The following is a 72089-nucleotide window of genomic DNA, read 5'->3' as shown; positions in this document are numbered from 1 at the left end:
TGCAGAAAAAATCATTTGACAAAATTCATTTATGATTTAAAAAAATCTGAAAAAAGTAGGATTAGAGGAACATATTTCAACATAATAACAACCATATATGAAAAACCCACAGCAAACATCATACTTCATGGTGAAAAATTGAGAGCTTTTCCATTAAGATCAGGAATAAGACAAGGAGGTCCATTCTCACCACTTTTATTAAACATACTACTGTAAGTCCTAGCCATAGCAATCAAACAAGAAAAAAAAAGTCCTCTAATTGGTAAGGAAGAAGTAAAACCATCACTATTTGCAGATGGAATGAGATAGATAGATGATGATGATAGATGATAGATAGATAGATAGATAGATAGATGATAGATAGATTAGATAGATGATAGAGAGACAGAGAAATAGATAAACGCCCTACAGACTTGCCAAAAAAACACTGATAATTCAGTAAAGTCACACAATACAAAATTAATATACAGAAATCTATTGTGTTTCTATGCACTAATAATTAAGTAGTAGAAAGAGAAATTAAGAAAATTATCATATTTACAATTGGACCAATAAGGATAAATACCTAGGAGTAAATTTAACCAAGGAGAGGAAAGACCCATACTCTGAAAAATTTAAGACACTGGTGAAAGAAAGTGAAGACAACACAAACACATGGAAACATATCATGCTCATGGATTGAAGGAATACAATCAAAATGTCCATATTACCCAAAGCAATCTATATATTCAATGCAATCTCTATTAAAATACCAACAGGGCAACTCGGGTGGCTCTGCGGTTTAGTGCCGCCCTCACCCCAGGGTGTGATCCTTGAGACCTGGGATCGAGTCCCATGTTGGACTCCCTGCATGGAGCCTGCTGCTCCCTCTGCCTCTCTCTCTGTGTGTCTCTTGTGAATAAATAAATTAAATATTTTTAAATAAATAAATAACAAATAAATAAATAAAGTAAAATACCAACAGCATTTTTCACAGAACTGGGATACTAAGATTTGTATGGAACCATAAAAGACACCAAATAGCCAAAGCAATCTCGAGAAAGAAGAACAAAGTTGGAGGTGTCTTAATATTAGGTTTCAAGATATACTACAAAGCTATAGTAATCAAAACAGTGTAGTACTAGCACAAAAATAGGCATGTAAATCAATGAAACAAGACAAACAGCCCAGAAATATACCCACAACTGTATGACCAATTAATCTACAAGAAAGGAGGCAGGAATATACAAAGGGGAAAAGGCAGTCTCTTCAATGGTGCTGGGAAAACTGGACAGCTAAAGGCATAAAAGGAAGAAAGAGAGAAAGGAGGGAGGGAGGGAGGGAGGGAGGGAGAGAAGGAAGGAAGGAAGGAAGGAAGGAAGGAAGGAAGGAAGGAAGGAAGGAAAGGAAGGGGGAAGGAAGGAAGGGAAGGAAGGGAAGGAGGGAAGGAAGAAAGAAAGAAAAGAAAAGAGAAAAAGAAACCAAACCACTTTCTTACATCACACACAAAAATAAACTCAAAGTGGGTTAAAGACCTAAATATAAGACCTGAAACCATAAAAGTCCTAAAAGAAAACATGAGTAATCTTTTGACATCAGTTTTAGCAACATATTTATGGACAAGTCTCCTCAGGCAAGGGAAACAAAAAGCAAAAATAAACTAATGGGATTACACCAAAATACAAAGCTTTTGCACAGCAAACTATCAACAAAACAAAAAGGCAATCTGCCTAATGAGAAAAGATAATTGCAAATGATATATTCCATAAGAAGTTAGTATCCAAAATATGTAAAGAACTGACACAAAAAAGCAAACAGTCCACTTCAAAAAATAGGCAGAGAAACTGAATGGACATTTCTCCAGACAAGACATACAGATGGCCAACAGACACATGAAAGGATGCTCAACACCACTAGTCATCAGAGAAAAGCAACTCAAAACCACAATGAGATACCATTTTATACTTGTGGGAATGGCTAACATCAAAAACACAAAGAAATAACAAGAGTTGGTGAGGTTGTGGAGAAAAAGGAACCCTTATGCAGCCTTCAGTGCTGTAGGGCAGTCTGCTCTGAACCCTTAGTCTACTCTAGATTCCTTTTGCATTTCTAGCTACTGTCACTCTTGTGTTAAGTAATGTCAATCAATCCACAGTTCTCTTTGCTTTCTTGTCTTGTTTTTCTCCCACACATTTTTCTGGCTCAGTTTTCTGAACTGCCCAAGTTCTCCAGAGTTTACTTTGATGCCTATCCTATATTGTAGAATTTTGTTCTGATAAGCACATTCCACTCAATGACAAAAAAAAAAAGAAAAAGAAATGTTGTGCCTTCTTTTTTCCAATGCCACAATACTTACATCAAACACACGTACACACAGAAGGGAAAAAAATTTAAAAACCTCTGGCTTCTCACTCATGTTCCCCTTCACCAAGATGATGTCATGAGCTCAGGAGAGTTCAAGACAAGAAAAAAAAAATCACTGACCAGAAATGAAAAAAGATGATAGATTTGACTGCATTAAAAAATTTATGTTCATTAAGAGAACCACAGAGTTAAAAGGGGGAAAACAAGCCACAAATGAAAAAGGAAGCCTTGTGAACTGTTGGTGGGAATATAAATTGATGAAGCTACTATGGAAAGTAGTGTAGAGGCTCCTCAAAAAATTAAAAATAAAAATAACATATGATACAGTAATCCCATTACTGGATATTTACCCAAAGAAAATAAAAAGCATTAATTTGTAAAGATATATGCACCTCTACGTATATTGAAGCATTCTTTATAATAGCCACGTATGGAAGCAATTCAAGTATCCATTGATAGATGAATGGATAAATAAGATGTGGTATATTTATTTCTCAGCCATAAAAAAGAATGAAATCTTGTCATTTGCAACAGCATGGATGGAGCTAGAGGACATTAGGCTAAGTGAAATAAGTCAAACAGAGAAAAATACCATATGACTTCAATTACATATGGAATTGAAAAAAACAAATCAGCAAATGAGACTCAAAGACAGAGAACAAATGAGTGGTTGTCAGAGGAGAAATGGGATGGGGATGGGGGAAATAGATAGAGGGGATTAAGAGGTACAAACCTCCAGTTATACAACAAATAAATTACGGAGATAAAAAGTACAGCATAGGGATCATAGTCAATAATATTGTAATAATATTGTATGGTGACTACACGTACCACAGTGAGCACTGAGTAATGCATAGAATTGTCAAATCAATATATTGTACACCTGAAATTAGTATAGCATTGTATCAATTATATTTCAATAATAATAATAATAATAATAATAATAATAATAATAATGGTGGTTCTTCAAGTATCCTTCCTGTGGAAGGTGTAGTAATTTGAAGACAGTTGAAGACATGTGTATTTGAGATTGCTAATTTCACGAGAGTCTGAATTTTGATTGACAGAATAATAAATGAAATCCGAATGAAGTAAATAAACGTGTGCTTCAGAGGGACATCTAGTAGCAGCTTGCTTAGGAAAAGGATATTAGAAGGGGGTTGATAGTTATTTTTGTGTGTCGGCTTGGTTAGACAATGGTGGGCAGCTGTTTGTTCAAACACCAGTCTAGATGTTGCCAGGAAGGCATCTTGTAGGTGTGAATAACAGTTGCTGTCAGTTGACTTAAAGTAGATTGTCCTTAGTGTGGGTTGGTGCCATCAAATTAGTTAAAGGCCTTCAGAGCAAAAACTGAAGTTTCCTTGAGAAACAATTCTACTTTGAGGCTGTGATATAAAAATCCTCCTTGAGTGGGGAAATATTAGAGAGGTAGACAAACCATGAGAGACTCCTAACTCTGGGACACAAACAAAGGGTTATGTAAGGGGAGGTGGGTGGGGGGATTGGGTAACTGGGTGACAGGCAATAACGAGGGCACTTGATGGGACAAGCACTGGGTGTTATACTATATGTTGGCAAATTGAATTTAAATAAAAAATGTAAATAAATAAATTAAGTAAGTAAGTAAGTCATGAGGATGTAAGAAAAAAAATCCTCCTTGTGTTTCCTGCCTGACAGCCTGCCCTACAGATTTTGGACTTGCCAGCCTACACAATCCTGTGAGCCAATTTCTTAAAAACAAATCAATCACACTGTTAACCACCCTCTCTCTCCCTCTCCCCCATAGCTGTTGTGTCTCTTGTTACCCCATTGGTTCTATTTCTCTGGAGAACCCTGGCTGATACAGAGATAATTCAATAAAAAGGAAGTAACTAGAAGGGTTTTAAAATAATGCAATTTCATAAAACTAAGAGATTAGGGGGGAAAGCCTAATGGGTGCTTGGCTACCTCGTCAATAGAGCATACAACTCTTGATCTTGGGGTCATGAATTCAAGCACCCTGTTAGGCATATGCAGTTTACTTTAAAAAGTCTGTCAAAGAACTGACCTGGACAGAGAAGAGTTAGCAGCATCAGTAGGAAGTTTTCTTTGCAAAGCAGAAGAGTAATTCACTCATCAATTGAGCTCCAAGAGTACAGTTTGGGCATGAAAGTTGGGGATGTGTTTACAGCCCAAAATGACAGAAATGAGGAAACCCAAGATACTGATCCTACATTCTAATCTTCACCAAACTAGATTTAGGATTAAGCTGCATACTACAAAAGAACCACTAAAATAAATGGCAGCTGCAGTGCCCAGCAGAGCAGCGATGCCAGGTACAAACAATGGGTTGCCAAGGATCCATCTCCTTGTGGTAGTTGACCTAACCTGTCCATAAGGACTTGGACACTATCTGGAGACACTCAGAAATCCCTGAAGTGACTTTGCAGGAGGTGAGAGGTCCTGCACGAGCTTGCTTGTGGTATAAGACTATAAAACACAGTTTTCATATAGTTTTGTTACTAAACCAAAATCAATTAAAGCATTTGGAGGTAAATAGCTGCTGTGGGTAGATTGAAAGCTTAAGCACTGTGGTGTTTTTTTGTATATAATTCCCATGTGCTTATTCATTATTCAAAACATCAATATCCACAGCAGCTGCACATGAGCTAGAAGCACACAGATCAGCCTATAATGAGGTTTTTGTCTTGCAGGGTATTAATATAGGAATACCAAATAAAATTATCCTTTTTATTGTACCCAGAAATCCAGTTCTTGAGAATTGGTTTCTTGCTTTAAAGTGTAAACAATTTCCAAACCTTCATAAGGTTTAAATGCAAACAACCATGTAGGGCCCCAAAAGAAAATTCTTGTTTCTAGGTGATGACTAATTCTGTCTTCTGTGACTAATTGAGCCCAAATTTCACACACTAGAACGCTCTTATGCTTTTAAGTCTGGGCTAGAGAAGGACAATGTTTTGCAAAGCACTTTACTTCAATGAAGAATATATTCTGGAGTCACTATTATTTCAAGTCTTGTCCCATCCTCACCCAAATTTAGTCATCGAAACTCAGATAAAAAAGTATAGAAATGGTTGAAAACGACTTTTGACCACAGCACTACTGAAATATACGCGTAAGCTAATATCAGCCTCTATTATAATGTGCAAGATCACCCTTATTTCTTTCCTTCTCTCCTCTTTTCCTCTCTTTGGTCTTCCCCTCCTTCACCTTCCCTGTGCCCCACAAAGACCTCTCTCACCTTTCAAACTCCCTCTGTCCATGAACACCACCAAAATAGAAGAGCACATCAGCAGCTGATCCATTACTACATTCAGGGCAAAAATATCACCCACATTACCCACTAAAATAGATGGAATTCCAATGACTAGGAAGGAGGAAAAGGCGATATGCACCTTCTGTTTCTGGAGCGTTGCTTCCCCTGCTGTTCTCTGGGTAAGAGTTACAAAGGAATGCCCAAGACTTCATGCTGTAGGAAGTTGTGCCCTTGCTGAAACCAGCATGAACATCTGTGGGTCATAAATCTTTGAGGAACAGTTGACATTTGGGATCCCCTGGTGGTAGGTATCCAGCAAGAATCACTTAAATCCATCCAAGTGTTTAAACTGCAGCTACAATATGCTGGCCGTTCTGTCAAATGTTAGATAAACAGGATGAACAAGATAAAGGGGTCCCTGCCCTGAAGAAATATATGGCATTTTTGCTTAATCATGGCAAAAACTTTTACACACAAATATCTTTAATTTGCTAAATATTTTTCTCCATTTGCTCATGTCCTAAATGCCCAAATAATAACTACTGGGGTTTAAAATGTCAGAATGTGAGAAGTAAGTTCAAGGATCAGCTGGATGCTCCCTATTCCTTGTATCAGATTCAGTTACATTGTGCACTTTTAGGCTTTGAGTTCTTTAACAACGCAGACCTTAGTTTCTTTTCCCTAGAATTAGTTTCCTGGTCTTCCAGAGACAAAGAAGATTAATGGTGGGGAGCTGGAGAGTGGAACATACGTTTACTGGTGACACCTCCTACCATTTGCCTGTGTTTGGGACCTGCAATCAAAGATAGCCTACGACCATCAGCTCCCATTCACAGTCAGGCATGTCCTATGAAATCATGTGTTCTTGTGTTCAGGTGCCCATTATTCTTCTGCAAGCTTCTTTCTTCATCATTTTCTTCTATAGATAACTGGAGCAGCTATGACTCTCCCAACCAAGAAACATCTTCTCTCCACTTTTTCCATGTAACACAACCCCTCTAACTTATGGCTAACCCTACTATGTGCTTTAGGTAACTTGACCTCATTCCTGAGTGCAGAGGCAGGCTTGTGACCCAGGCTCAGCCAGAGGATGCCAGTAAACCACTGGTCACAGTGGTTAGTTCAGTGATGGGCATAAGCTCTGAACCTGGCCCACCAGCATTTTCCCTCGAGCCATCAGGAAAGACCCCCCATCCACTTGACGGGATGAGCACTGGGTGTTATACTATATGTTGGCAAATCAAACTCCAATAAGAAAAAAATATATATATAAAAAAAGAGCTCCCATCTTCTCTCTGGGTCACTATTAGCTGGTAAAGCCACTGTTAATGTCGAGCTGCCAGTGGGAACTTTTCTTGTTGGTGATGTTTTGCCACCTGATTAAGACAACCTTTAGACATGCAGCCAGGACCTAGGAAAATAGAAACAGACTGAGGAAAAAGAGAAAGAGAGAAAAGTTCTCTCAAGATACATCTCTCTAGAGATAACATCATCAGATGCAACACCACCATTAGATCCAGATTTTTCTGAAACTTCAACCTCTTGACTTTCTATTTATGTAAGCAATACACTTCTGCTGTGTTCATATTAGTTTTGAATGGGCTTCTGTCACCTGATAACAAGAGATTCCAGACTAATGCAACTTTTATGTACTTGTTTCAATTCTCACATTTTTATTGCAAATATATATTGCTTTAGTAATCGGATATTGATAGCATATTTACAAAGGTAATTATCTAGGCAAGTCAAAAATTCTGGCTAGAATTGTACTGACTATTAAAGTATTACAACTAGACTACTGCACTATTTTCTTACTTCTAGTAGATAGCACCCTGTGAGTCTATCTTGTATAAGTGGCTCAAAAGCATCAAAGAAATAAACCAGATTTTCTCCTATCAGGGGACAGTCCTCTAACTTTGTCTGCAAGGCAGAGAGCCCAGATATATGATCACAGAGTCCAGAGGATTGTCTGACTCATCCCAGTCCATTAGTCCTCTAAAGAGATAGGATTTTTCAGATATTCTAGATGCCAACTCCACAGCTTTCTCCAGAAAGATTACCAGAAAGCCAAGAATAATGTCTGTGTCTCAACTTCTACAAAGCAAATAAGGAATGAAAACAGACTAAATTAATTTAAAGATTGTCCTTTTACTAATATTTCAAGTCACTTTTTAATTCCAAGAAAACAAAGTCAGAAAAAACTACGGAGGGAGGGAGGGAATGAGGGAAGGAGGGAGGAAAGAAAGAAAGAAAGAAAAATGAAAGTCTACAAGGATGTTTGGAAATTGATTAAACATAAAGCCAGCAGGTCCCTGTGGCACAAATTCCAAAAGAACAAAGAACAAAAAACAACCTAGCAAGTGAGTTTACAAAAACCTTTATAATTCAGTGCAAACAATCATATTGAATGTAATATATAAGTTGCGAAAAAAGAGAGAAATCTAATTTTCTCTGAAAGGAAAGAGATCACCCCATAAATCTGCACTGAGAGAAGCTTTTAAATACTTCTGAAATGGCCATATCATAAGTAATTGAACCACAACTAAATTAAGAATCTGCCACAGAATAACAAGTTTATGACCCTTCTACATTATAAATCAGTTGATCTGTATCAAAATCAATTATGTAATGTGTATTAAGATTTTTTTAATGCACAAACCTTTTGACCTGGTCATTTCATTCATTGGACTTTATCCTTGGGAAAAAGCTGAATTTGAAAAGAATAAAACTAAACACAGAGATAATTGGAATTAAACCAGTTATCCCAACAAAAGAGGTAAGCAAGCTGGTTGGGGAACTGGTACATCCATCAATGTCAAATTTAAGTTAAGACAAAAGCCAATTCCCAGTGGTCTCTCCTTTTGCAAAGGAAACTCAGCATCATCCGTCTAGTCATCTAATACAAGAAATTAACCACTTGTAGGACTCAAAAGGAGTTTAATAGCATGTGCCTTCTTACTGTGTCCCTGAAGCAAGCCGCCTTCTCTGTATATACAAATACACCCCCAGGAGTGTAGTACTTAACAAGACAATGACAGGAAAACTGAGCTGGATTCAATCCTGCCCCACAGATCCTCAATGCATGGATAATTCATGAACATGGTTTTTCAAAGTTCATATTCATCATTTCACAGAAGACTGAAAGAAAACTTTTTAAAGCAGGATTTTACAACTGAATTGAGACTCCTCAAATTTAAGATCCTGTAGCTCTTTCGATAGAGGTTTTTCGGTTGATGGTTTCTGCTTCTTTTGGTTTTTTTGGGGGGGTGTTTTTTGTTTGTTTTGCTTTTTTAGTTCAAGCTCACAGGGTGAGAGAGAAAGGAAAACTAATATTTTGGAGAATAAAAAAGAAAAGCAGATAAAATAAGGCACAAATGGATTTCTCTGATCATGCCAGCCTAATAGTGGTGCTACAGGGTGATCAGGGAAGAGAAACCTCAAAAAAAAAGTAGAAAGAATGTGAGTAATCATCACGTTAAGATTAGGCAGAAATCAAACCTAACAAGTCTACTCTGAAGAACTTCTGTTTTTAACGAAGCCTAAAAATCCTTTTCAACAACTAAAGTGACATCTAGTGTCTAGAAAGAGAAGCAAGGTGGTTCTCAAGGGGAGAACTGCCTGAACATTTCTTTGCTTCACATCCTTCTTGTTGAAGATTAGTTAAAATGGACCATTTTTGGCTCCTGTCATGTCAGAAATATTAACAGGAAGTCACCAGCATGGACAATGGTAAGAATCATGGCGAAACTTAACTTTTTTTTAATAATCAGACAAGGCATATTAGATATTTATTTGCAAATTTGGGTTAGAAGTAGATGAGAATCATTACAATAAAGGTCAAACAATATCCACTGATAGAAAATGGATTAAATAACTTACGACATATCCTTTCAACAAAATACTATGCAACTCAAAAGTTAAAATGTTTAATGATACTGGGAAAACATCTAGGATATCCTAAGCTGGGGGGCGGGGAACAAGCTACATAAAACAGAGAATGTCTTGATTTTGTATAAAATTTTAAAATGCATATTCTTGTATATAATACCTCAGAGGTTAACAGTAATAGAATTAAGGTGACTTTTTCTCTTTTTTTGGGAGGGGGGTAAATGTATATTGCTTTTGCAATAAAAATAGAATTAATTTCTTTTCTTTAACAGGAGAAAAAATCTAAATAAGAAGAGAAGTGGGATTCTTGGATTCTGGAGGCAACAGACTCAGCTCTAGATTCCGGCCCTGCCACTCCACAGGATCCTTGACAAACCCATTAACAGCCCTGAGCCTTACCTTTCAAATCTGCACAGTGAGGATAATGGTAATACTTCATTCATATAGCTGTGCTGAGGATGACATGAAAATCTACTTGGAAAATACACTGAATAGCAGAAGTTTCAAAAATGTTATTTAGCACTATGTAGCTGTGCTGCCTGGAATCTATGGTTTGCCTTGTATCATGCTTCACCCTAAGTAAGTCTCAAACAATTCTTAGTTGAAACCTGAGTCTGCGTCCTCATCCTTTACCTTCCCCACTCTTTAACCAGCTCCTTTTTCAGGTTCACCAGACTGCAGCACCTCCATGACTCCACATTTCACAAAGGATACAACCCTCCAGGATATCAAGCTCTCAACTATTCTGAAAGAAAGGTTTTCTCCATGGTTGACCATTATCAATACTCGGGGGAACATTCTGGGCCTGTTAAACATGTTGTACCTCCTCCAAGCTGCTTGACTTGCTGCATCAGGCCCTTTCTGGGCTTCATGTCATCTCACTAATAAACGTTGTTTGAGACCGGCTCCTCCAAATCCTCATTTTATATTGCCAGGTTGTGGACTCTCTTAACTCTATAGAGAAGCTTTCCCTTAAGAATTTCACAAATACCCTAGATACGAACTCACTACTATTTACACAGGGTTATGTTTTGTTTTTAACCCAGGTGATATCAGCATTGTGTTCATTTCCCTTTTTGTTGGGGAATGGGGACACTAATGTAGCCAATGAATTAGGAAATAATCCAAATGTGTGAGTTAAATTTTCCAGGGAAAGTCTATAAATATCATAGGGTTGAATTCAAATTATGGGCATATCATAAGCAAAATATATTGAAATATTTGTTTCCTGTCTAAAGCTCCAAAAGCCATCACACAATACCGCATATTAAATAATACACCCCTACTGTTGCTGTATACAACCAGAAATAAAGAGAAATAAAACTTACCTTCAATTTCCTTAAGAAGGAGAAGAATTAGTAAAGGAAAAACAATGGTTAAAGAGGAAAAGAAATCAAGACATATACGGTAATTGCATCAGGGTAATTTGTTGCTTCCAAAGATTCTAAATATCCAAGCCAGATGAATCAGATCATGAGGCTAGAGTAGGTGTTTACAGAACCATTATTAATCATCTTTGGGAACAAAACAAATATAAAATATATCAAAGGATTGAAAATTGGCAAATATTTCAAGTTTCAGAAAGTACTGATTCCAGATTGATAAAGTTAATAACCAGCAACATTTCACAATGGGTTATTAAAGAGAGAGATGTTTGGAGAACATTAAAAAAGTCACTAATTAGTAACCATATGTTCTCTAAAAATAAACCATAACGACTACATTTTCTGTTCTTTTTGGTAAGGACATTAGCTAGCTGAAATAGATTGGGAATCCAGATCCATATGACTTTATGTGGCCATGAGCAAAGTCACTTGACCTGGGACTAAATGTCCCCAGGTGTTTTTCTTATAAGTTACTAATAACTGTTTATCAAGAAAGGTTCTGTGGCGAAATACACTGCAGAAGCATTCAGTTAAGCAAAGATCAATAAGATTCGTTGTTACAGAATCCTCAGTCTTTAATAAGGTCATTGCATTGTCAATTTCCAAGAGTGAGCAACTGTGTGAATGTTTCCCAACTTCATTGCACAAAGAACAATTTTTTTCCAGAGCATCTAATAAGACGAGGCTTCTGCAGAACTCTAAGAACTGCTGTTCTCAAAGTCCCCTCCAGTCCTAACAGTTTACGGTTAACCATAAACTATTTTTTTATATAATTTTTTTTATTTTTATTTATTTATGATAGTCACAGAGAGAGAGAGAGAGAGAGGCAGAGACACAGGCAGAGGGAGAAGCAGGCTCCATGCACCGGGAGCCCGACGTGGGATTCGATCCCGGGTCTCCAGGATCGCGCCCTGGGCCAAAGGCAGGCGCCAAACCGCTGCGCCACCCAGGGATCCCAATCATAAACTATTAAAGTCAATATGGTCACTGTTAATATAGTTAAACTCCATGGTTTAGAAACATTGTGTTAAATTTTCACACTCATACACAAAAACAATGAAAACTCTGAAACAATGAAATACATATTTTTGAACTCTGGAACTTAAACATTAAGTGATGCAACTAAATTTTAAGGCAACTTTAGATTCAGCTAAGCTTGTTTTCCTATTATTTTTTATTTCGGGAGCTATTAAAGCCGATCTCCTGATAGGCTATCATTCATTCAATTTAAATTGGATGTTAATTCACTTATAAAAAGAAGCAGGACAGGGGACGAGGAATGGAGAGAAATCAGCCCTTTATAATTCAATTAGATAATCCTGAATCCTTAATTAGATGAGAAAAACCTTTTAACTATATTCCATATTTGAAAGAACCCTGAGATACGTTCCAGATACAGAACAAAAGGAATAAGCTTTAGCAAACAGTATCATTCTGTAACCAAAAACATTCTCCAATCACATTTAAACTATTAATGTGCACTTTAAGTCTTATTTAAAAAATACTTGATTTTTTGAAGTATTTTTGAAGTATTGATGAAGACCTTCTAAGGCCAATTAATATCTATGATTTATATATGTATATAGGTTCTGCAAATACCAATCTCTGTATTTAACAACAACAACAACAAAAAGATTCATCTTCTTTTGATTCCACATCCTACTTTTGACTGATCAATATTTCCAGGGAAAACTCAGGCTTCCTAAGCCCTTGAGTTCCTCAGTTTGGTAAATTCTTGAGAGAAGACAACCTCCCCACTCTTTCCTACACTCATGATTCCCACTTCTCTATTTACTTAGCCTTTTAGTAATGCCTTTATTTCTTGGCCAGACAGTTCATTATCACCTTGGTCTTAATCTAATCCTCACAATAATCAGGTTGTTGGCCTGTACATTTACAAGTGAGGATGCCGGGGGCAGCCCCGGTGACACAGCGGTTTAGCGCCGCCTGCAGCCTGGAGTGTGTGTGATCCTAGAGACCCGGGATCCCACGTCGGGCTCCCTGCAGAGAGCCTGCTTCTCCCTCTGCCTGTGTCTCTTGCCTCTGTGTGTGTGTGTGTGTGTGTGTGTGTGTGTGTGTGTGTGTCTATGAATAAATAAATAATAAAAAAAATCTTAAAAAAAAAAAAACAAGTGAGGATGCCCAGACTGGGAAAGGTCATATGCACAGTAGAGGGAACAAGACCTTGCCTTCTGGCTGCTTCCATGCTGCTTCCACTCTGCCCCATAGCCCCACAGTAGTCTGTGGCCACAACTTGCAAACAGCAAGATGCTTTTCTATAGATTTGATCTCACTATTTATTAGAGGGAAGGTTTAAATTAATTTCTCTACAGCTCAACTTCCCAAACTGTAAAATGGGCATATTCTGAAACATACTTTATCGAGAGATGAAGATTAAACTGGTTAGTGCATGTAAGAGACAAACCATAGATTTTGGTTCATAATAAATGCAAATTAATTAATTATAAGGTCTACTGATTACTTAATTCTTTTATCCATCCAAAACACATAATCTGTGCCAAGGCAAGGGAGTCGTGGAAATTGCCTTCATGGATTTCGTAGCTATTTTAGTATGATTATTTTAATTGATAATAGCACTAAACAGATGAAGAGATCAGAAAGCTGAAGACTAAGGAGTAATAATACTCCATGAAACAGGAGTAGTATTACTCCATGCTAGGGGCATGGAATATATCTAGGTAGACCAAAGTATTTTTAAATAATAGTAATAAATCAGTAAAATTAAGGGCTGTGGGGTTTTTTAGATTTATTTATTTATTTTGGAGAGAGAGAGAGAGAGAGAGAGTGTGTGTGTGTGTGTGTGTGTGTGTGTGTGTGTGTGCAGGGGTTAGGGGCAGAGAGGGTGAGAGAATCCCTAACCGACTCTGTACTGAGCTTAGAGTCCAACATGGGGCTCCATCTTACAATCCTGAGACCATGACCTGGGCTGAAATCAGGAGTTGGACGCTTCACCTACTGAGGCATCCAGGTACAGCAGAAAGATTAAGTTTATTAATACTTTTTAAGTAGTATTCATGCCTCTATTTTCCAAAACTTCCATTTAACTCTTCAAACTGATTTCCTGGTAGCAGAATTTCTATCATGCACTTAGATGTAAGGAATGTGTTACTTAAACCATTATCTTAAATTTTCATTTACAGAGAGGAAAAAAATCTGAGGGACATCCACAAGCTTGGGAAAATACCACAGGAAAATCATAAGTAGTCTCTAGGTCTTGGGTGTGTAGGTATAGCTTTTCTGAAAGATTCAACAAGCTTGTTTTAATTCAACCTTTGTAGGCACATCTTTTTTTTTTTTTTTTGGTTGGCCTCTGTCTTGAGGGGCCTTATTTATAAATCCCAATTGAGATTCTCCCTGCTGAGAACTTTTCACCTTCTACTCAGCAATCTTGCTCTTCCCTTTGCTCTTCCCTTCTGGAAATGCTTTTGGCACACTTGAGGGGGTGACTTTAATAGTAGCGGAAGAGCTGGGGACAGGTAAAGCAATATAAAGAAAGCTGACATATGGAGATAATACAAGAAAGTAGACTCCTTATAAGATTTGAGGATCTTTTGAAACCTCTCTCTATGGCTGCTGAAGAACTGGGAATCAGGTAACTCTCAATTGTAATAATACATAAAAATGATTATTCCTTTATACACATGAATATTGGCATTTTTCCTGAGAGTTCTCTGATTTACTGATTTGAGGAATGGCTGCTATTGAATACCCCTTTGGAATAAGTCATTCCTGACATGAAATAACGTAAATCTTAATCTTCATACACCTTTTAGGAGCTGCCAAAGATCATTACAATTTGAGGTAATAAAATCCCCTCACCCATTTCATCACACATACAAAATAAAGACAGTCCAGACTGAGCAGGATCCCTTCATGTGTGCCCCAACCCTAAAATGCAGCACAGTTTAGAATATACCCTGGAAGTCAAAGTACAACTCAATTCCACATCACCTGAGTACAAACCATATTCAAAGCACTGTACTATATCACGTGAGTATAAGAATGATTACGACCTGGCCCCTGCCCTAGAAGCATTTATAATCTACCAGCAGAGATGGATACTTCAGTAGACAATTCCAAGAATATGTGGTAGATACTAAGCGAGTGGCACCCCTGGGACCATTGGACACACAGGAGACTGTGTTCAGACCAGTCTCATTGGCTGAATGAAAGTGTACAGGTGTGAAAAATACTTTGGGCAAGATAATATGCTCGAACTGATTCTTAAGAGTGAATAAAAGATTCTAAGATAAAAGAGGTTGGGGGATGTGTTCTAGGCAGCTGGGACTATGTGATCACAGATACTAAAGTGTGAAATCAGAGAGAAATTGCAACTAATTTAGAACAACTAGAGCATAAAGGGTTTGGTGGAAGTGGCATGAGATGACCTAAGCAGGTAGAAGAAGGCTACAATTTACAACATATTTTTGAATGTATAAAAAATTTGTATTTTTGAAATTCAAAAAATTAAGATAATTTAGAAATTTTATTTAAAACAATGACTTTGGGGCACCTGGGTGGCTCAGTCGGTTAAGCATCTGCCTTCAGCTCTGGTCATGATCCCAGCATCCTGGGATCCAGCCCCGTGGGGACTTCCTGCTCAGCAGGGAGTCTGCTTCTCTCTCTCCCCCTCCTGCTGCTTATGCTTACTCTCAAATAAATACATAAAATCTTTTTAAAAAATAAAACAATGACTTTTCCTTTCCCCTTTTCCATTTCTCTAGTCCAGAAAGATTTTCACTGACAATCCTTTCCTTCATAGAACTGTTCTTGATCTCCTGCACCATTTTGTATCTATCTTAATAAACTTGTTTCTATTATATATTACATCCATTTGCACAAATGATATTTTACCTCCTTTCTCTTTCCTACACTTTAAAAGCGTCTTGCAAATTAGGGTTTCACATGGTGCCTGGCATCACAGGTTTTCAACTGAAAGAATTTGTGTGGTACTTTGAACTTTTCTAATCTTAGAAACCTAGTCATTTACACATTTTCTTGAACCAATCCTCAGAAGTTATGTTAATAGCACACTTTTCCCTCTAGAGGGAGCCGAGGAACTTCCTTTCATTCTACCTCTTAAGAATTCTCCTGTGTGACAAGGACAAAAATCCTCAGATACCCAAATCATTAACCACAGGATATAGCTTATAAAAGATGAGGTGTAGCTTTGATGGGTAGTATAAACAGAAATGGATTGGAGAAAAAATTATATTTTCTTGGAACTCTTTTCTGCAAAGGACCAATCTTTCAAAGGTTCTCACTCTCTTATCTGGTATGAAAAGACCTCACCAAGGATTACTCTTATCTTTGGAAGCCACGAAAGAATAAATAAGAACTTAACAACACATACACAAAGGCAGGTGTACAGCAAGATACTTGGGGCTTTTACTCGTCTAGGTAAAAAGATTTATCCTGCTTGTTCCATCAGATTAAGAAACCACATAGTGGTCATGGCATTGATGTTTATCTAGAATGAAAGAAATTTCCATTCATTTAGGTCTTGGGATGCCCAGGACTGAATTTAGTGACACCAACATTCAGAAACTGATCACATACCAACATGACTAATAATAAGTAGAATTAGTATAATGATCCTCTTTCTCTGAAATAATAAAAACAAGCATCAGGAAGATAAACTCATTTGCTTAAGGTCACAAACCTAATTAGTTGTGAACAAATATCAGCACCAGGGTGATTTATGATAATTGAATAATTATTTCAACCTGAATTCTAATTTTCAATAAGCATTTAACAAAAATAAACATAAGTTATTTAAGACAAATTGGAATATTAAGCTAGCCCTAAATGAAAATATTTTACAAAATGATAAAGAATAATTTTGTTGTGTGGGGTTTTAGTTTCATGTTGTTTTTCTAAAACAGTGGTAAGACTCTGAGTTCATTGTTAAATTTGAATGAAAGAATTCTCTTTGGAAGTCTAGCTGGCAAGTTTCCAGGAAATCAAGAGGTCATACGTCTGAAGAAGATCACCTTTACTTGCCTGATACCACAGAACTCTAGTCTCTAAAAAAAGTGAAAGTCTGAAGTATCTACTTTCTATGCAAATTATTTCTGTTTATCATTTATATGAACTGTTATTATAAAATAGGCCTACTTTTCATTTAGAACCAAAACCAGAAAATTTTGCTTAATTTCATCCTAATATAGGTTTAGAGTCAGGACACAAGCACACCCTAACACATACAAACACACACACACACACACGTACATTTCTACCCTGAGCATAAAGCACAATCCTGATTGACTGTTGCCTCCTTCTCTTTTTTCCTTCTCTCTCTCACCTCTTCTCCTTTCATAGTTGGATTCAAAATTAAGGGATGGTGATAAGGCCAAAGCTTGGTGGACGTAGGGAAGAGATTATTGTGGAAGGTACAAGCAGATTTACAGAAAGTTGGACAAAAAAAGACAGGAGATGAAAAGCATTGTTATCTAATAGCATTGGCCTTCTTTTTACCCACTCAAGCATAATTTTAAGTGATTACAATTCTATCAAAATTCCCTCACTATGAACCAGCAAGAATATCAGTAGAGTAAGTTTATTCCAGGTTGCTTCCAGGGTTGTGATTCTAAAACAAATGAGGATGCAAACTAGATGTTCGTTCCTATATTTGATCCCAGGATTACAGATGTGATCTGTAACTGGTACGATATTATGGAACCCAACATGTCTGGATCAATAATTCACAGATCAGAGGATTTCTGCTTCTGGGAAGGGTGTAGCCCAATGCTGCCACTAGCAGCATCTAGGAAAGAGTGGATGAATTACAAGAAGCATACCTTAATTAAGGCAGAGTGGCATCCATGCCACGGGAACAAAATGAACTGGAATGGCAGATTAGGGGAAATCTTTCCAGGGTGAGCTATCACCAGCTGTCTGCTTGCTGGGAGGAGGTGGTTGGCTGGTGGAAAGTGAAATCAGCAAGGATTTTGGCAGCCAGGTGGATTGAACGGAGACCTGGAGTCTCCAAAATGAGGCCAGCTTCCCACCCTTCAAAGGTGGGAAATTCTTGCTGAATTCTGGATTAGTGAGTAGGAGGCTGGGGAACCCAAGGCTTTGAAAGGCAGAGTAACATTTGCTATGACCTCTTAGAACTCTTACATGTTACTAGTAGGAGGCTAACTTAGTACCACTGCCCCGGAAGCCTCTCTGGCAGAATGTAGTAAATAAATGCCTGCCACGACCCAGCAATCCTACTCCTGGGTATTTACCCAAAGGAGATGGTATATGCTCATCCCCAAAGATTTGTACAAGAATATTTATAGTGACTTACGGAGTACTGCATGACTTCATTGGTTAAGCATTCAACTCTTGATTTTGACTCAGGTCATGATCTCAGGGTCGTGAGATCAAGTTCTGTGACAGACTCCATGCTGGGCATGGATCCTGCTTAAGATCTCCCTCTCCCCCAACCTGGCTCACATGCTCTCTCTCTCTCCCTCTCCCTCTCTCTCTCTCCCTCTCTCTCTCAAAAAGAGAATATTTATAATGATTTTATTTGTAATAGCCAAAATTGAGGGGAATTTTGATGAGTAGAATTAATGAGTAAGTAGTGGTATATTTATACACAGTAATAGACACCAAATAACATGAAAAATCACCCCTCTTGAAACCAACCTGAATGAACTCATGAACAGAATGCTGAGGAAAGATGACCAAGGAATAAGGTATACTACGTGATACCATTTATATGTAGTTCAAAAATGAGCAAAACAAACGGATGATTATATAGGTCAGAAGAGTAGATAGCTTTGGGGTGGTATCACCTGGTGGGGGCATAAGGAAACCTGTAGGGGTGCTGATAATTTTCTGTATTAGTCTGGTGGCACTTACTTGGCTATAAACACATATAAAAATTCACCAAACTATACACTTAATATGAATCTCCAATAAAAAGTACCAAAAATAAATAAATAAAATAAAATCACTTACTGTTAGAACTAGGAAGCAGCTTAGTGACTCACCCTGGCCAGCTTCTATGTTACATGTGAGGAAACCAAGGCTCAGAAAACTGAAGCTTGTAAATGTCCCCCAGGTAATGTATCCATCCATTTGTTCAAGGAGTAATAGGTGCTCACTCTTTGCTGAGACTGTATTTAGACACGAGTTGAACAAGACAGCTAAACAAGACGGGCCATCTTCATAAAGCCTACGATTTGGCTGTAGAAACAGAAATTAAACAGATAACCTAAGTATTGAATTGCACCACGAGGTGTTTTTAGCGATTGTACCTGGAGCTGAAAACCAGCTCACTTGGCTAACAAGTTCATCCTCTCCTGACTGTAACAACATTGCCTTTTTCCATAATCTGAGCTTTTTAAAAACTAGGCATGAATTAAAGTTTCTCCAGATTTAAAGGGAAACTTTTAATTGTAAAGCATAAGCAAAACAATAAATTTAAAGGGATGATTCTCTCTCAAGTCTTGCCAGAAAAGACCCAATTTCATCAGACGAGGCACTGCCAAAATTATCAGACTTAAAATTTGTTTCCCCTTTTGTTAAATTTCAGTTCTTTAGATTCATTACATTTATGGCCTGGCAATGGTCTCTCAACCACTTTCCCTTAGCGGAGCAGCCTCTGGTGCCCATTTATTTGATATTTATCTGGATCCAATGGTTATAAATTAGCCAACTTGGAAAACAGAACTGAGATAAATCAATCCCAAGACAACCAAGATATCCGTAATAAAATTAAAATACACAACACATCTGATATCTTAACCAACTCACGGTCTATTGCTTTGGAGATTTGTTTTGAAAGATGCCAGCTTCTGCTCACTATCTGGCTGGAGCGGATTGTCTCTGCAGAAAGGCTGGTTCGATTTTCCTGCAACAAAGCAGAAGTCATTAGTAATCTCAGTTTTCTTTGATAAGAAACAACCATACTACCACTGTCTGAAGTTTGCTTTCCTGAGAGGCAGACCCGGAAGCAAAGATGTGAATGAAAGTCATTCAGCTGGGAGCTCACCCTAGGAAGCACCAGTGGGAAGAACGATGGCAAAGTAGGAGAGAGAAGGCACCGGCCGTGCACACCTGGGACTCATCAGGGCGGCAGCTGCTAGGAGACTGCAGGCTGTGCCTCAGCATCAGGCCACCTGAGGGGTGACAGGGCTGGGATACATATGCACCAGCTCCCATCTATCACCCTTAGAGGGCTGCTCCTAGGGCCATGGCTCCCTGGTGCTTCCAGCTGCCCCTTGTGTGGGCTGAGCACACAGCCATAGCCAGAAAAAGCCCACAGGCAAAAAATAACAGCTACTTGCAGTAAGAAGCCATCTGTGCGCAGAGAAATGGCAAATGCTGAGAGCGTACGATGGCCACCAACAGTGTCAACTAGACATATATCTCAATTAGTGGGGCATGCAAGAGCGTCAATTCTTACACACAACAATGAGGCATGTAAGAAAAGCACTGATTAACTGGTTAAGTAGAAGTCAGATAGGAATCTGCTGTACAATTATAACTTGCTTTAAAAATTGTAAAGCACTGTAGGAATAAAGCTATTCTTTTCTTCACTTACTACTTAGACTGTGGACCATCTGTGGCCTAAGTCCAATGATTAGAGGAATTATTTTTCTCAATGGGAAGATCACCCTGGGTCATCATGTGCTGTAAGAGTCTTTCTGTTCAGTTTCAGTGGAAGAATGAGCCAATAGTGGTCATGTATGGCATTGGGGAATTTAGATACATAATAGATGATAGATAGATATATATAGAGAGAGATAGAATGATAGATATGAGATAAATTATACATATATAAAACACACACATCTCTTAATACATTTTTTAGTTTTTTAAAAAGATTTTATTTATTTATTCATGAAAGACACACACAGAGAGAGAGGCAGAGACATAGGCAGAGGGAGAAGCTGGCTTGCTGCGGGGAACCTGATGTGGGACTCATTCTCAGGACCCTGGGATCACACCCTGAGCCAAAGGCAGACGCTCAACCACTGAGCCACACTGGCATCCCCTATTTTTTATTTAATGATAGAAAAAGAACCTAAATGAAAGTAAAGGTATTGTTAACTTTAAATACATCTTTCTTCAGCATCGTGTGTTATTTTCTAAAACATTCCTCTCAGGTTAAGAAAAGAAATTATAAGATCAATTAAGAATTTTGTGTCATTAGGTTTTTTAACTAAGTCATTCAACTTAAGATCACACCAATTCTCTTTCTCTGACAGATGAAGTCATTAGCATGATGCCATTTCCTCTGTCCCATCTTGTGATTTTTGTTAGTTATATTTTTATGCTGTCAAGATATAACAATTTACATTCTTTTCTTTGACCTAATTTTCACAATTATGTAATATTTACTTGATATTTAAGTGAAGGCAGCACTCCCCACTAGTCCTTTTACTGTAGCTCCTCCATTGCTAGACTCTTTTATTTTTTTAAGATTTATGTATTTATTTTAGATAGAGAATAAGGGGAAGGGCAGAGGGAGAGGGAGAAGGAGAAAAGCTTGAGGAGACTCTGCGCTCAGTGCAAGCCTGAAGGATGGCTCCATCCCATGTCCCTGAGATCATGACCTGAGCTGAAATCAAGAACTGGATGCTTAACCAACTGTGCCACCCAGGCGTCCCTAGACTATTTTGATTTATCTTTTAGTTGGCTGAAGTTTATGGCTAAGCATAAACCATAAAAAAGGCATAAACTGGGGTCCCTGGGTGGCGCAGCGGTTTGGCGCCTGCCTTTGGCCCGGGGCGCGATCCTGGAGACCCGGGATCGAATCCCACGTCGGGCTCCCGGTGCATGGAGCCTGCTTCTCCCTCTGCCTATGTCTCTGCTTCTCTCTCTCACTGTGTGCCTATCATAAATAAATAAATAAAAAATTAAAAAAAAAAAAGGCATAAACTTTTTTTTTTAAGAAGGACTCAAGCCACCAGTAACCCTTAGGATATTTTTCTTTCTTTCTTTCTTTCTTTCTTTCTTTCTTTCTTTCTTTCTTTCTTTCTTTTCTTTTTTTTTTTTTTTCTTGTTTGCCTTCATTCTCCAATGACATGTTGGCTGCTGGGAATAGCGAGCTTACTTCATACTTTCCTTTTCAGAGCTACTTTGTAGCCTCTTCTCCCTTATGTTAACCTATTGAATATTGCTATGAGGTAGTCTGATGCCAGTCTAAAGTTTTTACCTTCCTAAACGGCTTGCTCTCAGCCTAAAAATTTCTAGGATATTATTCTTATTCTAGGAGTATTGGTATTGAACATTTTGTATCCATTTTCCTAGAACACGATGAAGAGATTCTTTAATATGCATTTATCTTTTCCTTTCTTCATTTCTGTAAGATAAGCTTGTCACTTCTGTGTGGTAGGAGTACCTTCTCCAATTTTGTCTATTTCTTCATACGAGTCATTTCTACTACACTGTCCTTGACAGACAAATGACAAAGTCACCCACTGCATTCATCTAGCCCCACACCTGGGTCAGGATTCCATGGACTTTGCAAGTGGCTCTGAGAAACAAAGTTAAGTGAACTTGCCATGCTCTGTTGTGACCTTCTATTTTGTTTCCTCTGCAATTTCCTTTTTCTTTCCTTAGCTACCACTTTTTGATGTTAATAGCATTGAGCTATTTCTATTGATGATGATTTTTCTGGCCTTTTCCTACTTTTATGACATTTCTTACTAGAAGACAGTTTTATTCTCCCATCTTAATATAGATGTCCCCAGAATTTATATTTCTTCTCCTGAGCTAATTCATATGCTCTCAAAGTTCAAGATCAGTGATTCATGTATTCTTGTGCCCAATAATACTTGCTGTTTATCACTTAGGATATACTTATCCTGCCTTATACTCATCACTTAGGATATACTTATCACACTTAGGATATACTCAGTGTGACTTTATTTGCAAGAGAAAAATAAGATCTTCCGAGATGCTATATATCGTGAAGTTGTGGCAATGAGAAAAATGAGCTACTATTTTAGAAAACTTTCTCACATTCAAGAGAAAAGATGTGATTATTGTGGTTTCCACATTCTCCTTTTATGAACTGAAGCATTTGCTCGAGTGTTTAAGTCTTTCATCTGTCTGGGTACTATAGTGGCTAAACTCAGAGATTTTATTCTCAATTGCATCTTATTGGAATAGCTGTTATAGTAGATTAATTAAAAATTCCCTTTTCTAAAAGTCTTTTTCATGGAAACCTTAAAACCTTGAAAATAGGCAGTTATTCATTCTTGATTGGCATAAATAACATGGTTACTGTTAAATGGTTCATTCATTTGTTTATGACTTAAAATCCTACCATAAGGGAAATGATGCAGCTAAAAAAGAGGGATGTGGGAAGGATGAAGCCCAGAAAGCAGCAAATTGTTTTGTATCTATTGACAATACTGTTCACACTGTATATATTATTACAGAAGAGCAAAGTAACATAAAACGATTTCTCTCTTTGGTCTACTCCATGGCCAGGCAAAGTAAAAGATGAACAGCTGAACACACAGCACTGGGAGACCCATGAATGCTTCACTGTGTAGTAAATCAGGAAGATAAAAGACATGAAATAAATATTCATATGAATTCCTAAAACCAAAAGCTGTATGCTGGTTTATGATAATAACCAAGCAGTAACCCACCTTAATCTGATGCCAAATGAAGGTCCATAGGCCCCTCTCAAAGCCAATAACCTTATCTTTATACTGAGAGATCAGCAAGTTTAACAGGTGGATTTATGTTTATGGCCAAGCTTTCTTAGGATTCTGCCAATATGGCACCAACCTATTGAGTGCAGAAGTTGCTCAACTTCCTTTTCTTCTTCCAAGAATTTCTCAATATCTCTGTTCCTTACAGTAGATGTTCCATCTCAGATTGATCATGAAGGACACTCAACTTTCCAGATCCACACTCACTTTACTTTCTGAGATCAAAAGGCCACTTCTTAGCACACGTCCTTTTCTGTTCAAGCCTCAGGAACCATCACCCCACAGACTTACAGTAAAGACCCATGGAAGAAACACTCTCGGGATCATGATATCTAGGGATTTGGAAAACTTGGGATGCCTCATGGTGCCATATGAATGTAAGGTATACATATGAAATGAGCCAAAAAGTAGGCGGTAGAAAACTTGTCTTATAATGACAACGTATTTCAAAGCTGGATATATTTTATTTACAAATAATGTTTAGATACAGAAGTTAATCAGATATTCTCAAAGATCCCCAATGTATTAGCACAGACACACCAGAGAAGAAAGATAGCGCATTTCTATATTTCTGCCACATGATTTGACAGCAGGGTCCAGGACTGGTTATAACCAGCATCTTAGTAGATAGACATGGTGCTAGATCACCTGCAAACTATAAGCATTGGGTTTATTTTTATAGTAGATCTTTCTGAATGATTTCCCTTAATACTTTCATTCCCATTATCCACATACTATACAATCATATCATATTGATTATATGACTTCAGATCAATTTAAACTCATTCTCCAATTGTCATAAGTTCTGCTAAAAAATATTTAGAAATAAAGCACATTTAAATTTTAACTCCCTCTGCTCCCTCTCACAGCCATTCTTCCTGTGAATTTATTCCAGCCATGCATCATGTGAGACAGTCTAACAAAGCTGATAAGAGAGTGTTTTCATTTACCTAATATTATCAATAGTATCCATCTTGGAAAGTGTAACATTCTGGAATTCTAGAAGTAAATCTTAATATCGATTATATCATATGTACTGATATTGGCTTTAAAAAAAACAAACATAGACATTGATATTCTGAAGCCAAAAGGTTTTTACTAATGGTCAGATTCTTTCTCTGTCTTCAGTAGCACCAACTCAATGACTGTTGTGAAACCCAGACAGTGGGGTTCTAATGACCCCAGAAATATGTGCCTTATTGATATGGGGTAGAAGTCATACTATTACAATAACGATAGCTTTTTTCATATGCACATGTATCTCCATTATTGTAGTGTCCAAAACACTGCTACTTTATCATTTCCACTGTATTTTCATGCTTCAGAGAGTTTAAAAAAATGGTTTCCCCATTTTCAGTGTTATTTATTCCTGATATGTACGATTTTCATAATCTCAAAAATATAATTTTAATTTGTGAGTGGGAAGGGAAAAGTTCTTATTAGGAAGGTACTAGTGGGATGGCAGAGCCTGATGACAACATAGTATTTAAAAAGCCCCAAAACTCTTTCCAGGGACACTGTACCCCATAATCAGACTCCAGTGTATCCCCAAGGTGGAATCTATAGTTCTAGTTGCTCCTCATGGGGCTGCTAAAAAAAATTGGATCATTGACAACTCATGCATATATACCCATCATTTGTCTTATTTTAATTTGAGATAGAAAAAGAAATCCATATTTCTTTTTTTTTTTTTTTTTAATTTTTTCTTTAGTTTCTCAAATACTACATGACTACAGCACATGAATGGTGCATCTTGTAAACATTCCTAACTGGGGTCCTGATTTTTTCTCACAAGCTTTCTTTATGGTAGACACACTATTTCACAACTAGACAGGTCTTCTCAGAGCTTTCCTGGTTGTTAACCTACTTGGCCTCACATCCCCCTTCAGATTTCTTTTATTTTTTATTTATTTTTTAAATTTTTATTTATGATAGTCACAGAGAGAGAGAGAGAGGCAGAGACATAGGCAGAGGGAGAAGCAGGCTCCATGCACCGGGAGCCCGATGTGGGATTCGATCCCGGGTCTCCAGGATCGCGCCCTGGGCCAAAGGCAGGCGCCAAACCGCTGCGCCACCCAGGGATCCCAAATCCATATTTCTAAAGGACTTTTGCACAGAGAGTGAAAACCAGCTAACCATGGAGAGAGAAAAAAAAAGAGTTCTTAAAAACTTAAATTCCTCCTTTTTAAAAAGTAATATAAATATATGCCTTGAAAGATCCTGAGGGACTGAGTCTTAGAATTTGCCTTTGCTCAACTTGATCTTGGACCTGAACCCAGTGAAGCCTTTGAATCCATATTTGAAGTTGACAAACTCCATTCCTTCACATATCCGGCATATCTTTTTTAAAATATTACAGAGAACACAATAACAATATTTCAGCAAGAAGGATTGCTGGTTAAACTTGCAAAAAAGATGCATAAAAGGCAAAAGTAAATAAACAAGACAGAAACTTCAGGAAAAAAGAACTTTAAAAATAAATTGTGCTGCAAAACTACTTTTGCAATTACAGTGTCGTGTTTGGCCCCGCTATGTTTCAGAGGCACTGCGTTAATATAAACAGAATTGTCTAATGCACTTTTTCAACACAGTGTTTCCCAGCCAAGGGCTAGCACAAATTCATTCTACTGCTAGGTGCCGATGACACTTTGGTTTGCTTTACTGGCAACATTTTGGCAACGCATCCTATACTAAGAGGAAGGCTGGAAACCAAGCACATGACAAGAGCCAAATCCACTGTGTTACTTCTTTTCATGCTTCTTGGTTAATTCCCCCACGCCCAGTTGGAGGCTGCCCCGGCTGTCACTGGTTCTCTCTCCCCTCTGCTGGCTCTCCTGGGAGACTTGCTGCACAGCTTGCAAGATGGCATTCTGCACAATCTGTTTGCTGGCTTTCTGCAGCTTCACCTCTTCAGGCTCATTTCCAGGTTTCTCACCTAGCCAAAAATATGAAAGGGAGGTAAAAAGAACAAAATCAATTTCAGGAACTGTTACTTTGGAAAGGGCAGGCGGGATAGGTGAGAACTAAGAAGGTGCTAGAGTGGCCTGGTTAATTGCTACTGTCTCCCTTTCCATTTGTTTGCCCCAGTTGTGTGCCCAACGTATATTCTCACCTTCTCAGAATCCTCTGCTGCCAGCAGGTGTCATGAGAATACAGTCCCAGCCAATCAGGACCTCTGGGAAAATTCTGGAGAGAGATAAATTCATGCCTCTTTGGGCCTTTGACACTTACCCCTTCTTTCTATGCAGGATGCAGACATAATGCTTTTAGGTGCTGCACCCAAATTACAATAAGCATGGGGATGAAAGCCAACATTCTGGCCATGGCTGGGGAGAAAAAAAGAGTCTAGTTTTGAAAGTATCACTCAGCATCCACATCAGCCCTGGACCCTGTACTTCTGGACTTCTTTGTATGTGAGATAAATAAACTCCTTGTAGTTGAATCTGCCATTAGCCAAGTTTTATGTTATTTGCAACTGAATGTATGCCTAATCGATTTAATTTCACCAGGGCTGGAAAAGAATGGATTACTACTGAATCTGTTTTAGGCTCAACCCTGCTCCTATAATAACATCCTGAGGAATGAAGCCTTTTGTTCATCTGAATCTGTCCTCCATGACCTAGAACAGAGGTTGGCAAACTTTTTCAATAGAACCAGAGTGGAAATATTTTAGACTTGTGGGCCAAACAGTCTCTATGACCCAACTACTCAGCTCTGCTTATTGTAGCGCTATCAACAATACATAAATGAATGCCTATGGTTTTGGTTCAATAACTCATTACTTACAAAAAAGAGGTTGTGGGCCAGATTTGGCCCTTAGGCCATGGTTTGCCAACCCCTAGTCTAAGAATGGTGGGAATTTTCTAATTAGAAGGCAGGTAGTACCCATAATTGAGTCTTCTCTTCCTTATTAAAAACAAGACAAAACTTTGATTTTATTCAGGCAGCTATGTAAGTAGGTATAGCTAAGGTCTGATCAATGAGGTGAAAGTTCATTTAGTAAAATATCTGGAAAAGGTCTTTAAAAGTAAATAAGTAGACAAAGGCCCTGTACCCTCTCCCCATCCCACTGTGACTTGACACAATGGCTCTCTCTACAGAGGCTTTTGTTAACCATGAGGGAATCTTTAGAATGGAAACCATTTTCAGGTATTTGCAGAGAAAAACTCAGAAAGAGCCTAAGAACCCAATGACCAAGAGCCACATATCAGTCCTTGGCTGCCCATTTTCAGGACTCTTTCATGTTCAAACAAAATATGTATCTTATTTCATGCACTGTTATTTTGGACTCTCTTTTATTATGCAGCACACTTATTGCTAACTCATGCATGGCAGAATGATCATGAATCTAACATTTGACTAAAGTGCAATCATGAAAATTTCAAATTCCACCTGCTTATATTTAGAGTGACAAATAGAACGGTCATCATTTGTTATTCAGAACCATCATTTCTGATGTTTCCTCTATTCAAATATGCTGCTGCCATGAAAATGTATTTAAAGTTGGGGGTTTTTCACCGGGATTGATTCATTGACAACAGAATGTATATACTTAGGAGAAAAACATCACAGAAGAGAATACGGAGTCATTCCAGAAGACCAGGCAGCTCTTATCCCTTGAGACGGAGTTGTCAATTATTTAGCAGAATTTGTATCACTAGCACCATTTCCTGTGGGATTTACAGTTTAATGAACAAAGTAAGATGAATCTATTCAAAACCAAGGGACAATCCTCATCTCCCTCCCCTCAAAAAAAGAAAAAGAAAAGAATAAAATGAACAATCTGCACCAAAGTAAGCAGAGAAAGAAGCAAAAGCTACAGTGTATAACAGATAGAAACTTTAAATTAGCTGAGAAGAATACTTCAAATATGCTCTGCAAAAAAAAGAGTGAACAGTAATAATAAGGCTAGGGCACGATGATTTAGATTTTGTGCTTTGAATCACTTCAGAGCTGAGTCCGGGTTCTTTCTACCACTTTATAGACTTCCAATCTTCGGCAAGTCATTTAGACTCTGTAAGCCTGTTTGTACATCTGTCAAATGAGCAATTAGTATCTATTTTAGGGTAATTGCTAGAAAATTAAGTGACATGACATTTATTCAGCACTCAGTGTGGCTCCTTGAGTACTTAGTGTCCACCACCATCTTTTGGTTAAGGCATAGACTCGGCTATTGTAACAAGGAAACTCAAAAATCCACCAGAAAACTCACACAAGAAAGTGATAATTATTGCCCTCTCTTGTAGCAGCCCAGAGGTGCTCTGGTGTGCAGGTGACCCTGCTCAACCAGGTTACCTAAAGGGTCTGCCTCCTTCTAGCCTATTGCTCTGCCATCTCCTATTATATTGACCTCATCTGCATGAATAGAACTGATTCACCAATATCCCATCTGGGGCTAGAAGGCAGTCAAAGGGCAAATGGAAGGTAGGTGATTTCCTTTAAAAGGATCATCATATAAGTCACAAACATCACTATGCTCACATTTCATTGGGGGAAACTGAGTTACAAGGCCACACCTGACCACATGGAAGGCTGGAAAGTAAGTTGCAAACTGGACAGCCATAAGGCCTCCTAAAACCAGGGAGGTTCTAACGCTAACACCAAGAAGCAATTACAGATTTTTTGAAATTACTTCTGTGGAATCGTCAATGCTAATTTGAAGAGGAAGAGTATAAATTTACAGCAGGTTATTATGATACCCGGGGAGCCCTGTCTACTACCACTATAGAGCATAAATGTGTAGGCAAACAGAAAAGTTTAAAAAGTTCCTGTTTGTGGGATGCCTGGGTAGCTCAGTGGTTGAGCATCTGCCTTCAGTTCAGGGTGTGATCCCAGAGTCCCAGGATTGAGTCCCACATCGGGCTCCCTGCGGGGAGCCTGCTTCTCCTTCTGCCCGTGTCTCTCTCTGCTTCTATCTCTGTGTCTGTTACGAATAAATAAATAAAAGCTTTAAAAAAAGTTCTTGTTTGATCCTGGAAAGAGTATCTTAGCCAAACTACATATGTAGTACACATGTTCCTGCTGTAGAGCTATTTTTGTGCCTTTGGATGGAAGAAGGAAAAATGTAAGGATGAGAGTAAGCTGATTCCTTAACAGGAGAGAGAGAGAGAGAGAGAGAGAGAAACATTCTAAATTTAGCTATGACCCAATATCTGACCTACATTATCATATCCTCATCTAACCACCATGAAGATAAATTGATTAAAAAGTCAAAGACAGCCTGTGCCATGCTGTCTAGAGTATCCCTTTGGTGACTTGCAAGATTGGTAACCCTCATGGCCCTCATCACCACATTGTTCTGGGTCATGAATATCTATCTGAAGAGAAGAGTATAGGACAAAAAGAGTGGCAACTAGCTGGGACAGAGAAAGTGAGGAATGAAAATGAGGGTAAGAGCCATGCACAGCACGTGGACAATAAAATCAAAACAAAACAAACAAGTAAACAACAACAATAACAACCAAATAGAGAGAGAGAGAGAACCACAGAAGGCCCCAATAGCCAAAGCAGTCCTGAGAAAGAACAAAACAGGAGGTATCACACATCCTGATTCCAAACTATATTATAAAACAAAAATCAAAACATGGGTACTGGCCTAAAAATAGACACACAGACCAGTGGCACAGATTAAGAATCCAGAAGTAAACCCATGCATATGTGGTCAGCTAATATTTGACAAGGGAGCCAAGAATACTCAATATTTTCTCAGGAGAAAATACAGTATACATTCACTAAATGGTACTAGGGAAATGGAATAATCATATGAAAAAGAATGAAACTTGATCCCTACCTTACACCAGTCACTGGATTAAAGACTTGAATACCTCAAACCATAAAACTCCTGAAAGAACATATGAAAAAAGCTTCTCAGCAACACCTTTTGTGATATGGCACCTAGAGCACAAGCAACAAAATCAAAAATAAACAAGCAGACTATCTCAAACTAAAAAGCTTCTGCACAGCAAAAAGAATGAAAAGGCAATCTACAGAAAGGGATGAACTATTTACAAATCATATCTCTGAAAAGGGTTAATATCCAAAATATATTTTAAAAAGTATACAACTCTATAACAAAAAACTATATAAATGGCCAACAGGTACATTAAAAGGAGGTCATCACTAATCATTAGGGAAATACAAGTCAAAACCACAATGAGATATCACTTCATGCCTGTTAGAATAGTAAGCATCAAAAAGACAAGGGATAAATGCTGGCAAGGATGTGGAGGAAAGGAAGCCTTGGTACAGTAGGAGGTTGTAAATTGGTGCAGCCATTGTGAAAAACAGTATGAAGATTCCTCCAAAAATTAAAAATAGAAATACCATATAATCCAGAAGCTCCACTTCTGGATTTATATCCAAAGGAAGCAAAATCATTATCTTGAAAGATGTCTAGATCCCCATGTTTATTGCAGCATAACTTAAAATAGCCAAGACTTGGAAACAACTTACGTGTCCATTGACAGATTAATTGGATGAAGAAAATGTGATATGTGTACACAGCATATGAAAGAAAAATGTTTATGCACTGATTGTGTATTTGGGGACACATGAATAATATAAGGCAATGGTTCAATGAAGGCTCTGGAATCAGAATATATGGGCTTTAAATTTCTGTCCCCCAAACAAAATGGCCATGACTAGTTACTTAATCTTTAAATCCTCAATGTCTCTATATGTAAAACAGGGTCCTACCATTTGTGACAACATGGACAGACCTGAGGGCATCATACTAAGTGAAGTAAGTCAGACAAAGACAAATACTGTATGATCTCACTTCCATGTGGGATCTAAAAAAGAAAGAAAGAAAGAAAAAAAGAAAGAAAGAAAGGAAAAACCAAACTCATAAGAAAAAGAGCTCAGGGGGCACCTGGGTGGCTCAGTGGCTGAGCATCTGCCTTTGGCTCAGGTCGTGATCCCAGAACTCTGGGATCGACCCTGCATTGGGCTCCCCGTAGGGAGCCTACTTCTCCCTCTGCCTGTGTCTCTGCCTCTCTCTGTCTCTCATGAATGGATAAATAAAACCTTAAAAAAAAAAAAAGAAAAAGAGCTCAGAACTGTGGTTACCAGAGGTGGGGGATAGAGGGTAGAGGAGCTGGATGAAGGTGGTCAAAATGAACAAACTTCCAGTTATAAGACAGAAAAGTAAATAAATAAGAAAATGTTTTTTTTCTTTTTTTCCCTGGTGTCTATATGAGATTATGAATGGTAATCACTTCATAATAGATGCAAGTGAAGTTATTTAAAATTAGGCAATTGGCCACCTACAACATGTAGGTGGTTCATTAATTTCAAGTAAATTTAATTCATGTAAGTAAATGGCAAGACTCTGAGGAGTATTTCTCTGGTTGGTTCTGCCTCCCCTCGGGTCATAGTATAGTTTTTCACACAGTGCTTTTATCAGGGGTCTCAGCCAGGATGTTCTCAAACACCCTATCCTTTCAAGTGAATGCCAGAGAAGCACCAGGCAGTTATTATATTGGATCTACACCCTAAACTTTTACAGTGATCTCTGTCATTTCTATTTCAATAAAGCTGAAAGGAAAAAAAAAAGGTAAATCACAGATACACCACTCTCTTTCACCATACACAAAGATAAACTCAAAATGGATGAAAGATCTAAATGTGAGACAAGATTCCATCAAAATCCTAGAGAACACAGGCAACACCCTTTTTGAACTCGGCCACAGTAACTTCTTGCAAGATACATCCACGAAGGCAAAAGAAACAAAAGCAAAAATGAACTATTGGGACTTCATCAAGATAAGAAGCTTCTGCACAGCAAAGGATACAGTCAACAAAACTAAAAGACAACCTACAGAATGGGAGAAGATATTTGCAAATGACATATCAGATAAAGGGCTAGTTTCCAAGATCTATAAAGAACTTATTAAACTCAACACCAAAGAAACAAACAACCCAATCATGAAATGGGCAAAAGACATGAAGAGAAATCTCACAGAGGAAGACGTGGACATGGCCAACATGCACATGAGAAAATGCTCTGCATCACTTGCCATCAGGGAAATACAAATCAAAACCACAATGAGATACCACCTCACACCAGTGAGAATGGGGAAAATTAACAAGGCAGGAAACAACAAATGTTGGAGAGGATGTGGAGAAAAGGGAACCCTCCTGCACTGTTGGTGGGAATGTGAACTGGTGCAGCCACTCTGGAAAACTGTGTGGAGGTTCCTCAAAGAGTTAAAAATAGACCTGCCCTATGACCCAGCAATTGCACTGCTGGGGATTTACCCCAAAGATACAGATACAATGAAACGCCAGGGCACCTGCACCCCGATGTTTCTAGCAGCAATGGCCACAATAGCCAAACTGTGGAAGTAGCCTCGGTGTCCATCGAAAGATGAGTGGATAAAGAAGATGTGGTTTATGTATACAATGGAATATTACTCAGCCATTAGAAACGACGAATACCCACCATTTGCTTCAACATGGATAGAACTGGAGGGTATTATGCTGAGTGAAATGAGTCAATCGGAGAAGGAAAAACATTACATGGTCTCATTCATTTGGGGAATATAAATAATAGTGAAAGGGAATAGAAGGGAAGGGAGAAGAAATGGGTAGGATATATCAGAAAGGGAGACAGAACATAAAGACTCCTAACTCTGGGAAAAGAACTAGGGGTGGTGGAAGGGGAGGAGGGCGGGGGGTGGGGGTGAATGGGTGACGGGCACTGAGGGGGGCATTTGACGGGATGAGCACTGGGTGTTATTCTGTATGATGGCAAATTGAACACCAATAAAAAATAAATTTATTATTTAAAAAATCATAGATACATACTGTGTGTTAGACTCTCTGGCATGCAAGGAAAGATATCCTTCTGCTCGTTTAAGTTGGGGGGCTTCTTGGGGTGTGATTACCATGAGGAAACACATGTCTTAGCTGGACATCTTAGAAATATTTGGCTGAGTCTCATAGTACAATTCAGAAATTGGAGTCATCCAATATAACCCCAATAATTGGATTATCTAGATTATTCTCTGCTGTTAGAGAGTTTCAGCTGTCTGCCCGCAGATCTCCCTTTCTTCCCAAGTCACAGCATTTACTTACCCTTGTTTCTGTTTATTCATGACTTGAAGTGCTTCATGATTTTACGTACTGCCTTCTTTCTGAGAGCTTTTCAGTTAAGGCTCTGCGGGTAACTGCCTAATTCTTGACATAGCATCAGCTGAAATTCCTGAGAAGGAAACTGAAAGACTCAGCATACTACCACTATCCCTGAAAAACACAACTTTCATGCTAGGTCCCCTCCTAGGCCAGCCATAGACTGAATGCGGGGCTCATTCTGGCCCAATCAGCTGTGGCCTCAGAGTTTGGATCAAGAGGTGATAACCATCTATGCATGAGGAAGGAACCACCTAGAACTCCATCATGGGCAAGGTGCTAAGGGCAGAGCAGTCCCTCACAGGATTGGCCCCATCCTGTATAGTAACTGGTGTTTCTATGACATTCACTTGAAAGGATAGAGCATTCAAGAATATCCTAACAGAGACTCTTAATAAAAGTAGAGTGTAAAAAAAAATAAATAAATAAATAAAAAAATAAAAAAATAAAAAAATAAAAGTAGAGTGTGAAAAGTGTATTATGACCCAACAGGATGCAGAACCAACCAAAGAAATCCTCAGAGTCTTGCCATTTACTTACATGCATTACATTATTTGAAATTAATGAATCACCTACATGTTGTAGGTGGCCAATTGCCTAGTTTTAAATGATGCAAATGTCCTCTAGCCTAATTAGCATTTACAAAATCATTCTGGTATTTCACAAAAGATGATGAATCGACTTAATTAGCTTTCAACTCTAAATGCCCAATATAAATACATCCAAGTCAAAAATGTGATGTAACTAAATTTATCTTCAGTGTCTTACCACCTCGAATCATTACTCACCTACACGTGTCCACGCGCCCACACACTCAGAGACACACACAGGCATCCCCACGGTCATGCTTCCCTGTGACACCCAGTTTACTCCATGGGGACCAGCCTTCTGCAGATAACACTGAGCTCAGCAACCCTCCTCCGCTCCTCAGAGCTTGCTGCTCCATATGTCATCCTCACTTGCCCCAGTGGAACTTGTCTGGAACTCAATGCAATATGGTTAATAATTGGTCTTAATTCTTTATTTGTATCCATTAAAACCGTGCTTCCAATGACCATAGGAAGATCCTTCTGGTAAAAATTTCCAGTTTTCTCCCTCTAATAACCTAAGTGCCATTGGCCTCTATTACATTAACCCTATTAGATTCCAGTGAGGTGTGTTTTAGGAAAGGTCAGTGTTCTCATTTTGAGGCAGAATCTGATTAATGATTTTCCTTCCATCAGATCGATTTCCTTTGACACACAGAAAAGTGTGGCAGAGGTTGTATCATAAGCAGCATCTGTATCTCTGGTATCTCCTCACTGGGTTAGTAACTATGCAAATTATAGAAATCCCTCTCTGGGGATCCCTGGGTGGCGCAGCGGTTTGGCGCCTGCCTTTGGCCCAGGGCGCGATCCTGGAGACCCGGGATCGAATCCCACGTCGGGCTCCCTGCATGGAGCCTGCTTCTCCCTATGCCTGTGTCTCTGCCTCTCTCTCTCTCTCTCTCTCTGTGTGACTATCATAAATAAATAAAAAAATTAAAAAAAAAAAGAAGTCCCTCTCTGGCAAGATAGGGTTCCATCACCACTGCCTGCCCATAATCTCCAAAGCACAGTGTTGCTAATGGTGACCATGGACCATATTTTTTATCTTCCCCTCTCATTGCTTGAGACTATCAAGACAGTGTTATCATTCATCAATGACTAGCATGTGGAACACAGAGACAAGAACTAATTCTGGTCCTTTTATTAATGGAATGATAGTCTATTTTCTGGCTCTAAGTACAAGAATTTTCCATGAAGGACCAGATGTTAGCTCTCACTCATTTATGCCAACTGCTAACGAAGCTGTCCTGGCTGCCCTGCTTTGCCACTGAGCAAGCTGAAGTTATATGACTTCCTAGCAATGGAAAGTCACAGCCTCTAAGCTTCCAGCTTGCTGCTAACACCACCAAACCAGCGCTGCTTTCCTGTGCACCATAACCAAATCAGAAGCAGCATTTGGGGGTTTCTAGAAGGTAGATGTGAGAATCAGAAGGCAAGACAGGTATTGGCAGGTATAGGACACCTCTAAGTCACATTTGAGCAATGCCCCACCAATGCCACCATCACCCACATCAAAGCAAGAACAGGGCATGAAGAAACACAACTGACTGTGCCTGCAGTGGTCAGGCTGGTCATTTTATAATGAGGCAAGCTACTCTCATAAACTATACAGAGCTCTTTATTGAATTGTCCCCTAGAGCAAGAAGAGATGAAAGATATTTATTGAGTATCTACATGCAGGGTCCTGTGGAGAGTGACATAGGCCACTAGGGCAAAGCATTTCATTCATGTGTGCATTCATTTCTAAACAAATTACGGAGCACTTACTATAAAGCAAATGCTAGATTAGGTATAAGAGATTAAAATGTTGAGCAAAACAGTCACGGATCCTGCTTTACTGGTGTTTACAATACAGTGGAAGAGTCAAGCTTTGATCAAATAATCAAACAGGCTTATCATTTCGAGCCAGGGCACATGCTGTGAAGGGGCATGGTAGGCATTACAAGGGAAACTGATCTTGTCTGGGATCAGGGAATGATGCCCAGGCAGGGGGATTCCGAAGTAAACAAGGTATTAACCAATGAAATGAAAGTGGCAGGAACAGGACAGGGAGAACATGTCATGCAGGAAGATCAAATCCATGTGGAAATTCACCAGTGTGTGTGGGACAGAGCCCTGTGGGGAACTGAGAGCAGCCTCAGGGGCCAAGTGCCTCTTGGGGGAAGGGGGCTCTAGAGACAGTGCCTAGGAAAGTGGGCCAGCCAGACACTGCCTAGGAAAGTGGGTACAGCTGCACTGTACCACCAAATCTGCACCACACGTGGTAGCTGGAGAAGCCAGAGGGGAGTTATAAAACCGAAGTGGGAACACATGGGGTTTGGAGCAGGTCTAGAAAGACAGACTGGATTTGGAAAGGCCAACAGGAAAAGGAAGGGAATTCTTTCCCTGGCCTCAGAGGGCACAACAGACAGTTGACTCACTGACTCAGTGTCCTCAAAAGCTTTTATCTTGCAGAGCCACCTCATTATTTTAGAACATAATTTAACTTATACGACTGGGTTGCCATGTGTTATTTTTAGGACAGCCGTAAGGAATAGTGTCAATAAAACTCGAAAAGGAAAAGACCATTTTAAACTAGAAATCAAATTTGAGTGTGTTGGCCAAGACGAAGGTAATTTTGAAAAAGAACAACAAAGAAAAAAAGAAAAAATTTACCAGCTATCAGTACCAATTATCAGTAACAATTCTGAAAGTGTGATATTGATATAGGAATAGAAAAATCGGCCAATGAAATAGAACGGGAAGTCTAGAAACAGCCTACATATTCCAGGTCACCTGATCTATAATAAATATGACACAGCAGTGCAGTGGGGAAAAGATGGTATTTTCAGGCAATGGAGTGGAGGCTGATAGTTATTCATGAGGAAAAATAGGGAGCTTTGGCTACCTCACACTATACATAGAAAATCACTTCCAGGTGGGCTTCATATCTACATTTGAAATGTAAAAAAATCTGGAGCTCAGAGGTTTTTTAGGAGAGTGAAGTTACTCTGTCACTATAATGGCAGATACAAGTTATTTTACATTTTTTTAAAGCCCTAGAATGTACAACACCCAGAGTGAACCCTAATGTAGACTATGAACTGTGGATGGTTATGATGTGTTGATGTAGGTTCAGCAATTGTAACAAATGTGCTACTGTGGTTCAGGATATTGATAATGAGGGTAGGTTGGAGAGGGTAGGAGAGATATGGGAAGTCTCTGTTTTCTCCCCCTTAAATTTGCTGAGAACCTAAAACTGCTCTAAACGAAAACAGTCTTTAAAAGATGATCAAGCATTTAGAAGAAAATATAAAAGGGTATCTTTCTGATGTGGGAGTAGACAAGGATTTCGTAACAGAAAACAAAAAGCAGCGACCATAAAGGAAAACATTGATAAATCAGACTATACTAAACCAAGTGTTTTTTATCATGGAAATAGAGCCACAGGAAAAGGCTTCCTACTTTTGACAGGAAGTCGAGGTGAGGAAAATGTGAAATGCCATCTTGGAGATGCTTTAAGTATTTAATTTTCTGAATACTTGGATAACAAATTCTCAACCAAGACTGGGTTAAGAGTTCAGAGACACCCACAAAGCTGTTCTGACCACCACACAGATTTCTGCCAACCTTAGCTACGGGCTTCCCTCCTTTCACCCCAAAAGACTAGGGAAATGAAATTTCTCCCCAAATCCCTCGTTTCTTGCAGTCAGTAGAAGCTCTAGAATTTCTATGAAGGAAGGATTAAGGAACAGCAATCCAGAAGAAGGGGAAAAGAAGAATTTTTCCTGAATCTAGGGCAAACACAGCACCTTTTACAGGACTGATAAAATGTCCATTTGCCATATCAAACAACAACCGGTGGGAAGGAAGAGATGGGGCCACCCTGTGACAGTGATTGCCTGTCTCCTCACCTTTTCTAACCAGCTCACTTCTGCAGAGCGGGCGTGTCACCCAGTGTCCGCTCTCCCCTCCCAGAGCCACCAAACCAAGCCCAAACTCCTGGCTCCTGCATTCCTTGCCCAGGGATATGCCACATACGTGGGGGCAGTTCCTCCCAGACAGCGACTCTGGAAATCTGGGAGTCAGGTGTTAAGGGAACAGAGGAAAGGAGCACCATGTGAGCCTCTGTCTTAAAGAAAGTGACAATACTAGATCTGAATAGATAGCAAAATAAATCTTGGAACCCGGGGGATCATGTGCTCTCTTCCCACATTCCGAACTGGATCTTTGCCCCTAGGCAAGTACTACCATCCCCAGGGCTCAGCTTCCAGTTCACCACCTCCCCAGCTGGGCCACGGTTCAGTTCTGCAGCCTCTGCTGCCCCTTGGTGGCGACTCCTAGAATTGCCACAGACCCAGGACAGACAGCCTTCCGGAGGGTGCTGTGTGCCCTGGTTCCTGGATAGTGTGTGGGGGTGGGGGAAATCCTTGACTCATGATACAGGACTGGTTACTTTATAAGACACACAGAATAACTAGCACATCCATGCTAGTTTCTGACCACAAAAACTTTCATGAGGCCATTTACAGATTTGTCCTCCCAAGAGTTCTGGAGCAGCTGGAAACACAGTCCAGAGGTTTCCCATCCTCATTCAGATGAAAATTGCTTGACTGAATTACCAGATCTCTTAACTATTTAAGGAAAGATTCTGAGTTCCTAGGCAAAACTAGCCACAAGCTCTCCCTTCCTACCCATCTGGGAAAGGGAGGGAGGAAAGGAAGGATGTGATTTTAAAGGAACCCTTAAAAGACAAAGACAAAAACTCTTCTCCCATCCTCCTCCCTAACATGAATAAGATAATCCTCACAATCACCTTTTTCTGCTAAAGAAGGAATCAAATTCCCACCTGCAACAAGTCATCAGAAAGTACAAGTCTAGAACTTAACTAAATAACCTCTCAAAAGCATTTCCTCACCCTTGGAGAATATAAGTGTATAGCAAGAGTCCCTGGGGGCTAACTGGAGAAAATTACACTCTGACATACAGTAAAATCTTGTCTATTCTCCTTAAAGAGCAGCTCCCAACCTTTTGAAGATGATGCCTTTGCAATGTCAAAATATTTCACATATCCCCTCGTCTGACAATGACAAAAAGAGGCCATGAATTCAGCAGTGCTTTTAAGATGAATTTGAATGTTATTAATCACAACAGCCTCCACATCCATTTGAAAAATTGCAGGAGTTATGTGAGACTGTGTATTCCAACCACAGAAAGAGTGCAGTGCAAATGTGCCATCCTGTCTCCTGAAACAGCTACTCGTCTCCCAGGGTCCCTCTTGGTCCCACATCAGACTAGTGCTGCTAGAAGCAATACCAGGCAGGCAGATGTTACCATCAATTCCCAGTGATGGAATGCAGACAGAGCCGAGAGCATGGGGCAGAACTAGAAGCCTTCTACCAGCTAGCCTCAAATTCTCCCCTCTCCCAAACGGTCGCTTGGGAAACATCTATTCAATGTCCAAATGTGTCAGGTTTGCACAAGACAGACCAACTTTTCACCTTCAGGAAGGAAACAATGACTACGATTTTTCAGAGTTTTTAAGGACCACAAAATATTTGAAGACTTAAAAGATTAACAGAAATTGAGAATCAATTCTCAGTTTTTTAAGTGGAAGAGTATGGAGTCTCCCCCTTGGGGCCCCACTCTGTAAGTCCCAGAGCTGAGGCTAGAACCCAGGCTTTGTAGACCTCACCATGGTACATTCTAGCTGCTGTCTACTCTGCAAGAAGGCAAGGATTCAGCAGCCATTAAGAGACCCCAAAGACTATTCCCTTCTCTGCACAAAATGGAAGACACATAAACATATGTCCCCCTTTCCTAATTGCTTCCTTGGCCTCCCATTTGCATTTAGAATGAAAGCTCAATCTCTTATCATGGCCTTCATGGCCAGACACCTGTCTCAGGTCCAACATCACACCGTCCCTCCTCTCACTTGGCTTTGTATTCAGCTCATCACAAACAACATCTAGTTTGAAAGTATAAATAGCCTAGTGGGCCCTGCTGTGTGTCTTGGCCTGCTCAGGCTACTATAACATAAACACCATGGACTGCGTGGCTTACACATCAAATGTATTTCTCACATTCTGGAGGCTAAGAAGTCCAAGATTAAGATGCCAATGGATTGGGTGTCTGGTAAGGGTCAGATTTGTGGTTCACAGATGACCCTTTCCCTGAGTCTTCACATGGTGGAAGGACCAAGAGTTCTCACTGGGTTCTCCTTTCTAAGGAACTAACCCCATTCTTGAGGGCTCCATCCTCATGACCTAATCACCTCCCAAGAGCCCCACCTCCTAATTCCATCACCTCGATGGCTAGGATTTCGACATAGGAATTTGGGGATGACACACACATTCAGTCCATAACACTGTGGGAATTTTGGCAAGCTATTTTTCCCCTATAAGATGCAGACAATAATAGCACCTCCATTATAGGATCATTCTGATTAAAGAAGTATTTGTAAAGTGCTTGGAGCCAAGATTTAAGAGAAGCAGTACCCAAGTGCCTATTAAAAATTTTTTTTATAAATGAAAAGTCTGGATCCACGTGGTTTCCAAGCAGCCCTCATCTAAAAGGTAAAACAACTACACATGGATTCAACTATTGTGGCCATACTGCATTTAGCTTCCTGACATTAGTACTGAGAAGAAAGCCTTCCATAGGCAACACCTCCTCCAAAGCCTCTCCTTAAGAATCTGCAGCTGCCCCAAATGCAGCCCAACACGTCCCACATGCCTGTGCTTGGTGTCCACCTTCCTGGCCAGGGCATCGGCTCCCTAGGGCACGAGCCCCATCTGTCTTGCTCAGCACTCTGTCCCCAGGACTCAGCACAGCAATGACTCACAGTGGACACTCAGAAGTGGTGCAAAGAATGATGACTGCACTAGTTTTCCAGTTTCCTGTTCTAGCTTTCTCTCCCTTTTTCTCTGTGCTCCCATTAATTTATTCCTCTTGGCCTCTTTTGCTGCTCCTCTGCAATTAGACTTTGGGAGGAAACAGCTGAAGAGATGCTCTTTTGGTACCAGCTCAGACCCTCCATGTGAACAAGAGTGCAGAAAGCAGCCTAGAGTAAGAATATCAAAAAGTCTGCTCCAATTTCCAGGTCACAGAGAACTAGGTCAATCAGCATTTAGAAACTTTACAATAAGGTCATATCTCTTTTCCTATCTCCCTGTTAAACTTCATCATTTCCTGTTTTGCATACCTACAAGCCCCTCCAAGGATCAATTTTCAGCTCCCTCCTTTTGATATCAACTGCTTTTTAGAATAGGCAACATGATAACAACCCCCCTTCGTGGGATCCAGTGATGTTTCCAGGTGATTCAACTCCTTTGGCTCTTTGCCATGCAAACAGTCTCCATGTTTATAAACTCCCTGAACCCTGTACATCTCGGGTCCAGACTCTTGGAGGCTGTGTAGCCATCCATTTGTGCTGAGGAAGCCCCAGTGCTAGAGGCACCAAGTGTGACTCCCACCTCTGGGCCACCCTGAGTTCGTCTGAACAAGCCTTGACTTTGTCAGATTTAAATCATATAATACAGGTGAAATGAGTAACACATGAAACATTTGGTTCGTTTCTTTAAAGCAGAGGAATGAGGAGACAAGTCACCATTGTGTCATCTACAAATTGGACAAAGACATATACAACTCCTTCTTCAACCATGAGTTTCCTTGGGCGAAATTCTACTATATGTAGCTTTTCTTTTATTACACCTTTTTTTTATGTAACCGTAAGAATCTTGGCTCTCTTTACTGTGTTGGGGTTAATTAGAAAAAAAGAACAGGTGGCTGGAAATAGAAAAGGAAATGAAGAACAAGATCAGATGTTTTGTCTTTTTTTCTTTTCCAGTGATATTTCAGAAGGAGAAAGAAGCTGAAGGAAAATAAACCCAGACTTCAGGAGTGTGTGTTCTTAGAGCTGTGTGACAGGAGGCTAATCTCCTGTTCTCTCCCTGTGTCTTGGGGAGTTACGGCTGCCAGCACCAAAAACTCCAAGTCAGAGCACAGCATCAGTACAGAGCATCCATCTAAGATCCCATATGAGATAAAAAGAAGAAAGGGAGGAAGGAGAGGTGGAGTCAGGAGGAAATAAGAAACAGTATTTCAAAGGATGCAAATCAGGGATCCCTGGGTGGCGCAGTGGTTTGGCGCCGGGATCGAATCCCACGTCGGGCGCCCCGTGCATGCAGCCTGCTTGTGTCTCTGCCTCTCTCTCTCTCTCTCTCTCTCTCTGCGTGTGACTATCATAAATAAAAATTAAAAAAAAAACAAAGGATGCAAATCATATAAAATCAAATGATATGCATCTAATTGAAATTGTAGATAGTGCCTTTGAAAGTTTCTAGCAAGCAAACTATAGTAAATAGAAATTAATTATACAAGACACATTATAACCAGTTTAAGATGTAAGGCTTCACACTGGTATACTTTTTATGAGGTAACTCTCACTTTTGCCTTATTTAGTGAAAATAGTATAAGTGCATGGGCTAGCACAGATAGATTTATACCCTACCATTCCTCTCATCTTATTTTTTTTATGAAATCTCAATCCTCAGCCACAGATTCTTCCGCCATAATTTTTTAGTTTGTTTAACCAGTGATTCCATATGAGAACTAAGAATTGGCAGCGTCTCTGAGGCCACTGAGTCCCCTCTCCAAACACACCCTCTCCTTCCTACTAAATTTAAGTAATATCCCAAATTTTCTGATAATCATTCTCTTGCTTTTCCTTAACATTTGGCTACATAGTGTTACCCACAGCTCTAGTTTGATCATTTCCATTGCTATACAGCATCCCATTTAATGACCAGATCAAAATGTTTATTCTCCTACTAATAGCACTTGGCTCGATTCCAGTTTTACACTATTATGAATGATTCTGCTGCAAACATTCTTGATTTTTGTCTAATAAGGCACATTCACAAGAGTTTCCAAGACCATGAAGCAGGAGTAGACTTCTGGGTTATAGAGAATAATCATGCTCAAATTCCCTAAGCATTGCCAACTTGTTATCCAAAGGAGTTGTACACGGGACGCCTGGGTGGCTCAGAAGTTGAGCGTCTGCCTTCGGCTCAGGGCATGATCCCGGGGTCCGGGGATCCAGTCCCACATCAGGCTCCCTATGGGGAGCCTGCTTCTCCTTTTGCCTATGTCTCTGCCTCTTTGTGTCTCTTATGAATAAATTTAAAAAATAAAACCTTAAAAGAAAGGAGTAGTACAAATTTACAATCCCTATAGCTAGGAGTATTCCCACTGTTCAAAATCCTGGTCAAAACAAAACAAAAAAATCCTGGTCAATACCTAGTATGTGTCTTTTTTTTTTTTTAATACCAACCTGGTAAGCATGAACTTTTATCTTTTGAAAAAAAAATGTTTATCTTCTGGATTTAATTTGCATGTCCCAGATACCTAACGAGTTTGAGCATCTTTTCTGAGATCATCATGATTTCCCCCTTTTATGAAGCACCTATTCTATTTACCTTCTCACCCATTTTCCCACTGAGTGGTTTTCCTTTTCTTTATTGTCTTGTGTATATTCTAGACACAACCACTTTGTCAGTTATATGTGCAGGGAATATCTTCTCCCTCTTTGTGGCCTTTTTCTTTTTCCTCTTAACTGTGTGTGGTTCACTTACTGAACAGAAGTTGTTTATTTTAACATAGTCAAATCTATCTTTTTTTTTCTTTTTTTCATTTCTGTTCAGTGATTTCTTTTGTGGTCTGAACTCACTCCTGAGCTCAGCAAGTTGTTTTTGGTGAGGGGAAACATGAGTGAGAAGCCAAAGCATTTTTCTTTCAGTGTGTTTATTATTTCTTTAGAAAAAGGAAGGCACAAGCATTTCATTTTGCTTTTGTCATTGAGTGGAATGTACTAATCAGAACAGGGTTCTAGAATATAGGATAAAGGCCACGCATGAGAAGGAAACTTTCAAGAAATTGTGCAGTTCAGCTATATCTTGAAAAGTGAGCCAGAAAAAATAAGTGTGGCAGATAAACAAGGCAAGAAAGTAGGGTTGTTAATTGGTTGATACTATTTTAACCACAAGAGTGATGGTAGCCAGAAATCCCAAAAGGAATAATAAAGTATGGTAGAGGATCCAAAGCAGACTGCTTTATAGCACTGAGGTCTGCCTTGGCACAGGACCCCAATTTATAGTAACCAACTTATAATGAGGATAGTCACAAGCAGATGAAGGAAACAGTCATAAAAAATGGAGCCATTCAAGCTTGGGGAGATCTGAGAGGCGGTTGTGCCATGGACTAAAAACAATATATTATGTCAAAACAATAAGGAAAGGATTTATGTGTAAAAGGGCTAAATTGAGTCTATACACTCTAAAGAGATGTTAGGGACTCAGGTCAAAGTGAGCGAAAATAACAAATTATGTAGTTTCACGGCTACACTGTCTCACCTGGCCTCTTTACCAGCAGCTTCTCTTAGAAAGAAACCCCAGGAATCAGGAACCCAGGGCTAGCACAGGTGGGTCTCAGCTCTTGGCCCGTGTGTAAGGAATCAGAACAAGATGGCAATCCCTTGCTCTGTTGCTCTGTCTGCCTTTGCCCTGAAAGGTTGGGTCTGCAAGAGGACCCGATGCCACATGGAGTTATTCAAACATTTATTGAGCATCTATTATGTCCAGGCAATGTGCTAGGCATTAGGGATATTGAGATAATCTACTGGCACTTGAGATATTCATTGAAGACATGAGATATGATCTGGTTCTATGAACAAGCCTCTTAACCCCTTAGCCTGGTTTAACTCATCTTACAAATTCCCGTAGAAATGTCTTCCCAGCTAGATTTCATTGGATGAATATGAGGGTAAAAATTTATAAAATTCAAATGTATGAATGTGATGTATACATATTACATCACTAATATATTTATAGATAAGGCTGATGGGCTTCTTTCAAATTCTGCCATGAGTTTAAAATTCTTGTATTTCAGAGTTTTGTCTTTAGAAAGGCCTGAAGAGGACGTAAAGAAGAAAGGACTTCCTCTTTGTACTGGCACAGGCAGTACAAAGAGAATGAAGTAATAAAGAGGATGACCTGGTACAGGAGAGACCAGCCTGCAGGCAGGTCACTGAGCACCTGGTTGATTTGTGGTTCTCAAACTCTGGCAACGTAAGCACCACCGGGGTTAATAGTTATAGCAATGACTATGGGATGCAGCTTAGAAATTTACATATTTAACTGTGACTACAGGTAATTCTAATAGAGATTTCACGTCGGCTGCCCTGTTATTTAAAGCTCACCTTCAGCCTATGCCTACAGAGCATGAGGAAACTAAATGAGTAAGTGACCATTTCACAATTTATTTAATTAAAGGGGACAATTGAGCAGATGACACAGGCTCCAGAGTGCAAGATGGCCTTTTCCATTTACTAAATTAGCTAACTGCCAAATCTGTGCTATACTTTGGGAAACAAATCAGCCTTCAACAAGATTTTAATCTTAATTTCAAAATCCTATTACTTCATCTACCCTCTCTCTAGGTCTCAAATTGGAGTTCTGAAATTAGCATCATTTTCAGGGCTTTCCTTTTTCATTATAGTTTAATTTGTCAAAGGACTCAGATTTATTGACAATATAAAAAACCTTTTGCTGAGGGAAAATGGAGCTGCTTCTGTAATTTTTGGATCACTGAGAGATGGAAATAAGTGAAAAATACTCAAAGTCTACTGTGTTGTGAGGCCAAAGGCATCATTGGCCAGGAACACTCTTCAGAAAAGAAGTTCTTATTTATGGAAAATTTGCCTCTGAGATTTTATATATATATATATATATATATATATATATATATACACTCTAAAGTCTTTGTGTGTTAAAGTCATATTGTCTTCTTGGCAGCCTTCAAGGTATTTCTTTCAATACTTGATTGGAGTTAAACAGTATGAATTAAAGTGGGTTCCAAGAAGTAAGAAAATTAGAAGACCCATTTCCAAATCTCATGAAACATTCACAAGGAAATCAATGTAGAACATTTGCAAATGATAAAAAAGAAATGCTGGCAGATAATGTTATCAATATGTGCTTAGAAGGCTGAACAATATGACTTATTATCTTTTGGATCCATCTGGTAGGCTTATGTGAGTCACATAATGTACTGGGCAGTTTATTTTAAAAATCCAATATTACAACAATTATGCCTTTTTAGAAAACAGGGGGATGTAATTCTTACTATCAGATGAACAGAAAAAAAAAAAACATTATGCATTTGAATACATATCACAAGCAGTGATTGCACCTATACAGAAGTCCCTCCTTTACCCATGTTTTCACTGTCCACCGTTGCCCACAGTCAACCAGGGTCTAGAAGGCAGATGGTCCTCTTTTTTTTTCTTTAAGATTTTTTTTTTAAGTAATTACTACACCCAGTATGGGACTCAAAATCACAGTCCCAAGATCAAGAATCCCATGCTCTACTGACTGAGCCAGCCAGGTGCCCCAGGTGGTCTTCTTTCTGATGTATCCTCAGAGGGTCAATAGTAGCCTAATGATGCATCACAATGTCCACATCATTCACATCTCTTCATTTCATCCTATAGGTACTTTACCATCTCACATCATCAGAAGAAAAGTAGATACAGTATAATTTTTAAGAGAGAGAAACCACAGTCACATAACTTTTAGTACAGTTTATTGTTACAGTTGTCCTATTTTATTTTGAGTTACTATTGTTAATCTCTTACTCTGCCTAATTTATAAATCAAACTTTATCATAGTTATGTGTGTATAGGAAAAAACATGGTGCATAGTTTGGTACTATCTGTGGTTTCAGGCATCATTGAGGGTCTTGGAATGTATCCCCCATGGATAAAGGTGGGGGAGGACTCCTGTATTTGGAAAATATTCTCTAATCATGTGCAGACAACCTAGATCAAGATGAAAAAGGATGGTGAAAGAAAACCTCAAACTCATATTTCAATTTAATATGCACATGGAGGGCAGCCCTGGTGGCTCAGTGGTTTAGCGCCACCTTCAGCCCAGGGCCTGATCCTGGAGTCTGGGGATCAAGTCCCACATCGGGCTCCCCACAAGGAGCCTACTTCTCCCTCTGCCTGTGTCTCTGCCTCTCTTTCTCTCTGTGTCTCTCATGAATAAATACATAAAATCTTTAAAAAATAAATAAAAGGTTATTTCTTTAAAAAAACAAATAACATGCACATGGATATGATTTTATATAAAATCATGTTACCTTGAGGAAGAGAGTGAGGGATAAGTTAATTAATAGCAAGGTGATAAAAGTTGAAAAATATACTCTATCAGTACCTTTCCAGCCCATTAATTGGATAATTTCAACCCATCATTTTAACCCATACAACTCATACTATTCAGATACTATACAGCTGGTGTCTCTCATATGTTTATTCTAATCCCCCACCCCAGTAAGTAAACAGAAATATGGATCAGTGCAAGTGTCCCTTAAAGAAGAAAGATGAACCCAGCAAAACATGCCATTGAAATGTTTCAAACTGTGTGTTGTACTTAACAAGGGGAGATGCCATCCAAGACTTTAATTGGTGCATAATACGAACAGATAAAATGGATCATCAGCCACTGGTTCCACCCCAAACTCAGCTCATAACTGGAGAGTGGCCAGGCCTGCCCGGCAGACACCTGTTAACACTCCAAGGGTGACAAGGAGTAGGTTGCAAGAAGAAACAGCAGCCATGACAAAGCACTTCACTTCCTGGTGTCCTCTGTGTAATTCTACTATGAACTCAAACTCTGAAAATCAGTAGAGAATAATAACATTTTGGAGCTGTATCCAGGTTTTAGATTAAGCAGACATGAGAGTTTTCAAAGATGAGACGCCAAGTGTTCTGATTTGAGCTCTTGTTCTCCCTTCATGCCGCCCTTAAGTCAGATCAAAGGAGCTTCACCTACACATCCAACGAAATCCTTCAAATATAAGCTAAGGATATCTATAGGCTGGTCTCTCTACGTAAAAGAAAGGTGTTACACAGGAAGAGCAGATACAGGCCTCATGTCTCTCCACTCCTCTTTCTAAGGCTGGTACTGCCAAGCCTTTGTGTCACTTGTTGTAAGTGAGCCTGGCTGACCCTCAGGAACCTTCTCCACTCAGTGCTCCAAACAGCCCTTGCCAATGAACCGATCCTCATAGAAAAGAGCCAGCAGTTTCAAGGCACAGAACCCGCACGAGGCTGAGAGACAACCAGCATCGTCACCAGGCCACCGAGTAACTTTGACAATTCACTTGACTTACCTGCCTCAAGCTTCCCTTTCTGAAAAGGAAATTCTAACATTCAACATTCCAAAACGTGCTGTGCAATGACCCTGATAAACTATTACTTTCACTGCTTTTGAACTATCTGATCTTTAGCAAATTAATCAAAAGTAGACAGTTTCCAGAAAGATAATAAGCATCTATTGGTGAGAAGGCTCCCTAAACTAAACAACAAATTACCTACTAAGTGTTATATCGTTGTCTATGTGTAAGCTCCTCTCCAATTCATCATTATATTGCTGATGATGGGGAGGAATTAAAATGCTCACATCTTGGTGAGTATTGTGTAATGTACAGAAATATCAAATCACTATGTCGTGCATCTGAAACTAATATAACATTGTATGTCAACTTTATAATTTTTAAATTATAATTTTTTAAAAATGCTCATGTCTTATAGAAATGCATTTGGTTTTTGCTCTTTTGCCACCACAAAATGGTTAGAATTTGTATTTTTCTGAATTAATTAAGTTTGGCTCTTCAGGCCCTAGTGAGTTGACATTTCTCCTCCATCTGTCCTAGGAGGCAGGGACAGTGTGTTTGCTATGTTTCTCCTTTATTTTGCTCCCCCAAATCAGGCACATAGAATCACCATCCACTGCTGTTGCAAGGAGCAAGGCACCATTCTGTGTCCAGTTCTTGGCATCACCACAATCTGTGTGCATACTTGATGGAGTATGAACTATATTTAAACCATATCTTGATAAACTTACAGAAAAGACAAGAGTTGTTGATAAAAATCAAATCAAGATAGAAGAATCTGCTCAACACAGATAAAAAGAAGGTCAGAATCTGATTTCATTCCTGGCTCCTATTTCACTGGGGCTCAAAATGACATTTGAAATTGTTTTCTTAGAAACTGGCAGAGCGTGATTTAAGGTTGCAAGAATGTTAATCACAGTAAGCATCTTGGGTCACTGGGAACCAGAGTTCCCAAAAACCTGTGAGCATCTGTTTCCTTTTCAATTGGTTACAGGCACTTCTTTTAAATGTTTCTGCTCCTTAAGTCACATCTTCCATAGTGTTTTTCACCATGTGCAAAACGTAGCACGATTGGTTTAGGTGACAGTGAGTGACTAGCAATTTGCTATGCTAACATGCAGAGACGTGCTAATTATTAAAGAATGGCTCTGCTTCTCAATCATATTTAAAAGAGGAAAAGAATTAAATGATCAGGAAGGACATTGAGTGTGATTTTCATTCCTGCATACTAAAATGTATTTTTAAAATTACATAATAATTTAAGTGGTGTGATCCTAGCACCAAAGTAGACAGTTGGGTAAATGGAACAGGTTAGAAAGCCTGGTACCTGGAATTTGACAAAAATGGTAATTCACATGAACAGAGACAGATACTGATAAAATTTGATAAATGATTTTTTTTTTTTTCATTTAAAATTCTAGCTCCAGGGCAGCCCTGGTGGCTCAGCAGTTTAGCGCCGCCTTCAGCCCAGGCTGTGATCCTGGAGACCGGGATCAAGTCCCACTTTGGGTTCCCTGCATGGAGCCTGCTTCTCCCTCTACCTGTGTCTCTGCCTTTCTCTATCTGTTTGTCTCTCATGAACAAATAAATAAATAAAATCTTTAAAAAAAAATAAAATAAGATTCTAGCTCCAGATAGAGAAAGAAATGGTGATTTTTTTTAAAAACGAAGAACATAAACCATGCACACTAGAGTAGATGCATGTGGCTGAAGAAATGCAGTGGAGAGAAATGGCTCTGGGGGTAGAAGATGAAAGAATAGAAAATAACAAAATAAAAGACAGGGGCTCTGTGTGGGTCAATGATGGTGGTGTGTCATGATCTGAAGAAGGTGATCAATTAAATCCAGCACATTGAAGGTTAAAAGGACAGAAGAAAAAAAGAAAAGGAGGAAGTGAGGATCAAACGTAATGAATATATATCTGATCTTGGGAAGAAGTCCTTCTCAGAATAAAAACAAAGAAAGAAATCACCAAGAAGATTGATAAATTTTACTACACTACAGTAAAATCTTCCATACGTCAAGAAAGCCATAATAATTTTAAAAGGCAATAAACTGGAGGATATATTTCCTCTATGTATGAAATAGGTTGATATCTTAATATATAAATGGGTCTTGCCAATCAATAACAACCCCAATACAAATATGACTTAATTATAATGACTAATTGACAGAAGAAATAGTCAAACTGGTTAAGGAAGCACAAGCATTAGCCTGTGTACCTTCCAACGTATAAAAACACAAAAAGGAATGAACCCACAACCATGACAAGAAGGGAGAATGAAACTGAAGGCACCTATGAAGGGAGAGCTCTACAAATTTCTGGAAGAAGGAAAGCATATGGCATTGAGTAGACATAGGAAATTGTCCGAAAAAGCCACAGCCTAGAATATACAAGAAGAGGACAGCCAAGAAAGTAAGCCACACTCAGTCCAAGAGATCAGAGAAATTCTGGGATACATATGGGATCAGAATGCTCAGTACTGTGGAGGTAGAGATACGAAGTAGGATTCATCAGACAGAATGATGGAAAACAATTGCAATATGCATTCATCCTCCTTCTCCAGCCCAGTCCTCATCTTGAAAAAAAACAGGACAGTATTTTCTCCCCAGGCAAATGTAAGGCAACAACATAATAATAAAATGGCAGCTATTCTCTACCTCATGCCCACAGATGGCTGCAATAGATCCACATATCAGATCCTCATAAAGCAACATGCAAAGGCAGAGTGTGGACTCCTTTCTCCTGATGACTATTGCCATGAGGTGGGATATTTTTTTACTAGGTGCCTCCCCCACCTTCCCATCACTCTCCATACCCAACTCAACCAACAGGCTTCCTTTCTTCCTTCTTTGGTCGCAGGGCCAAACCAATCACTGGCAACAGCCGTGGAACAATCATCAGAGCATAGACTAGTCAGCATTTTTGTGAGTCAGTTGAGTGAAAGGTAGATACCAGGACAAAATCCAGACTCTTTCACACAGATGAAGAGGAGTTGGTTTTGCGTCGGCAAGCATCAATGTTTGCCGCATCAGTGTTATTGGCTTTGCAGAAATACCAGGCAACATGATCCCATCAAGAGTTTATAACAATTGAATTTACAACAGGAGTGATTTTTGCAGGTTCTCCTAAAAACCATTGCTAACGGTGGTAAAAATAACCATATAACTGTTTTGAGTTTTATGATAGTCTCCTGGTTCTACCTTAAATGTTCTATCTTTTACTAATCGCCAGCACAAACTTTTTCCTCAGTCTGGTTGGTGCTGAGGATACACACCACGTTTATTTCCCCACCTCGCCTTCTATTATACCCTCATCCATCTGAAGGGCTCTGTGCCAATCTCTGTAATAAAATTACTGCCGCCACTGGGCCTGCTGCCTGAGACTGTTTCTAGCTAAACCTTATTGAACACTCGCTAGGTTCCCGGCACAGTTAAGCACATCTTGTGGATTATCTCATTTATTCCTTTAAGCACCCTTAGGAAGTGGCACTGTGCTCCCTACATGTAGGCAGAAGGATAGGGTCAGGTGCACAACTGACTGCAGAGATCACTGTTTCCCTATTCCCCAACCCAACCCGAATATGGGTTCCCCTATGTTGTGGTTGGTAGCAGAATTTTGTCACTTGGGCTCTTTTTTTTTTTTTTTAAGTATTGTTGACACATAATGTTACATTAGTATCAAGTGTACTGTTTAGTAATTTGACAAGTTTATACCTTATGCTATGTTCACCACAAGTGTAGCTATCGTCTGTCCCATTACATCACTATTATATCATTGACTGTGTTCCTTATGCTGTGACTTTTATTCCCATGATTTATTAATTTCATAACTGGAAGCCTTTTTCTTATTCTTAAGCCTTATTGCCAAAAAGGGGTAACAATGTATGCTCTTTTTTATCATGTATGTCTTGATAGGAATGAACAGTCTGTAAGTCAGATTAGATAAAGTAAAGGCAGGAGGGGAACTTGAAAAAAATTGTTTTACAGAGCAGAAAATAAAAGCAATAAGGAAAAATATAACCCACTTCCTTATTTTACCATCGCCTTCATATAGCCTTCCTTAATAACCAAAGTCATCACTTATTAGCCCTGGCAGGTAGGTATCATTCCCCCTGTTTTAGAGATGAGTAAAGCAGAAACTCACAAAGTTTAAGTGCCTTTCCAAAGATAATACAGCCAGATCACAGTTCAAATCCAAGCTGCCCACTTCCAAACCTCATGCCCATTCCTCCTCAGCACCACACTGTCTCCAATTTTCCAAATCTCTTACTGTCTGAAATGCTACTTTATCTTGAAATCTACCACCAACTTTTTGAACTTTTATCTTAATGTGAACCCTTCTCCTTATAGTTCATGCCTCCCAGTCTCAAGTTTCTAGAAGCATGGCACTTGGATAACATGGATCACAAACAGGTGTCCATATCTCGAAATGAGGCAACTCTCAAACAGGTGGGGAGGAAGTACATAAGGGACCTAAAGGAGGTGTATTAGTCAGGGTTCTCCAGAGAAACAGAACCAGTTAGATAGAGACATAGAAGGAGATTAGGGACAGGGGTAGGGATGAGGGGGCTAGTAAGAGACAGAGAGAGAGATTTTTTAAAGTTTCGGTTCTTACAATTGTGAGAGCCGGCAAAGCCACCCTTTATAGGACAGGTCGGCAGCCTAGAGACCCAGGGAAGATATGATGTTGCAGTCTTGAGTCCAAAGACAGTCCGAAGGAAGAATTCCTTCTTCCTCAGGGAACCTGAGTCCTTTCTCTTAAGGCCTGGCACTGACTGGATGAGGTCCACTCTCATTATGGGGGCCATTTGCTCTACTCAGAGTCTACTGATTTAAATGTTCATCACATCTAAAAGATACCTTCCCAGCAACAACAGACTGGCATTTGACTAAAATCTGGCCAAACTGACACATAGAATTAACCAGTACAGGACAATTGGGTGAAATTCACAGCAAGGACACCAAGTACACCCCATGACATTGCAGCCATCCCGTCTGCCTGAGACCATGACAGATACCATTCATCAGCCAAAGCCCTGTTCCCAGTAAATTCTACACAGCTCAGCTTCAGAAAGCCAGTCTGAACTGGAATATGAAATGGAATCTACTGTTAGCCATGGCCTACAAGGTAGTATAGGTAGCATCCTTCCTCACACCAGCACCACTGCCATGGACCATATTTGACATGCCCACTCCCAACTAACCTGGTTGCCCCAGTCTCCTCTGAGATTCCTAGAGAGATCCCTAATGGACAGATTTAGAAAATCTAGATAAACTAAATGTGAGAAAAACACTTTTTCCCAATTAATGTATTTCTGAGCAAAAAGGTAAAGCATTATAACAAACTACCTGGATAATTTCCTAGGAGAGAAATGAATACAATCTTATTAAAGTCTGTTTATCCAGATTTCCTCATCTGTGATATCTATCTATCATTACAGCAATGTCCAGCAATTATAGTTAACTTTCACCTGCCTGTGACCTGTCAGTACTATACTAGCCTAAAGTTCTAATAACTGTAACAATTTGAAATTTTACATTGGGTACAATTATATTCATAGATAAGACTGGCATACCCTGTGTATTACTAATTCACATATTTGGGATATTCAAAAATATTCTGATATTTAACAAAAATACTGCCTAGTCGGGATCCCTGGGTGGCGCAGCGGTTTGGCGCCTGCCTTTGGCCCAGGGCGCGATCCTGGAGACCCAGGATCGAATCCCACATCAGGCTCCCGGTGCATGGAGCCTACTTCTCTCTCTGCCTATGCCTCTGCCTCTCTTTCTCTCTGTGACTATCATAAATAAATAAAAATTTAAAAAAAAATTAAAAAAAAAATACTGCCTAGTATGCATTATGTGGCAAAATATGTGGTACTAGCAACTTCAGCTGAAATTTATCTGATCCTATTAATCACAAAATAAAACCAGAAAAAGGACTTTGTCACTGGACACAAATATACCAGAAATATAAAGAAGACCTATTCCTTTTATAATCAGGTCTGTTTGATTCTAAGCATCTCTGGAGACAGAGCACTCAATACTGGACTACATTAACTGCTTAGAGGTTTATTTCCATGATTGCCAGCTCTGTAAGTTTCCACACTCCTTAGTCTGACCTTAAGTAAGAAGCATTCACAACTTTGGTCTCATGGCCCTAGTTCTTTCATTGCATGGGTGAACAACTTAACCTCTGGGCTTCAATTGCCTTATGTTTAAATTAAAAGTTAGACTAGCGACTCCAGAATTCTGAGTTTCTGCTAACCAAAGGATTTATACAGTCCCCAGCACATTTTACATACTCTTCTAATAACACTAGCACATTCATTTATTATTTAATGTGTGCTAAACATTTTCTGTATACACTGACTCATGTAGTCCTCATGAAAACCACATTAAGTAGTAGTCTGTGTTTTCCAAAATTGACCACAGCAATATGTCTGGTCCTCCATGTTCTTCAGAAACTTGCTATCACCCATCAAGGGATGGGGTCTATTTCTCTTCCCCTTGAACTTGGGTAAGCATTTGTAACTGCCTCAGTTAATAGAATATGACAGAAGGGACATGGCATGATTTCCAAGGACAGATGATACAGCTCCCACCTGGCTTTTTCTCCCTGGGGATATTTGTCTTGGAACCTGGCCACCATGCTATAAAGAGACCCAGGCTACATGAAGAGGCCATATAGAAGTGTTGCAATCAACAGAACCCAGCTAAGATCTTAGCTGATGGCCAGCATCAACCACCAGTTGTGGAAGTGAATGGACCTTCAGGTGATTCCAACCTCTAGAATCAAGTCATCCCAGCTGACATCCAGTGGAGCAGAGACAAGCTGTCTTTGCCAACCTCCCCCCCACTGACCCTGCGTGGCCTGGATTGAAGATTCATGGCCAAAAGGAATGGTGTCATATTGTGATGCAACTAAGTTTTGTGGTGATTTGTTATACAGTAATAGGTAACTAGAACAATACCTGATACCTATTACTGTATATAACAAAAATGTGTTTTATCCACACTTTACAGGTGAGGAAACGGAGGCAAGGAGGGACTGTGCCAAGGTCACGCAACTTGTACATGGAATTTGACCCCAGGTAATCTGCCTCCACAGGCTGGGCTCTTAGACACTATGCTATCCTTCCACTTAACAATTATGAAAGAACAGTTAGTCATTGATTCATAGCCCTACTTACCCCTGTGATGTTTCACAGCGCATCTCACCTAACCAAATTATTTACTATTATATATTTCACATAAGTTTTATATAGTTGTATTCCCCCCCAAAGAAATCATGTTACCAATTAATAACAATATCTTAGGAAGAAAAAAAACTATATCAAGAAAGAGGTTTTTCGGGGTGCCTGGGTGGCTCGGTTGGTTAAACATCCAACTCTTGATTTCAGCTCAGGACATGATCTCATGTTCATGAGATGGAACCCCGCATTAGGCTCCATACTAGCTGTGGAGCCTGCTTAAGATTCTCTCTCTCTCTCTCTCTCTCTCTGTCCCTCCTCCCCTGCTCACTCTCTCTCTCTCAAAAAGAAAAGAAAAAGGATTTTTGGCCTCTTCTATTTGTACTTCCCAAGAACATAAGAAACTGAAATTTTACTGCTAGAAGAAGAAATTTCTACGAAGTCTGACTCCCTTCACTTGTACCATATCTATAAAACCCCCTCTGAGGGAAATATTAAGATTATAAAGATCAGGGTCCTTCCAAAGAAGAAAATAGCTATGATGGAAGAAAAGAAGATGGTATCTAAATTATATACCTTTTGTTTTTTTTTTTAATTTTTTAATTTATTTATGATAGTCACACACACAGAGAGAGAGAGAGAGGCAGAGACACAGGCAGAGGGAGAAGCAGGCTCCATGCACCGGGAGCCCGATGTGGGACTCGATCCCGGGTCTCCAGGATTGCGCCCTGGGCCAAAGGCAGGCTCCAAACCGCTGCGCCACCCAGGGATCCCCTATACCTTTTGTTTTAAAGTTTACAGTGAAAGGGCACCTGAGTGGCTCAGTTGGTTTGAGCATCTGTCTTTGGCTTGGGTCATGATTCCAGTCTCCTGGGATTGAGCCCCACAGATGGCTCTCTGCTTGACGAGGAGCCTGCTTTCTCCCTCTCCCTCTGCCTGCTGTTTCCCATGCTTGTGCTACGCTCTCCCTCCCTCTGTCTCTCTGTCAAATAAATAAATCAAATCTTAAAAAAATAAAGTTTACAGTGAAACTAGATATTGTGAAGCCAGATAAATGATTTGGTGAAAAGTTGTATTTAAACATTGTCTGAGTTAGGATTCATGAAAAATGTTTTATTTCACAACTAGTTAAAAAGTATTTAATCATTAAAATACTGCAAGTAGATATTGTAATGTACAAAATAAAAAATGTAATAAACCATCCTAGTTACTACTAACTGTGAAATGCTCAAATCCCTTCCCAAGAGAGAACTTGCTTAAACTGACCACAACACTGCTGCATAATTCATGTGAATTTCCTTGATAAATGCAATTGCTAAAAGTCTTTTTTAGAAATAAACAAAACAAAAATTAAATATCAGCTCATGGGGCATTGTAGTTGGTATTGTGTGTGTGTTGTATTACATTTTGTAGCTTTCCCAATTCCTGTATATATTTTGTTTTCCAAATCATTGATTCAAGATACTGACATTTTTCCCATGTCCAAAAAGAACAGCCATCAGTGACATGAAAGCCCAACAAAAGCAGCTGGCAACTCTACTGTGAGCCAAAAAATGATGGATCGACTTTTGTTATATTGTACTTGGAATAAAATTAGGTGCTTTCCTTTGGAGGAGAAAACCTGGTCCAGACTACAGGCAGGTGTTTTTCTAGACTCTGCCCAAACATGCTAGGTCCCCTGAGGGTAGGGGTCATGTCTGTTTAGCTCTAGTCCAGGTCTGGCACATAATGCCTGTCTAAAAAATAATTAATTAATATGACACAAACTCTGTTCTACACTGAGGAATTCAGAGATTAGGTTCAAAGAACAATTCTGAGCTCTGAGAGAACAGAAGCATAGTTGGGTTGGTGATCACTAAACACTTGACCACAGTAGTGGTAAGCGGCAGGCACCTGTCCCACCTGGGCCTTCCTTGGCATGAGCCCTCCTCTACCATCTGCCGTGCATGGTTTAAGATGTAGAAATGACATTACAACCAGAAAAGGGGGCTGCAGGATTATTTCTCAGCTGTCTGGTATATTTTGTTCACCCACTCCTAGTACTCCTCCTTGTAGATGAAGACCAAAATCCAAGAAATATGCTCCAAACACTTGCCCAGAGCTTCCCCTCACTGATGCATTTATTCTATGCCTGCTTTTTTGCTGCTTGCCCTTGATCTCCAGACCACTTAAGGCAACTTTTCTCCCACAAACTTTTTTTTTAAACTAGACTTACAAGGAAGTTGCAATAGTGTTGTGGACTCTGGTGTTGAAGATGGTCCACCCTGGCTAAGATAACCCTGGGAACCATACCATAAGAAGGTCCAAACTCTTGAGGGCTACCTCAAGAAGCAGTGCTCTGAGGATTCCCTTTCAAGGGAGCCCTGCCTACAGAAACACTGAGGTCATGTAGTACATCTAGAAGCAGTCAAGGTTCACCTTGGAGACCCTGTCTGGCCTCATCAGTAAACTGACAGCAAAGAGCAGTAAGCAAAACTGCCTGATGAGATAAGGCACTGAGAGGCCCGACCACCATTGCAGAGTAAACAGCCCCTCAAAGAGCAGAAAGTGGTTATCTTTAGTGTAATGAGCATGACATTATAAAACACAGAGCAGCCCCCCCCCCCCCATGGGAATATTCTACTGAAAAGGAGACAGCTGGCCTTGTGTGCAGGCCTCAGATGCTTTTTGGAGACAGAATGCCAACCTACTGCTATGAATGCTATGAAACCTAGTGCTTTAAATTCTGTAGGCTATAGGAGCCAAGTGCTGGATCAGAGGCTAAAACTTAAGATCTTTTCCTATTTGATGCCTCCTGGGGTTTTTTCATTTGGGGACATTGTAGGATTAGGGGAGGGAGACATAACTCTTTCTTTTGTACAAGGAGAAAAGGGCAGTTATGCACTTTGGTAGCTGGACAATGGAAACTGCACACCATTGGTGGTTTCTCAAGCAAATAAACTTTGAGAACATAGATTTAAAATAATGACACAGGGACACCTGGTGGCTCAGCGGTTGGGTGGCTGCCTTTGGCTCAGGTCGTGATCCCAGGATCCAGGATCAAGTCCCACATGCATGGAGCCTGCTTCTCCCTCTGCCTGTTGTCTCTGCCTCTCTCTCTCTCTCTCTCTCTCTCTCTCTCTCTCTGTGTGTGTGTGTCTCTCATGAATAAATAAATAAATCTTTAAAAACAATAAAAATAAAAATAATGACATAGAGGGGCACCTGGCTGGCTCAGTTGGAAGAGCATGCAGCTCTTGATCTTGGAGTCATGAGTTCAAGCCCCAAACTTGGTGTAGAGATTATATAAATAAAATAAGGACACAGAAACTGACTCCCTTAAAACTCTCCTCATAAGCACATAACCCCTTGGAAAATTTTCACATACTTCCAGGAATTTATCTAGTTCTACGCAGAGACCAAGGCTACAAAACACAGCAGTTCCCAAAGGCCAGCACCAAATGCAGTTGGGATCTCAGTTAGTTCAGAGGCAGCAGAGAGCTCACAAAAAGGTGGAAAACGCTTAAGGATATCATGGGACTTTTTTCTTAAAGATTCAGGCAAGGTGAATATCTCATTCAGGTTAAAAATTTTAAATACAAATTAGAACTCAAATTTCATGTGATTTATAATCTATTAAGCATATTTTATAGTAATTTCTCTATGAATCATTATCATAAGAAAGATCATTATTATTACTATTAAGTAAACTGAAGTTCAGAAAGACTAAGTAACTTTCTCCAAATTATATAGAAGGTATGTAGAGAATCCTGGTTGGTATTAAAGTCAAATTTCTGATTCCAAGCCAAGTAATGTTTTCCAATGCCTTGTGGCCTGTATACTTTATATGCTAACTTTGAATTATATTTTCCTAAAAGATTTGAAGACAAATCATTTTAAAGATTAAAAATATATAATTGCCTTTTATGATAGTATAACAAAACATTTAGGCAATTCAATCCCAGGATTTCCAAAACAAAGTAGGACACTTAGCATATTAAATAGCATTAAAAATGTATTTCCAGACTCATGCATTGTAAGTAATACTCTATAAATAATAAATAAGCTATTCTTATTTTACCATATATAAATTGATTCTAAGCTAAATTATATAACAAAAATACACCTTAAGCCTAAAGGAAAATTATTTGATTATATACGTGCTTTGATTCTTTTCTTCAGTGTTTGAAATTTGCAGTAACGTGCCCTTCTGAAATGAGGACCCAAGAAAACTATACCCATTTTTCCATTTGACCCAGATTATTGCAGGAACATGAAAAACTGCTTAGAATGTCATTGGGAAGGACACAGAATCTACACTGAGCAATCTCTGGCATACATGTCATTGGTTCTGCCCTATTCCTTCCTCAACTGTGACTCCAATCATCTCTCAGAGTCATGCCTGTAGACAAACCACCAGGCAAGAGGGGTATCACCCCCAAGGCCCTCAGTGCAAATCCCTGGTCAATGTCCCTCTAGGGTCATGACCTGCCTTGTGTGTCTGCCTTCTGCCCTATACTGGGAATACTGTGCTAACTCAACTTTGACTCCTAGCCTAACTACAGTAGGACTCATCTGCCTGTGGATATACAGACCCTCTGTGCGGATATATAGACCCTCCTGCTAATTGACGTGTGTAATCCTGGTTGTACGACTGCTATGACCTTTGAGTGATTGAGATCTCACTGTGAACAAGTGGAACAAGACCACCACCAGACTTTAATCACTGACAATCCTACAGTGCTGTCAATTACCAGAAGAGGTCTCTTCCTCAAACCAGAGCAAGACTTGGATGGGAAGGCCCCAAGTGAGCAGAAGAGTTAGAATCTTCTCTTGGTTTTTAATTTAATGGGATGACTATGAGGTGAAAAGAAAGATGGCCATTTGTCCATTCATTGATTCATTTATCCAACATGTACGAAGCGCTTGTATGTGCCCTGTTTTGAGTAGAGAAGATACATAAGGAACAGGAGGGTAAGGAACTGGGCAAGCTGCCCACCTGTTGTGCTTGCCCTTTGAAGTTAGATCAGTGATTTTCAGCCCAAACGCACAATCAACCATTAGGAGAGCTTCTAACAATCACTTATGCTTAGGGCACACCACCTGAGATTTTTATTTTACCAGCCTGAGTAGGACCCAGAGCAACAATATATTGCTCTGGTAATATTGGTATTAACATTGGTTAATATTGGTAACATTGGTTAATATTGGTAACATTACCAATATTGGTAATGTTAATGTATAGCCAGCATTGAGAATCCCTGAGCTACAGCACAGACAGTAATGGGATAGGCAGGAATAGGGACCTAGAAGTAAAATACCTATGACCAGATCAAAATCCTGATCCTTTTAATATGTTTGCATGCTAATTTCCTTTGGATTTTCCCTTAGTGTTTAATAAAAGTCCACCTTAGCTATGCTTAGGAAACAGGAAAATACATGTGTACCCATGCTTGAGGCAATGCTTTAAAGGGAGCACAGCACACTTTCATCCCATCCTGGTGATGGCAGTGGTCATTTAAGGGAGATGACCTCAAGTAAAGATAAATTTGGGGGGTCAGAGTCAGGCCTAGATCAATACATCTGCTTCTCTTAGAGGGTCTACTTTCAGATCTCTAATATGCTCCTGCCTTGAGAGAATCCTTATTGTCACTTCAGAGCAATAGAGACCATTTCTTTATAAAGTGCATATTTGGACCTAAAATATCAAGACAAAAAAGACCCTCTCTTTCTACTTTGGTAGTCATGTCTCCCGGTCTCACATTCCTGCACTCACAAACAGGGCTCTCATGCATGGCCCAGTGGCACTACAGAATGGTCCAAACAGGAGGGTTTCTCTTTTGGAGTAAGGCTTTATCCATTCCCAGGGCAGGCTCCCCAGGAGGAATCAGACCCAGACAAGACAGTCCCTTCCTTCCACACAGAACTGACCCATTTTTCCTCTTCATCCCCCGCTACTCTCTACTCTTCAGTTAAGGGACCCTGATCCTTTGGTGTACCTTTGTATGTTAAAATCCTAGTGATCACTACATAGCAGGGCACCTGGCTCAGAGAAGAGAGTCAGTGAATGTCTGTTGAATAAATGATTGAAAATATCTAAAGCATTTACACCACCTCCCCATTAGTGAATATTTATGATATCCCCAGCTCTGCTCCCAGAAAGGCAGCTACCATCTCCTTCCCAGGCCAATCTGCACATGACCTTTACCAAGGTATCTGCTGCGGTCCAAGGTTTTGGGTAGAGGAGGGTCATATTTATTCTTTTTAGTTAGTTCCAGTCTAATGAATACTGGCACCACCCAACTAGTATCACCCTATAGACGCAAGAAAGAATGGCAAGAAAAACGAAGCTATAAAGTTTGTCCTTCTTAAAATAAGTTATTTTTAGAGCAAAACAACTATTATTTATTGACTCGTACAGCATGGCCTAATGATGTGGTGAAATAATCTATTCTATAGCATGAGTCAGATTGCAATTAAAGCTATAGGGAATTTCATTCTAAATTTCCTGGTCAGAGGTGATCAAAATCTCATTTATGGTGCTGCAATAAACATATAATTTCATTTTTCATTCCCACAAAAAATGTAAAATTAAAATGGAGAGGCAGAAATAAGTACACAAGAATGTTAGAAATAAATTCCATGAAGAAAAAATTAACAACTTCTTCCAGACGACACAAGATGTGGATTCCATGGAGGCTCCCTGTCTAAATACCAAACAGACCCATCATACATGGCTTATGTGAGGTGTCCAGAACAGAGATATAATATTACTAATTTGAGTGTATTTCTTGAGTACCATAAACACTATTTCTCTCATTTTAAAGAAAAAAAAATGTTAAAGAAATGGAAAAATTGCATTTTTCCTACTAGTTTCAGCAAATAGATCATCTGTCACTGTTTGAGACATGAAACGGTATTTTAGCTACAAGTTAAAGAAAAACAATTTGGCATGTACTTTATAAAGTTGTTCCTTGCACTAAGAAAAGTGCATGTGATACATGCAGCATGCCATGCATCTTCTACAAATGTAGTTCCCCTGCCTTTTCTTACGTTTATCCCCTCTGCCCAGTAAATGTATGTACTGAGAACCAAGATGCTAAATCTCTAAGATGTTGAGGAAGACTTTTAGACAACGATTGGGAAAGAGGCACAGGAAGCAGTTTAACTAATTCAAAGTCATATTACAAGTCAAAACAAACTTTTGAAGGAAAACTCCAATGCCTCTACCTATCTCTGGTTAGTGATTGTGTGGCTGTCTCACCAACAAAGTATCCTTATAAGAAGAAAGAAAAAGCTTTCTTACTAAAAAGATTCATGTAGGACCAAAGATAATATTCAAAGAATAGTATCTAAGAATGCTGGTGTGGCCATGACATAAGACCACACACACACACATACATACACACACACAAAAGGTAAAGAGAATGTGAAACAAAATTTCATATCCAAAATACAAATCTACCCTAATTAAATAGTTAAATATTAAAATATAATGCTTTATACCCCCCTAGAAAATCATCATCCAGCTTTTAAATTTAGACAATATCAGGATTATTCAGATCAGCAAGATGGCCATCTGCTTTCAAGCATGCAGCTGCTAGCCTTTAAACGGCAACTTTTCATGATTCATAACTTATTCATCCCAGGACACATTCAGACATCTGCTTTATCATCAATTCAGCTTGTTATAGCATTTGGCTTTAACATTTAATAACCTCTACTCAGGTAACATATTGAACCAGTAAGTTAGTCTTCTTCCAAAACAAGAAAATCAACTGTATAACTTTCCAAGACTGATGGTCCAATTCTGAAATCAAAATCATGCATATGTACATAAAAACACATTATAATTCATTCCCTTATTCCCTTTCAAAACAATAACATCAATAATAGCTTACCATTTAGCCCACTGCAGGCCAGACACTTCATCTTTATCTTCATTAACACTTAGGAAAATAGATACTATGAATTCATTTTACAATCCAGCAAATCAAGATTGGATGGCTCTCCCAATTGCACTAAGTGTAGACATAGCTCTTTAAACCCAGGCCTATCTGTCCTTAAATCCATGCTTCTGCAGCAACCAACTTTGTTTCATATTTGAATTGCTCTGGAATAACTGAAATATTCTCATCAGTTGTACAGAGAAGAAAAAGACTATACTTAGTCCCAGGCCTTTTATTTAAACTCAAAGATTATCTTGCATATGGCACCGAGTTAATACAAATGCATTGAGAATTATCAAGCACTTTGTAAATTTGTTGGCTCTTTTTTGTCTCCTGGTCAACTTTTGGCAATCTTGTCTATCCATCCTTTCACTCTATCACTAATAGCAGCAGTCTGGAGTCAATGAAGAATCCAGGAAGTGTGAAAGGACAAAGCCCATTTCTGTGTGGTTGAGAGAACACTTTTTAAAGTCCAGTTTGGAAGAAGGGGTTTTCAAAATGCATAAGATTTTCTCCACAGGAGAACAGTTTTATCTCTTCTTCTTTGTCTCTAATCCTAGTGTGCAAATTACGTGTTGCTTGCTATGTTTTTAAAAAACTATGTTGTATATAGAAGATAAGCGGATCCAATGTCAAATCTTGGTTCTGTAACCTTAAATTGGTCAGGCATTCTGAGCCTTACTTTTATCATCTGTAAAAACAAGGATAATGACACCATTTGCTCTATGTCTTTTTTTTTAATGATAGATATAAGACAACTGAATAGCACGAAAAGATGATAACAGTACATGTGTAAACAATCGTGTCAAAAAGTAGTATGCATGTCAGGGTAACGTTTTTGTTTTAAAAAGAGCTATGTTCATAGAGACAAGGTCTGAAGAGTTTGAGAAGTTATATGTAAAATATTGACGGTGGTTACTTCTGGATAATGTGATTTTTAAAATTTTCTTTTTGGCTATCTATGCTTACTAAAATTTTAAAATTCTAACAGAAATTTTCAAATGGTAAAATATTACTTAATTTAATTTTTTAAAAGAGTTTATTTCTTTATTCATGAGAGACACAGAGAGAGTGAGGCAGAGACACAGGCAGAGGGAGAAGCAGGCTCCAGGCAGGGAGTCTGATGTGGGACTCTATCCTGGGACTCCAGGACCATGCCCTGGGCCGAAGGCATGCACCAAACCACTGAGCCATCCAGGGATCCCCAATATTACTTAATTTTAAGCAATAATGGAAAATTAGAAAAAGCAGTAATAATAGGAGAAAGACATACAGGCAGTCAGTTGCTAACTAAACCTTTTAAAACTATGTATTTGATTTAAAAGTAAGACCCAGGGATGCCTGAGTTGCTCAGGCAGTTGAGCATCTGCCTTTGACTCAGGGCGTGAACCCAGGGTCCTGGGATTGAGTCCAGCATTGGGCTTTCCATGGGGAGCCTGCTTCTCCCTCTGCCTATGTCTCTCTCTGCCTCTCTCTGTGTGTCTCTCATGGATAAATAAATAAAATCTTAAAAAAAAAAAAAAGCAAGACCCAACAATATGCTGTCTGCAAGAAACCCACATTGAATACAATGATCATGGTGATTTAAAAGCAAAAAGATGGGAAACAATAGAAACAATATACAGTCTAATCTCATTATTCGCAAAAGTTATGTTCAGTGAATTAGCAAATAGGGAACCATTGCTCCTAAGGGAAATACAGGGTTGGGTTCCTATGAGCCTCTGGTTGTAACATTTTGGTCAACTGATCAATACATAACCTTGTTTCCTGTGTGTTTCTGATTAAGGAAACTATATTTAATATATGTTGTTGATTCATTAAAATTTACCTCACAGTGAACAGCACTATAACTCATGCCTGAATGGAGCTTATCTACCATTTTCCTGCATAAAGTATGTCACCATCTTTTTCTACTTATAAACATCGGGCTACCCCTCAGCACTACACTTGAGGGCCACATTAAATAGTGACATCACCAACAAAAAGTACAAATATGTGAAAAACCAAAAAGACCACAAAAATCACACTTGTTTACAGTATGAGAGCTGAAACAAGAAAGTAAGTGTTGCTTGTTCAACCTTAGCTGAGAACATGCATGCCAGGCAACTCAATTTTTCTACCATTCTGCACATGTCCTTGAATGATAGAGAAAATGCTGCAAGTACTACTTTTGATTGATCTATTTTACAATAGTTTTTACTGAGCAGGCAAATTTGCAAATATGGAGTCTGTGAATAATGAGGATTGACAGTGCCATACAAACACTAATCAAAAGAAAGCTGCAGTAGCTATGTTATTATCAGTCAAAATAGACTGTAGAGCAAGAAAAATTACAAGAGATAAAGACATTACTTAATGTAAAAGAGTCAATTCAGAAAGACATAATAGTCTATTAGATTGTTGTCTCTCTAGTAAGAGAGCTTCAAGACACATAAAGCAAAAAGTGTTAAATCAAAAGGAAAAAATGGGAAAATCCACAATTTTTTTTTGCTGGGAGCTTCATCACTCCTTACCTAATAATCAATAGACCAAGTAGGCTGAATATGAGCTAAAATAGAGGAAATTAACAATACTAGCAACCAACCATATCAAAATTACATTTACAGAGCATTCCACCCAAAAAAGAACAAAATAAACATTTTTAGTGGACATAAAACATACCAATATAGACCATATTCTGTCTCATAAACATACCTTCCCAAATTAAACAGAATTAAAATCATAGAAAGATAATCTCCTGGCCATAATGGAAATAAAGTAGAAATCAATACCAGGAAGATATGTAGGGGATTCCCAAGTAACTGGAAACTAAGCAACATATTTCTAAATAATCCATGGGAGAAAGGAGAAGGTATCAAGAGAAATTACAAAATATCTTGTACTGAATGAAAATAAAGATACAATATTAAAAGTTGTAAAATATGCTAAAGACACACTTAGATGGGAATTTATAGTGCTGTCTATATCAGAAGAAAGAAAAATCTAAAACAAACAATCTCAGTTTAATTTTAAGTCCACAAAAAGAAGGGCAAAATAAGGTTAAAGCCAGTAGAAAGAAGGAAATAATAAAGAGCAGAAATCAATGACATTGAAAACAGGAAAAACAATACAGAATATCAATGAAACCAAAAAGATGTTTCTTTGAAAAAATTTTAAAAAATGAACAAACTTGCAGCCAAACTGACAAAAATAAATAAATAAACAAAGAAGCCACAAATTACCAGCATCAGGAATGAAAGGAAGCCATCACTATAAATCCTACATATACTGAACAGTTAATAAGAGAGTATTACAAGTTTGTTCACATAAAACCAGTAAATTAGATAAAATGGACCAATTACTATAAAAACTACCAAAACTAACTCAACACTAACAGAATAGTCTTGCATCTATTAAAGATATTGAATTCATGTTTAAAAAGTTTCCCACAAAGAAAATTCTAGGCGCACATGGTCTCCCTCCTCAGTGAGTGATGATTCATTTAAGGAAGAAATTATACTAGGCTACATCATCTCTTTGAAAAAAAATAATCAGCAGAAATATTTGGCATATTTATAAGGATAGCATTACACTAATATCAAAGCCAGATAAAAGGGCAGCCCCAGTGGCGCAGCAGTTTGGTGCCGCCTGCAGCCCGGGGTGTGATCCTGGAGACCAGGGATCGAGTCCCACGTCGGGCTCCCTGAATGGAGCCTGCTTCTCCCTCCGCCTGTGTCTCTGCCTCTCTCTTCCTCTCTCTCTGTCTCTCATGAATAAATAAATAAAATCTTAAAAAAAAAACAGATAAAGATAGTGTGTGAAAAGCAAACTACAGATCAATATATCTCATGAACACTGAACAAAAAAATCCTTCAAAAAATATTAACAAATTGAATCCTTCAGCACATGAAAAGAATAATATATCAAAACCAAATGAGTGTTATTCAGAAATGTAAGGCTTGTTCAACATTTGAAAATCATTGTAACCCATCATATTAACACTCAAAAAAAGAAAACCAACATTATCATATCATTAGAAGCAGAAAAAAAATTGATGATATTCAATGTCTTTTGATGATAAAAATTCCAGCAAACTTGGAATAGAAAGGAACTTCCTCAATCTAATAAAGAGCATCTATGAAAAGTTCTATGGCTAACAACATACCTAATGGTAAAAGATTACATGTTTTCCCGCCTGTGTCTCTGCCTCTCTCTCTGTGTGTGTCTCTATGAATAAATAAATAAAGTCTTTAAAAAATAATAATAATAATAAGTCAAGAATGTCCACTTTAGGGCAACCCTGGTAGCTTAGCAGTTTAGCGCTGCCTTCAGCCTGGGGTGTGATCCTGGAGACAAGGGATCAAGTCCCACATTAGGCTCCCTGCATGGAGCCTGCTTCTCCCTCTGCCTGTGTCTATGCCTCTCTCTCTCTCTCTCTCTCTCTCTCTCTCTCTCTCTCATAAATAAATAAATAAATAAAATCTTAAAAAACAAAATAAAAAAGGAATGTCCACTCTAAATACTTTTATTTAACAATATGCTAGTGTTTTACCCAATGCAAAAAGGCATAAAACAGGAAAAGAAATGAAATGGTCCTTATTTACAGACAACATGATTGCCTAAATAAAAACTCCTAAGAGAGATGCCTGGGTGGTTTAGTTGGTTAAGCATCTGCCCTAGGCTCAGGTCATGATCCCAAGGTCCTGGGATGGAGCCCCCCATCCAGCTCCCTGCTTGGCGGGAGGAGTCTGCTTCTCCCTCTCCCTCTGCAGCTCCTCCTGCTTGTGCGCTCGCACTCTCTATCTCTCTGTCAAATAAATAAATAAATAAATAAATAAATAAATAAATCTTTAAAAAAAAAAAAACCTAAGAAATCTACAGTATAACTCCTACAACTAATAAGAGAGGTAAGCAAGATCATAGGGAACAAGGTCAACATAAGATACCCAACTATATTTCTATATAGTAATGAACTTTCAGAAATTGAAATTTTTTAATGAAAGAGTATCTTTTCTCAAAAATATATTTAGGTATAAACCTATCAAAACATACATAGGATCTCTGTGCTAAAACCTACAAAATACTGATAAGAGAAATCAAGGAAAAGCTAAATAAATGAAGAGACCAATCATGTTCGTGGACTGGAGACTCAACATATTTAAGATATTAATTCTCCACAAACTCATCATTTTATGATAGGTTTGAAATAGATAGAAATCTATTATGATCGATTTCATTTTATGTAGATACAGGCAAGCTGATTCAAACTTTTAAAACTTTTTTGTAAAAGATTTTATTTGTTTGTTTGCTTGTTTATTTGAGAAAGAGAGAGAGAGCATGCATGTGCAAGCACAAACAGGGTGAGGAGCAAAGGGAGAAGCAGACTCCTCACTGAGCAAGGACTCCACGCACACACAATGCTTCAGGTTGATACTAGGATCCTGCGATCATGACTTGAGGCAAAGGCAGATGCTTAACTGACTTTCCCACCCACACGCCACTGATTCTAAAATTTATATGGAAAGTCAAAGGAACTACTACAGCTAAAATAATTTTGAAAGAGAAAAACAAAATTGAAGGATTCCACTACTTAATTTCAAGACTTACTATAAAGCTATAGTAAGCAAGATGGGCTGATATTAGTGAAAGGACAGATATATAGATGAATGAAATAGAGTCCAGAAATAGACCTACAGTAATATAGCCAGTTAACTTTTAATAAGTTACAAAGGTAATTCAACAGAGAAATATTGTCTTGCCAACAGATGGTATTAGAATAATTGAACATCCACATGAAAAAAAAAAAACCTTAACCTATAATTCACAACATATTGGAAAGCCAACCTGTCCATTTAACTGTATGTAAGTTTTTTAAAATTATAAAGTAATAAAAGTAAAAAAAATATTTATGCTAATAAATAGCTGCCCAGTTTGCAGATGGCAAACCTCAGAGTTAAGACAGTCTGTCTGTCATATAATTTATTTATTCATTTATCTCTCAAGAACTGGTTAAGAGGCTTACATAAATAAGCAAAAGCTATAACTACCTTGCACTAAATATTTTCTTAGATATTTTTATAACTCTCTTAGAGCTATTGTTGCTAAATGTTATTCAAAGTAATCTTAGAAGTCAAGAAACTGGCTATTCAATTGCTTGCAATTATACCATTTTTATCTCACCTTGAAATCCTTGTTATCATATCTTGTCTAATTCATGTACAAGAGAAAAAAGATCTTTTTCTTGACAATACATCTTACTTGAAGGCAATTCAAACAGGTCAAGTATATCTTAGATCCATCCACAAAAAGAAGTACATTAATTCTTGAAGTATATACCAGTCATTCGAGGATATGTGGAATGGCCCGGGGATAAGGAAACTTCTGTTCTCACTTTATACCTCACAGTCTATTTTTTATTAGCTCTTCCTCAAGGGAGGAGTTGCTAATCTGATTGTTCAGAATCTGGAATTCTTTGGATGAAACCAGGGCACTGAAAAAACACTTGAATCTGTGAACATACCCTTTCTCATCCTGGAACAGGCCAAGAAATATCCTGAAATTTTCTTCTATACTTTTTCACTTTCAACACCAATGCCCAGTGGTTTTCCTCCCTTCTTCTACTTTGACTTTGTCCAAAAATTGGTAATAATGCCTTGATTTTCCTCCACAAAAACAGAAGTACCATATATAAAATCCAGATATCCCAAAACGTTTTTTCCTCTCAAAAGGAAGCTTTTTCAGAGCCACAGACTAAGTAACCTGGGTCAGTTAAGTATTATGCACCAGAGCCAAAAAATTTTTCCATATCTGTTGTTTTATCCTCTTTCCTTTGGCACTGTTGATATGCTTCTTAATCTTCTCACATTGCTCTACAAAGATTCCATCTTCAGTTTTGGGGAAATGAAGGAGGAGGAATAGATAAGAGATTTAAGAAAAGCAAGGGGCCTCAGTTTGTTTTTTACCTCAGCCATGTGCCTCAGCTTGGTTTAACCTATATGTAGGGATAGATGGTACTTACATAGGAATTAATATATTTATACTTTATTCCTCATTTAACTGTTATTAATTTTACATCATTCCTTTAGAGGGAAGAAGAAATGCATGATAGGTTTTAGATAACTGAATCCTTAAATAATTAGTAGTCATAGTCCCTTACTATTAAGAAGTTTAAATATTAAAATGCACAAAATTAAAATCCTCCTAAGTTACAAAGTCTATGAATGGTATAAGAAGGAGGAAAAGTACAGAATTGAGTTGTCTGCCCTATGTAAGCTGAGAAACCACTCAAAAACCCTGCCCAACTTGAGCCATATTCCTTATATTCTGTAAACTAATTGAAATAAGAGAATGCAAGGTTGTTTTATACCATGTAATAAGAGTGAATCCTAACTACAGTCATATAGATTCCCAATCATTTCTCCCTCATTACATTGTACTTCTGGGCTGAAATTTGCTTCCTGAATCTCTGTCACTTTTCACCTTTGCCTTTAAGGTAACCAAAGAGCAGTAGAATCATTCAAGGCAGGTCAATCGCAGAGGCAAAGCCAGAAGTAAAGCTCAAGGTTCTTGCTTCCCTTTGCTAAAATCCAAAGAGCTACAATGGGTTTAGAAGGGCACGGTACCCACTGACCCAATTTTATGAACAGCTGGATGTTAATTTATTATTATATTCATTTGGGATTATTACTTTAATTTACTTTACTAATTTTGGAATAATGATAGCACATGCCTCTGTTCTCTCCCTTCCAGGGTGGGCTTAGAGAAAATGGGGGGGGGGGCGGAATATTTGCCTTGACTAGTACAAAACATCTGTATCTCTGATTATAGAGATTTAGAAAAGCAATAGTCCTAGACATGAGACAGTAATGATGAAAATCTGGCAGAGTTCAAAAACAATTGATTGTTTCAGTATTCTTTTAGAATAATATCAAAATGGGCAGCCCGGGTGGCTCAGCGGTTTAGCTCCGCCTTCAGCCCAGGGTGTGACCCTGGAGACCTGGGATCAAGTCCCACCTAAGGTTCCCTGCAGGGAGCCTGCTTCTGTGTGTGTGTGTGTGTGTGTGTGTGTGTGTGTGTGTGTGTGTGTGTATCTCATGAATAAATAAATAACATCTCTTAAAAATAGAATAATATCACTATATGTGTTGGAAGACATGTGATCTGTAAATGAAAAGGTAAGCTGACACAATACTTTAAGCACTCTATTCTTATTGCCCCAAAATGCTTATAATTTTTAAGAGAAAGTCAAAATTGAAGAAATGACCCAAAAAGTGTTTCCCCACAGGTTTCTGTAACGTATCCTATCCAGGACAATTTATGCCTTCTCTGACAGTTATGAATAACTTCTACTTTCCTTTGGAATGAAAAACTAACACAAAACTTAGAAGAAAAATGGAAAACTAATGTCCGGTCCAAGCAGTAGTCTGCTTAAGTCAGCTCAATCCACTCCAGGAATTACTCACTGCTCATTACACAGTCTTTCACTCACAA

General features: G+C 38.8%; 1 protein-coding gene across 1 annotated transcript; it reads right to left on the bottom strand.

Annotated features, from left to right (window-relative positions):
- Window positions 1-26305: 26305 nt before the first annotated feature.
- AKAIN1 (A-kinase anchor inhibitor 1) lies at window positions 26306-53295 on the bottom strand. The gene is made up of 2 exons (XM_041749014.1): window positions 53115-53295; window positions 26306-26499 (listed from the first exon to the last, which is right to left on the bottom strand). The coding sequence occupies exons 1-2, from the start codon at window positions 53293-53295 to the stop codon at window positions 26306-26308; spliced, it is 375 nt and encodes a 124-aa protein (XP_041604948.1).
- Between the last annotated feature and the right edge of the window lie 18794 nt (window positions 53296-72089).

This window comes from Vulpes lagopus, chromosome 1, assembly GCF_018345385.1.
Source record: "Vulpes lagopus strain Blue_001 chromosome 1, ASM1834538v1, whole genome shotgun sequence".
Taxonomy (NCBI): domain Eukaryota; kingdom Metazoa; phylum Chordata; class Mammalia; order Carnivora; family Canidae; genus Vulpes; species Vulpes lagopus.
This window is presented reverse-complemented; position numbering and strand designations above follow the sequence as displayed.

Bases quoted from the DNA above. Each gene is read 5' to 3' on its own strand.
- AKAIN1 (XM_041749014.1), bottom strand. From the start codon at position 53,295: ATGAGAGTGGACCTCATCCAGTCAGTGCCAGGCCTTAAGAGAAAGGAC. The intron at 26,500-53,114 runs GTAAGAACCGAA...ATTTTTGGCTAG, and splicing joins CTTTGCCGGCTCTCACAATT to GTGAGAAACCTGGAAATGAG.